General features: G+C 35.4%; 5 protein-coding genes and 1 long non-coding RNA gene across 6 annotated transcripts; 3 read left to right on the top strand and 3 right to left on the bottom strand.

The window, feature by feature from the left end:
- The first annotated feature begins 8,813 nt into the window (after window positions 1-8,813).
- Window positions 8,814-12,908, top strand: LOC136803870 (uncharacterized). Its single transcript, XM_067060593.1, has 3 exons — window positions 8,814-9,507; window positions 11,103-11,249; window positions 12,524-12,908. Exons 1-3 carry the CDS (start codon window positions 9,216-9,218, stop codon window positions 12,817-12,819), a joined length of 735 nt encoding a protein of 244 aa, XP_066916694.1. The 5' UTR covers window positions 8,814-9,215; the 3' UTR covers window positions 12,820-12,908.
- A 2,854-nt stretch (window positions 12,909-15,762) lies between these two features.
- On the top strand, window positions 15,763-22,913 carry LOC136803894 (protein draper-like). Its single transcript, XM_067060620.1, has 6 exons — window positions 15,763-15,839; window positions 16,431-16,562; window positions 17,335-17,435; window positions 18,149-18,241; window positions 18,526-18,712; window positions 22,613-22,913. Exons 1-6 carry the CDS (start codon window positions 15,763-15,765, stop codon window positions 22,731-22,733), a joined length of 711 nt encoding a protein of 236 aa, XP_066916721.1. The 3' UTR covers window positions 22,734-22,913.
- Window positions 22,914-24,558: 1,645 nt separating this feature from the next.
- Window positions 24,559-26,987, bottom strand: LOC136803871 (uncharacterized). Its single transcript, XM_067060594.1, has 2 exons — window positions 25,723-26,987; window positions 24,559-24,919 (listed from the first exon to the last, which is right to left on the bottom strand). Exons 1-2 carry the CDS (start codon window positions 26,801-26,803, stop codon window positions 24,630-24,632), a joined length of 1,371 nt encoding a protein of 456 aa, XP_066916695.1. The 5' UTR covers window positions 26,804-26,987; the 3' UTR covers window positions 24,559-24,629.
- A 2,905-nt stretch (window positions 26,988-29,892) lies between these two features.
- LOC136803904 (uncharacterized) lies at window positions 29,893-32,227 on the top strand. Its single transcript, XR_010846217.1, has 2 exons — window positions 29,893-30,041; window positions 31,686-32,227. It is a non-coding gene; the product is annotated as an uncharacterized lncRNA (long non-coding RNA).
- A 13,942-nt stretch (window positions 32,228-46,169) lies between these two features.
- Window positions 46,170-48,352, bottom strand: LOC136803895 (uncharacterized). Its single transcript, XM_067060621.1, has 2 exons — window positions 47,237-48,352; window positions 46,170-46,934 (listed from the first exon to the last, which is right to left on the bottom strand). The coding sequence occupies exons 1-2, from the start codon at window positions 48,350-48,352 to the stop codon at window positions 46,170-46,172; spliced, it is 1,881 nt and encodes a 626-aa protein (XP_066916722.1).
- Window positions 48,353-66,141: 17,789 nt separating this feature from the next.
- LOC136803896 (toxin CfTX-A-like) lies at window positions 66,142-67,631 on the bottom strand. The gene is made up of 2 exons (XM_067060622.1): window positions 67,537-67,631; window positions 66,142-67,020 (listed from the first exon to the last, which is right to left on the bottom strand). The coding sequence occupies exons 1-2, from the start codon at window positions 67,594-67,596 to the stop codon at window positions 66,142-66,144; spliced, it is 939 nt and encodes a 312-aa protein (XP_066916723.1). The 5' UTR covers window positions 67,597-67,631.
- Between the last annotated feature and the right edge of the window lie 4,250 nt (window positions 67,632-71,881).

Consider the following 71,881-nt stretch of genomic DNA (forward strand, 5'->3'; position numbering starts at 1 on the left):
AAAAGTTCACGTGATTTTATTCCCATGTTACTTGCTTTACAACTTACAATTAATTACTTTATTAGTGTGAATAAATTCGAACCAATCGGGAATAAATGTCATGTAACAAAGCGTATAGAAATTTCGAGTAAAAGCGTGATTTTTTCTTCAAAATTTAATTTAGCAACCTGTGTATCGAAGATGGGCACATATGCTCATGTAGATTAAATATTCGATTACAATCCCATGAAAATACACGTTATTTTATAAGAAAATACAAAATTTTTGAAGCCTTCAGATTTTAAGCCTAGATTTTTAATTTTAAGCCTAGAAATGTTCTTAACATGTTCTTATTTTCACCATTTTTCGTTCTTTTTTGCCCATTTTGCTAAGAAATCGGGTGTTTTAGAGTTTGTAAAGCGTTAGAATGTTCTTAACTTGTCTATTCACATTTTGGCCATCGAAGCATTATGTTCTTATATAGTTTGTTCTTATAAAAAAACGTGTAAATTCCTGCCAAATTTTTTTTTACCTTTCAAGGAAGAATTCAGCCAATAAATGATATCTATAAAATTCGATTTTTAATCCCAGCTGTCTTCCATAATATTATCAGACACATTTCAAAATTAAAACTTTCGAAAGTTTTAACTATAATAATTAATAAACTGAAAATTGAAAGATGAAGATGAAAAAAACTGAAAATGTTTCTAACTGATTGAAAATTTATGATTTTTAACACCCGTCTCACACCTCTGGTATAATTTCCGTACGTACCGCTGTCGATTGAAAAACCATAAAAACGAACCCTGTCAGATATGTACGCTTGGTAAATTGGGTAACGGGGGTAAGGGGAGGGTGGTAACCTGTCACAAAACAAAAATTTTTTCCATTTTCATCCTAAAAAAAGGCAAAAATGACTAACAGTACAGTTGACTCTCTCTAAATCGATCTTCAAGGGACTAAAAATTATATTCGAATTAGAGAAAGTTTCGAATTACAGAGAGTAATTTAAACCACTTTTCAGCTGAGGGGACTAATATTTTAGTTCGAATTACTTAAAGATTCGAATAATGGAGGTTCGAATTAGAGAGAGTTGACTGTAGACGAAAAATTATTAGCTTTTCAAATTTAAACCCTGAAAGTTGCCCAAAATAGATAATAGTTAACCATGTCAAATACATATCTTGAAAATTAACCAAATAGTAAGAAAACAAATGTTGAGATACAGTGCTCTATACATAAAATAGAACTTTTCAATATAAATTTCAATTTGTTATAATCGAAATATATTGAAAACCCTGTTATTGAGTTATTTTTAGAGCCTAAAAATGGAACACTAACCATCAGCGCCGGCAGCACGCACCCTTACCCAATCTTGTCTTAGGGCCCAACGTCTCTCATTCCGGGAGCTCTTCCTACATTGAGAACTACATGTTCATAATGGCCATCACAGCTCCCTCTCCTTCCCTGCAGTTATGGTTGTAGGCGATCCTCCCTTATTTATACTAATATTGTATTTATCGGGACAAATTTTCCCCAAGACTTCTTATTCGAGGATTAGATATCTAGGTGATAGTCAAATTAACAGTTAAAATTGAGCTTTAACGTTTCCGAATAAAGTATATATCTAGGAAAAAATCTTCTTTTTCATCTTCATGTTCAATATTTTCATTCAATCTAATCGAAATACTTTTCAACGAGGTATAACTTTCAACATTAATCTCAAGAGCAATCGAAAAAGGAACGGAACATTTTCGGAATAAACTTTAAATTGAATTTCTTTTTATTTACAATTATAGAATATGGATGGCGGAAAAATTGCTTCACTTGTAATTTCACTATGCGCCTTTCTTTTCATAACGATGAGTATGGCTGGACCTGAGTGGACAGTAAAATACGGTCATAACGATGATAAGGTGGAATATTCAGGGCTATGGAGAGCATGCAGCCGAAGTTACACAACTATCACAGCTTACACAACTCAATGTAAATCTATAGATGACATACCGAGAGAATCACGAACAGGAGCAACCTATACAAGGGCAACTCAAGCATTTATGTGTTTGGCCTTCATATCAAGTCTGTTTGGTGTTGTATTATCTGGATTGCATATTAAGTTCATGCAAATTAATTATAAGCACTTGGTTTTCAACCAAACCATCACAGCTTTTTGTGCAATAACTGGTCTTTCAATCTCTTCATCGTTTTTAGAGGATAGAGTAAAGTCAACATCGGGATACGAGTTAGGCTGGTCATATGCGCTTGGTTGGGTTGGAGTATTTTTCACCTTCCTCTCGGTAGGAATCATACAGATTTGGCCACATATTTGTGATTGTCAATTCCAGTGTGATTGTACACAAGTTCCGGCACAACCAAATGTACAAAATGATCTGCAACCCAGTCTACAAAGTGCCAGTCATTACGGCAACATGCCACCACCTTATATCAGTGGAAAAGAATCAGGAGAAGGTCAGGTTAATATCGCGGTTAATGCTGATAATCCAGAAAAGCAAAATCTTGAAGGCGCCATGGCATAAAAAAGGCCGACCAAATAGTAGAATTGTGTTCAATAGTTCTATTTATACTGAGACAGTTAATTTGCCTGAGACGAGCAATTTAGAAAATGAGAATTATGGAGGAGTGTACTTTCCATTCATGTTTCAATAGATAGGATCTTTTCCAAAGATCACATTTTATAAATTACTCGTCTCAGACGATTTTTCCGTCTCAGTATAAATGGAACTAATGTAATACAAAACAGCATGGTACAGCCAAGGATTTATTATACACTGGATATACAAGTAACTGATTTTTGCCGATTTCTCGTGTACTAGCTATGTCCGCAGTAATGATATTATTGTTCACTCTCCTTCCCTCATTAAATGATTTTTCGAAGCATTTTTATTGCATTTCTTATCGAAAATCACTCATCCAATTCCCAAAAGAGACTTAAAACTTTCCTGTGAGAGTCAGATTCTTCCACTTAATTGCTAATTACAAGTCGTTATGACGTTTCAAGCTGTTTAAAAGATGCAAAAGACGTGTTGTGTATAAGAAATTTTATGTTGACACCGGGAAGTTTCAAACTTCAACCTCAAACAAACCACCTTGCCACCACGTGCCTCCAAAGGATTTTCATACCACAGTGGAGCCAAGACACTCAAGTCTTATGTATGTTAATTTCAGTTCTTCTGGGGACAGTCTTGGAAAGATATTTCCAATTGAAAATTTCGTGTCACTATAAGCATTTTGTCTGATTTTCTGGTCTAATGATGTTTTTCTCAGATTAGATTTTACAGATGTATCCTGCTTGGTATGCTAGCCCTACTTTCAAACTTTTTTTCTGCAAATGTACAAAAAGAAAGAGCTAGAGAACTTTTTTAAAATAAGACTGATAAACATTTTTTTAAATCAGACATCTTCGAGCCGCCATGACAGTTGTCCTTTGCGGACAAAGCTAGAACATCAATTGTTTTCTGAAACAATGAAAATACAATGATCGCTCTCCACCGTTTTATGAGTCGTTTATCCAGTGTATAATAAATCTTTGGTACAGCAATTTAATTTAGCTTGTATAGTTGCACATCATTTCATATTTTTGTAAATCTTGAAAAACGCTACTCTAGGCGTACAACATTTCCCAAGCAGAAAGAATTCAAAGAAAAAATATTTTTCACGAGCATTCACGAGCATAATCTTCCACAAATCAAAACTTTCATCGAACATTTTCAAACAAACAAATAGCTTAGAGAGACAAAAACTTCTTGAATTAGATTGAGTCTTTTGACTTGAACCTTTTACCAGATTTTCTATTTTGTCAAAAGTTTTTCACAAGCATAAACTTTCGCAAATAGCCCTGGAAAGGATTTGCGAAGACATTAACTTTCGGAAAAAGGATACAACTCGAAAAATTTGCGAAAGTTTCTACTTGCGAAAATTTGCAATCATGTATCAGAGCCAATTGCACAACTTTTTTATTTTACTGATTGACAATGGTACAATCGTTGGTATCTTTTGTAAGCGCTATCAGTACTATAAAAAGAGCGAATAGGCCATTCCACAGTCGAAATGGATCATGGGTTATCAGGACTGATTGCGCCTAGATAACGGTTTTCCGTTGGTTAGACGTCAAAATCTTCAAAATAGCTCAAACCTTTGGACCAATAGTAAGTCGTCTTTAGCACGCAGTGGTCCTGATTACCCATTACGCTTTGCGACTGTGAAATGGCCTATTAAGGGACTGGGTTTGAGTTTGGAAAGTTTGTACGCCTCCATTGCTCCGAATGTCAACTTTACTATTTAGTTTTCAGAAAGTTTCAGATAACAAATAAAAGAACAATTTTACTTTTAATTTCCCCTGTTACTTTCTCAACCATTTTGATTTATCATATTTGCAGGTTAGTTCTTTTGTTTATACTTTTGCTACCATTTTGCTAGATCCAAACCAATTCTTGTACATATATACTATTTTTAAACTATTTCAAGCACATTTATGATGACATTAATATTTTACCTAACTAAAACAAATCAGACTTCAACAGTTAACCCTGGGTGGGGAGGGGGTGTGATATTTTGGCTAATGGAGGGTACGTGTATATGCTGCCCTTATAGGTACCTTCTCAAACTTCCAAAGTCCCACTTAGTGTCGGAAAAATAATGAAATTTCAGCTTTTTGCTCCTAAAAAGTCCGAAATTTGGTCAAATTAGTCTCAACAAGGGTCGTAAACTTAACAATTTTTTCTTTTTTTCCTTCTTTTTAATCACTATAAGGGTTTCGAGGGTCGAAAGTTGGGAGACACATAAGTACCTGTCAGCTCTCAACCCTAATACCCTCTGGGCACTTAACATTAAGACATTCATTTTTAGTCTTCCATTCCAGCTATCATTTCCCGATTCTAGTGCGCCTTTGATGTTTTATACTTTGTATTGCGTTTTACCCGCCAAGGTCAGGGACATATATGACCAGTATTTTTCATGAATCCTATTCACGATTCGACTTATAAATAGCTCAGCCTTATTTAAATGTACTTATTTATTAATTTGTATATTTTGCACTGTTATTCGTAATACACCATTTGTATTCTTTTTTCCGTTTGAATTTTATGATCAAACACTAATTAATCACTTCAGAAACGCTGTGTATATTTATTCGGACACCAATGGCTACAACCCCTGTCTCAATGCCCCGGTGGAACTTTTCTGTTTTAGTATGAATCCCAATAGGCGATAAAAAAAACGATTTTTGCACCTTCCAATTCAATTTCCAATGGGCATTTCCCAGTGTGAGGTATTTTTCCAGCGGCGAGGATTTTTCGGACAAGTGTGGGTTCAAAAGGGTCTGTGACACGGGGTGTACGACTTCATGAAATTGAGTGATCATTCATTTTTTCTCCTAAATACTAAGTAACTTAGAACTTAGATGTTGTAAAATATGTTTTGATTTTTTTACACTAGTTACCCATGTCTCAAAAAGTCGGGAATACCAAGGTAATAACCAAAATTTTTACTTTTGCAATAATAAAAGAATTGAGTTTCTTCCCATAAATGTTTAATATTTCGAGAAATAAATTCTTTTCGTGATAAGTCACATGAAAACATAATGGTACTCTTGTAAACATGGAGAGGAATTTGATTGCTGATATTTTTGAGAAAATCGAATCAAAGTACGAAATTGTTACATTTTCTTGTGATGAAAATCATGAAACTGATATTGAGATAAAATATGATAAATCTTTCAGCACAGATCTCAAAAATTTTATTGTAACCTACTCAAAATACACGGGTGAAACCTTGGACCCCAAAAAAGAACACTGAGAAGAGTATCTATTCGGAGCGAGTGTTTTATAGATGCTACCACGACACAAGGTACGAAAAGACAAGAGATGTCAAGTCAATATTGGAGAAGAAACCAACCAAAAGATTCAGGAATACTTTTTGTCCCTTTCAGATGTCGGTTAAGATACTTAAAAGTGACTCTAATGAACAACCAACTCCATTTAGATGTACCATAGATATAGAGCATAAACACAATCACCCCGTGAATTCTCTTCATGCTTTAAGCTTTAAATAGATTTCAGAGGAAACGCAAAATTATATCAAAAAGCTATTCAAATCTGGTATGACTCCATCACAAGCATATGCTGAGTTTCTAGGTGAATTTCGTAGGAAATGTGCTACCGAGTACCATTATGTTTTCATGTGACTTATCACGAAAAGAATTTATTTCACGAAATATTAAAAATTTATTGCTTATTGCGAAAAACTTTCATGCGGCAAAGAAAGGTATTCGTCCGCTGGCTCAGATTTAGATTCTCAAATTTCTAAGTTTTGCAGGTCTTCGGCCGTTTGTGTAGGTCTTCGGGCGCTGAAAACTGATCGCACATTAAATTTGTAGGTCTTCGGCCGTTAGCGTAGGTCTTCGGCCGCTGGAAAACCACGCATTAAAGTTTTAAAGGTATTCGGCCGCTAGCGTAGGTCTTCGTTCGTTGACGAAAGGTGGGGTGAAAACCCTATTTTTCAGTCCGGGGTGAAAATTTTAATTTATTTTCACCCCGGCGTGAAAACGTAAAATTGTTTTGTAAAAATTAGCAAAAAAAATCCTCAGGACCGGGGTGAAATCAACCCTGGGGTGAGTTCAACCCGCCTAAAAACGATTTCACCCCGCCTCGGAGTGAATTTCACCCCGGCTACGTGTAACCACCGCCTATCTCGTTCACAATGTAAATATTTATTATCGGAGACTGTCAGTGCGATAAGAAGATTGCTATTGCTATTTGCGTCCACGTGTTTTAGTAACCTAGACCATAGTATAAGAAAGCCGCGGCCGCTTCAGCATAGTCATTATAAAAACACTGGTCTGGAAAGCTTTTGTCTCTTTTTATTGTTAAAAGATGGAGCTTGCATACCAAAACCAATTTTTTTGCAAACATTTTGATCATGTGATTAGAAAGTAGACCAATCCAAAGGGAAGATTTTGGTAACGTGATAAAAAAGTATGCAAGTTGCAAGTTGTAACAAAAGAGAAACAAAAGAGAATTGAACAAAAAGCTAAAACAATACATTGCCAGACCGGGCTTTTTTATAATGACTATGGTTTCAGTAAGTACTAGATTAGACTGTCAGAACCTATTTACGGCTTTAAGACGAGTCTCACAGCACGTCATGTTGTCAAAAATATATGTCGGTGTTTTTTTTAGAATATGTACCTGATGGACTTTTCAGAGGTCTTTAAAATCATATTTTTCGCGATATCTTCTTTGATGTTAGGAATTTTTTAACCTTATTTTCAGAAATGACGTATTTTTCCACGAGGATTCCAATGATATAGGTTTCGGAGTAATTTGTGATGAAATATTCCAGAAAATCAAGATTTTCTGATTTTTACTACATAGCAATTTTTTAAAACGGTTTTATCATCTAAACTCTTCGGAAATCTATTGTAGATGCCATTAATTTTCAAATTTGAATTTAAAGAGTAGAAAAGGATGAAGAATTCCACAATTTTCAATTTCGGATGAAATAAAAAGTGGAATATTCATCCTATGTCACTCTTTCGGTGAATATCTTGCTATTTTCTGAAAGATACACTCTTTACTATTACACTATCATGTAATTTTCATCATCAAAATAATATCCATTAGTTTTTAAAACATTCTTTTGGACAACCCGTTTTTATATCAATATTTTTGGAATATCTCATCCTTTTCTACTCTTTTTATCATTTTGCTTACATTTTCTAATAATTTATATGGTACACTATTTGAGAGTATAATTTCAAGACGGAATCTTTCATAGATAAGGAGTAATTAACTGTGGAATTTTTCATCCATCCGCACATAAGAAAGCTCTCATCCTAGATTACTCCTAATTTTGTCCTTAAATTGTAGCTGTTCAACTCATCCAATTAAAGCCGGACTAAAAAAATCGGAATATTTCATCCTATCTCTTTTTCTCAAAATAAATTAAAATACTCATGTAAAGGTTTTTATTAAGAAAGGTTGTCTTAAACAGGAGATACCCAAAAAAGACAATTTGGTACATTCTAAAAAAACACCGACATATGCACAAACTCTTTTATCAGAAAAATGGTAGCAAATTCTGCCCATACAGGCACGACGGAAGGTTTTTAAATCTGGTACGGCGATCTTAACGACGAAGAAGAAAATTTCGAGATTATTTGTGAGAATCTGTTACGGCGGCCGCCGTACCTGCCGTACCCGGTGCGTCGTGCCTGCTATTTGACACGAGTTATGAGCCAATATCTTAAGTACTTGCACCACTTTTTTATTTTACTGAGAAACGTGACACAATTTAGTGAGCGCTATCAGAATCATAAAAAGTGAGCTGAGGGATAGGTTCGAGTTTAAGGTTAATGGGTCTCCATGACAGGAGCCAAAAATAATATAATTATATACTGATGATAGCTACTGAATTTCAAAGAAAGCCCAACCTAAAGGGTACCGCGGGTACCACCACAGTACTTTATTTGTAGGACAATTAAGCAGAAAGTTCTCTCTTTCAGTTGTTGACATAAGTAATCCTTGAAAAAAGCTTGTGTCCTTGACACCGACAAACTCAAATTACGTGCTAAAGAGTAAGAAAAGAAACAACCTTACACTCTTTCAAAAGTTGCTAATTATGAACTATTCAAGCTTTAGCGCTTTAAAAATGCATTTCATAAAACTGGAATTTGAAAACAATATTTATTTCCAATGATGGCTTTCGCGTGTTTACTTTACGTTGTATTTTGATAGATGAGGGAAAAGAGCTCTTTTCTCTCAGTCATATCTTTAAAGTTCTGTTTTTATGTCATAAAGAGACACTGTGCTGTTAAAAAGAGATGGTGAGGTCGAGGAGACATTTTTCTCCTTCTTTTAATAATTTTCTATTTTTCTAATGTCCGTGTATGAGATGAGAATGTGAATTAATCAAATTTTTTTGAAATTTATGTCTAAGACGCTTATTTCAATTTTCATCATTCCATCTTATTGATTATACTATCCATGAGTTTTGAACGTTGCTTAATCCATATATAAGAGGTTTAACTTCTAGACTTCAAAGAAAGTTAAGACATTTTGGGAAAGAGAGCCTGATATTTATTGTAAACACATTACAAAACATATACGAAGTTTTTTAGTTTGCTTGTTGGCTTTAGTGTCAAGCTGACGATTAAAGAAATGATAAAGATATAAAGAAAGAGAGAGATAGAGGAAAATGGATGATCTGAAATACAAACTATGGCATATTTTGAACAAAACAATAAGTTGACATTTACTAAGAGTTTTCAAGGGCTTAGAAAACATTGTTATAAATGTATCTTGATATTATTACTGGTAACTTTAGTACTGTTTGTTGTTGTGTCGACTATTCAAAATTGGTTTACAGTGACCTTGAATTGTCAACCTTCTCAAAATGGAACTGTTAACATGGAACATGATGTCGTGTTTGGAGTTAAAGATATATGCATCACGAGGAATAAAACAATTGCTTGCAGGGATATAGCAGATTTTCACATACCTGGAACCATACGTAAGTTAATATATCCAGGATTTATACTTTTTTTATAAGAACATAATGCTTCTGTGGCCAAAAACTTAAGAATAAGTTAAGAACACTTTAAGGCATTACACTTTCTTTTTTATAAGAGCATCCAAAATTTTTGAAGCCTTTGGATGTTCTTAACTTTTTGAGTTTTAAGCCTAAAAATATTCTTAACGTGTTCTTATAATTTTCCGATTTTGTGATTATTTTGGTCCATTTCCCTAAGAAATAAGGTGTTTTAGAGTCTGCGAAGCCTTTAAATGTTCTTAACTTGTTCTTAACTTGGCCATCGAAGCCTTATGTTCTTATATAGTTTGTTTTATAAAAAAGACATGTATGGACTTAAAAAAACCGATTTTTTAGGAAAATGGAAAAAAATAATCACATTATGATGAAAGTAAGAACATGTTAAAATTATTTCTTTAAAACTCGTAAAGCTTAGAACATCCAAAGGCTTCAAAAATCTTTGGACCCCAACCCTCTGGAAAATTAGGCTTAAATTTCGTCCACGGTAGAAAAAATACCATTTCATTTCAGCCCCAATTGAAAATTGACTTTGAATTCATCATCATTTGAATTTCAATAAAAAAATTGCAATCTCCAAAACCATCCTCATTGGTTTTTTTGAGCTGGAAACAATGGAATTTCTATATCCCCTTAGCCCCCATTTATATCTGTATAAAATTTTGTCTCCTCTGTGGGAAAAAGTTCCACCGGGGCTGTGAGATAGGGGGTGTACCACTAATGACGTTTAGCAATCAGTCTGCACTTTCACGACAGCTTGGCTCCAAAGTGACGTATTCGGTATTAAAAACAAAAAAAATTATATAATTTCATCTGAAATGATTGTAGTTTTCTGATCAGGTCAGTGCAACAGGGATATAGCAGTTATCAAACAACTTGAACTTTGCAGAAAAATCATTGTTAATTTAACATTTAATGCTTTTAATTGGTTAATTGTGTAATTAAGAATGGATTAACATACACATTTATTCAAAGATTTTTAATTGCGATCAACAGACAATCGAGCTTAAAAATACCTCAGCTTTTATTGATTTCAAATCGTCAATGTATAGGTTGTATAGACCCATAGACCATTGACTTCCAAGCCGGAAGGGCTAGACTTGAGACTCCTGGATAGAAATGAAGCCCTAATGAAGCCACTTTATTTCCCACAAACGCAAACGCCGGATTGAAAGTAAAATCTATCGCTAGATTTCAAAAAATGCAGACTTCAAAAACAAAAGGAGCCACTAGATACAATCCGTCGTTATGATCACAACGCGTTCTAAACGCGCTCTGGATGGTGGGAAATAAGTGGCTTCACTTGTTCTTGCCTGAGAAAGGTTAGAGATTCTACTCTTGCCTTTCGGGCTTTAAACTCAATGCCATAGACAGTATAATCCGTGTGTCACTAATACAGCTTCAGACTGGATGTATATTGTCAAGGTATATTACTTGAATTCAGATATATGCTGAAAAACGCCAACAATGAGTCTGCTACGAGATTATTGCCTCTCTTTTATCCATAAGAGATGCACCAAATTAGGTAACAAGGTCTATGAAATCTTTTTTCATTTCAGCAATGGACGATACAAAGAAGCTTGTGGTTTTAGCCATCGTCTTCAACACGTTTGCTTTACTCCTGGCATCAAGCACCACCTACTGTAGCCAAGGCTTTGCAAAAGCATCTGTCACTTACATTACATTGGGATGTTTAGCTCTGGCAGGTTAGTAGTACTCAACCAACTGCAATCCCACACAAAATATTGGAAACAAACGGGATTTCCCTGTGAAATTTTAAACATCACAAATGATTTTTAAGCACGTTAAACTAGAGTTGGAAATTAGAGTTTTAACTCTGAGTTTTAACACGAGACTTAAGTCTTAAGGCCTTAGGATCTCAGAATTTAAAGGCTCAAAATTGTTTCGATCAGGCTTGGAATACAGCCTAGAAGCCATCAAACCCCTTAAAAATAAAAATATTCAATGGAAGAAAGTGGAACTGCTAAAATAGCAATTCTCGCCCGAACTTTAAATTCTGAAAAACGTTAAAATACACTAAAGTCTCAATATATTTCGAGCAAGATTGTGGTACAAGAAATATCAAAGCAACACTGCCCATCTAACACGTCCCTAACGCCAATTTAATTCAATATAAGGTCTACCTTATCCGCCCTGTTTACACCTGCCCTTATTGGCGTTATTTTTAGGTTCTTGATGTAATAAGGGCCGGCGTACAAGGGACCGACGTTAACTTAGGGCCGGCGTAAAAAGGGCCGATAAGGTATATAACATCCATATAATGCATAAAGTCAGGGAAAGTCATGACAGCAACGTTCTATGAAATCTGGTACATTTTTGGTTATAAACTCTATTGAATGCCCTTCCCCGCCCTTCTTCGTTAGTCTTTTCGATTGTAAGGTTATTTGTTCAACTTCCTACATAGACACTGCTATGTCTAAGACCCGCTGGGACCCCAGCCCATCTGGAAAATTTAGCCGAAATTTCCTCTGAAATTCCTGCCCAACTAGGAAATTGACTTTGATTTAATCCCCATTCGAAGTACTCTAAAACCATCCCCACTGGATTTATTAATCTCCATCAGACTTCCAATAGAAGTTATTATCCCCACTGATGAAACAAGTTAGGGTTAGGGTTAGGGTTAGTGTAATTTGAATCAAAGCCTTATTGTTACAGCTACCCTTACACTACCCTTTTATACTCGAACCAGGCCCTCAGTGGTGTTTAGGATTGATAAACAAACTTGCAGTGGTGAATCATAGTTTAAGGAAGCTGCGACAGTAATGTGTACTACATTGTCTTCAAACCAATAAAATTTATCATTAAAGATGCTACATTACTGGTTTCTTGATCTACAAATAATCATCAAATACGACAGAGATAGAACACCAGAAATTCAAATGTTATCATTCCAGCCGCGGCTTTTTTATACTATGGGTGAATAAATGACAACTTTCTTTACCCAGTTATTTATTTTCAGTTGTTAGCGCGACGTATGGTCTCCAAGAAGCTGAGAAACATTTCGATGGTCACGTGATTGAAGTTCTCAAAATATACTTGGGAATGGAAAATAAATGCAGTATAGCTAATCTTCGACGAGGGTTCTGTTTCAATGTTATGATTTCGTCTACTATATTATTATATATGGCTTTACTGATGTATGTAATTGAATGGAAGTACCCTAAGAAAGAAGAGATTATACCGCAAAGTAATGCTGAGAGATTGGCGCGTTATAGGCTAATGAGTCATATATCAGGACAGTCTGTATTTTTATAGGACTAAGTTTTTTGATAAAACTCATAACGATTAAAAAACTACTTGCAGAGATTTTCTATGTGAAGATAATTTAAAATCTAGAGCATAAAGGACCTGAGCTCCGATAAATTTATAAGAGACAGTTATATGTACTTTTGATCAAGTCCATTTTTGACCAAGACTTTCCCTGAAAATATACCCGGGGGAGAGGCACTTGATTCGAAAAGGACCTAATGTGCAACCCAAAATTAGGCCTTTGAAATCAAAACCTTACAACCCAGAGAACATTTAACCAAAGTTGAGTAAATTTGGGCGAAAAATCGAGCGTTACGGTGCCTTTTCTTGAAAATTTTTGACCATTTTAAGGCAAAAAAATTCATTTTTCCTCATTTCGACCCTTACAGTACAACTTGGAAAAGGGACCCTTAAGGGCCGCACGTACGGTAGGTCGTTCACCCTGAGTGCCTCCTCTCCGGGATATTAAACCAATAAAGAAATCTATCAGGAGTTATCTTTTTATATTGATCAAATTCATATATTTTTGAAAAGCCTGGCTTCTATATCAACACTGCGAAAATATTTGTTGAATACCATAGTATATTTTTAGTGACAATGTTTTCCAAATGAATTTTAGGTATTATTTTATAGATGTTTTTTATTTGAAAATTTATAGAGATCTTTATGTAATATTAATTATCTTAAAGAAAAATTGTACAGGTAAATTAGAATTTACAAATAAAATAGAAGCAAAATATTCAATTGTTCTTCGTATATTATCTATCTTCATCCGAGGGGGGGTATAAGGCAGGAAAAAGTTTCTAATTTCCACCCTAAAAATTGTCAACAATTACCAAAAGTCGTCCCTGTCAGATATCTCCAGAGTCTAAAAAAGGATCGTGACCAGTGGCAGGTCCTGTGCCTAATTTTGACTAAGTCCCCCCCCGGATCCTCATCAGTCAACTGAAGCAAATACATCCGATTTAAAGTGAGTTTTTTAATTTTGATTTTTTCGAGTGATTTACCTCTAAAATTTTAGCCGTGAAAATTGTATTATTTTCCAAGCGAATTGAATAACTCTTTGGGAAGATTTTTGGGCTAATATCTCATATAAGATACCCCGACAGGACACATAGATGGGTTAAGTAATTATTTTGTGTTTTTTGGTAATTTTCGATGAACCTAACAGGAAAATAATATTTGCAGCTAACACTCTACAGGGTGTCCCTAATTAAAGTATCGAGTTTGAACATGCGATTGAGTAGAAAAGTTTGTGTGTGTTATAGCTAAAATATAAGAACGTTCTCCATCACACAGGCTTATTACAAAAGGTAGTTACAGCGCATAAATTAATCGTAATGAAAAAGAAAAAAGAGGGAGAGCTTAAAATACAATTTTGTGAACACGCACATAAAACTTTCTACTCATAGGCTGCGTTTAGACCAGCCTGGCATTTGTAATTGCTTACAGTATTCTTTTGAATTCTATTGTTCCACGCAATTGTTCGGTTTGTCAAATGCCTAATGATGCCAGCGTGTTGGCATTTCGTTGGCATTTGAAATGCCATTTTGAGCAAAGGAATCCCCTTTTCAGTAATGACTCTAAAAAGACGATTCCTTAAATGACAGAAAATACAATGGAAAAGCTATTAAAATCGAATCCCTCATGAGCAAATGCCAAATTACAAATGCCAGTTGGTCTAAACGCAGCCATAGTTGTGTTTCGACTCGATACTCTAATTAGGGACACCCTGTATATGATATCATAAAACAATACTTTCAATCAAGATTAAGTCATGATAAGCCATGCAACGAAAATCATCGATGGTTCGCCGGCTATTCAAATCGTTGTTTTTCAAACACAAAAATTTGTGATAACTTTATTGCACCCATGTCTCATAACTCTGATGGGAATTTTTAAATAAATTCAATCGGCATACAAATTCTATTGTCAAAAATCACTGGAGTTGGGTTTAGAGCGCAATTTTATTCCCTTGAATATCAAAAGGGGATGAAATCAAAGGCCGAATTTTCCAGTGAGACCCACGGGGATGTTTTATTAGGGGGAAATAGTAGGGTTTTAATTACTGAGACAAAGATTTTGATGGTGAAAGATTTCGTTACCAGGAAACAATTTTGTCTATTTTCCCCGACCAAATATAAAATTTAGTCGTTTCAACCTGAATAAGTAAGATTGTTTTAAAGAAAAGGTTTCTTTCACTAGCCCGAAAATAAATCTCTCAATTCGACGTTTAATTCCATAGATTTATAAAGCCCGAAGGGCTAGATGGCATACTTTGGCTGAAAGTGTGCCGAGCTTAGGTAGAAAATCGTCCTACCTAGGTCACGTGACATTACAATAGAATTTTAGCTCTTGACCAATCAGAAGCTTCGTAGGTTTTCGAAAACAATAGCAACAATATTTCTTCTGATATTAATTTTTTTTGCCTCCCATAGCTTAAAGCACGACATCTAGCCCTTCAGGCTTTATAAATCTATGTTTAAAGGTTAAAAAGGGTTTTGATTTTCGGATAGGGAATAAAGTTGTAGGGTAAAAAATTTGGTCGGGACTAAAATGATCGGGTGATGAAATATTTCGTCACCTTCCCAAAATGAAAACCAAATACTTTTTCCCGAGGTAGTGACAAAACGTAAAGTAGTTGTTGTTAACTTGAGTAGTCTTTTAGAAAATGTTCAAACATAACAAAATCGAAATTGTTCTTATAAAAATTCTAACAGGCCATTGCTTGACAATTCAATCTTAGTTGTCAACGTTACGTCAATCTAGTAGAAGTTTAGAACTTAAACGAAAACATTTTGTTATGACATGTAAAAAGATAGAGAGAGAGTTGACGATTGTCTGTAAGTTGATAACAGGCAATTTATGAAAATGGTGGAAAACTAGATTGTATACTACTTGAAGTAGAATTTTGTTTTACTGTTTACCAATTCAATGAGTATTTTAAAAATGTTGATTTTAATACCACTTCTATCAATTTGCAGTCTTGCAACGACTGCTGGAACTAAAAATGTGGAGCCTAAAGGGTAAGATCTTAATATATCCAAAAAAAACAAACGTTACCTCTTTTAGCAGCCCTTATCTCACTTTCCCAACCTCGCTTTTTCTTTCCAGGGCATGAAATCAAAAGAGAAGGAAACTAAAACTTTGCGGCTCCTTGACGTATCCATTTTATATATGGGGTATGAATTAAAAAATCGGCTAAAAACCCACCCCACTGCTTCTTAATTTGAAAATAACACTTAAAGTCAATCTCAAAAGTATATGAGCACTTTATTTTTTTGACGAATTCTCAGCTGCAATATCAAAAGCCAAGTAGAGTTGGAAAGATATTTCCAAGGAGCATAATGTAATAGATTAAAGCTTTTTGAGAAGTTGAAAAATGAAGAAGAAAAATGAACACAAATAGGGTTGTGAGCAGACGGGCTTACGTCACTCGACTTCACTCTCCAATCCTTAGTGGGACTAAAAGAGAGGAAAAATAGAAATCTTTTTATTTTAATTTCATAATCTAAAATTTTCTATATCAAATGACAATGGCCGCCCCTTACGTTTACCATTGCTAAGTCCACTGTATGCATACAAAAAAGTTAAACTGAACTATATTTTCTTTTCAGAGCCCATGTATGTCAGAGGCTAGAAAAGTACGAGACTCAAGAGCAGCAGACAAACACTAGACTGGTGTCAGAGAGTTACAGATACTGTTGTGAAAGATTTCTCTTGTGTATGAAATACTGCAGTGGTGTAAGGTACCAGTTTATTAGATATTATATTTTTATCTAAATAAGTTTGCGTTTATCGACCCAGTGATATTCATAATGGAAGTATTCGTGGCTTGGATCACGAGAGCCAAACGTAAATCTCGTGATCCAAGCCACAGTAAACTTCCAATATTATATTTTTACCCGCTCTGTCTCAAAACTCTTTTTATGACATGTTTGAGGAACCTCTTAAACTTTTGACTAAGAAATTGCCTTATTTGGTTGTAAGATGGATAGTGACTCGATATACTTAACTGAAAAGTCCATGGTGTTCTAATTTAGAACGCCATGGACAAGTCCCTGTCCAATCTCTTACGCAAGAAGCAACTTGCACTCCTTTTTGATTTACGGACAGACGTAATACAATCATGAGCTCCGGTCGTGAGTGTTATCAGAATCATAAAAAAGTGAACTAAGAAAATGGGTTCAAGATTGCTAATGTCTGGAAATTATTATTTCGATTAATGATCAACACTTCAGGAGAGATGGAAAAAATAGCATAATATTTTGCAGTGAGGACTGGCTTATTTGATTGTTTTCAGTGAGGACAAAAAGTGGAGTATAATTTTCCACTGGAACGATATTTTGACCAATTTTTTCCAGTGGGAAGGGGTCCCAGTGGGTCTTTGAGAAGGGGACGCATCAAATAATGCCTCAATGAGGTGTCAAGGTGAAAAGACTCTTGAATCAATTCATGAACGTTTTAAAGTCCAGCACTTCCAGTGCTTAGTTTTACTACCGGATTGTTCTTTTGTTTTAGATATCGAACAGTTTCAACAACAAAGAACATACCAGGTCATGGTCATCGCATCATAAAATATTGTTGTGAAGGATGGATTCAAAAGGACCAAGAATGTATACGTAAGACGATTATTTATTTATTCTTAGTGTAGATTAGGGGTGCACTAAACAGTAAGTAAAACGACTCTAATTCAGACATAGTAGAAAAAAAGCAAAAAGTAATGGAGGGACTAAACTAAACCCCGTAACGTATTATCATATAACGCCTATACACGCATTATAAACGATTCCATTCTACACTACCATGTGATTCACAGGAATATTGAATATTGAACTGTGGAGACAGCCTAATTTCATAGATTGAATTTTAGCTGATAAGAGATGTTCCACTTCTTCTTGAATTCAAATTATCTAATGAAAGCTCTTATTTACAGTATAAGACAGAACACCCCTGTCTCACAGTCCTAGTGGAACTTTTTTCTCAGTGGAGATAAAAATTCCTATTGAAATCCCAATGGGGATAGAAATTGTATTGTTCCAAGGTTAAAAAATTCAGTGGCAATGGTTTTGAAGTGCAATTTTTGAACATTGAATTTCGAATGGGGATGAAATAAAAGTTACTTTCCAAGTGGGGCTAAGGTTTTTTTCTAAGGTATTTTCCCACCGGAGATGGAATTTTTGTCAATCTTTCCAGTGGGCCCGGGCTCTCAGCGGGTCTGTGACATAGGGGTATGAAATTCAAGCTATTAAAGTTCCCTGGTCCGAGTCCTTTAATAACTTACAAGGAAAATTTTTTCATTTTTGCTTTCATTATTCCTTTAATTTTTTTTCAGCTACTTGTGATTTTCCCTGTTTTCACGGGACGTGTATTCAACCAAATTTTTGTGGTTGCGTTGAAGGTTATACTGGAAAATCATGTGAAAAAGGTAAGACAACTTTTTGTTCTTGTAGAGAAATCGTACATTCAGATCATAGTCATAGGAGAAACAATATTTAGGTTCGGTTAGGTTAGCTTTCTGCAGGTTCAGTCGTAGTGTTCGCCGCCATTTTGAATATTCTTTGCACTCCGTGTACGGCCGACGAAAAATATCAACATTTCGCTGCGACGGCTTGAGACTAAGGTTTCTCCTATGACTATGTTCAGATCGAGACCAGCATTTAGAAATATGGATTAAATCAATTAGGACACAAAATCTCAATCTTTTTTTAGAGATACAAATACCAACTCAAAAACCAGTGGACAAAGATTCTAACAACAGTCAAAATGACAAAAATACCTCTGAGGATGAAAACAAAGAAGTACAGGCTCACTATTGGTCATGGCTTGTACCCACCCTTCTTTTCATTCTTCTAATTGCTGCTATGATAATTGTATACAAAAGAAGACAAGAAAGCATGTAAGTTGAAGTTTTGATACAAAATGAAATTTTGATTTAAGGGCTCTGACCATCACAGGAAAAAATTTTCGATTTCCAAGGTTGGAAATTTCAAGTTTTCTTAGTTGGAAAAAAGATAAAATCCAATGGAAAATCCAACCTGAAAATGTGTGACATTGTCCAAGGTTGGAAATGTTGCATTTTCCATGGCTCGGAATTTTTGAAAATTCAGTTGGAAAAAAGCCAAAATCCAAGCTTAAACAAGGTTGGAATTTTTAAAAAATTCAGTTGGAAAAAAGCCAAAATCCAAGCTTTAACAAGGTTGGAATTTTTTAAAATTCAGTTGGAAAACAAGGTTGGATTTTTCGAAAATCTAGGTTGAAAAAAGCCAAAATCCAAATTTAACAAGGTTGGAATTTTCGAAAATCTAGGTTGAAAAAAGCCAAAATCCAAAAAGTGATGGCAGATATGTGGAAAAGAGATCTTAAGCAAGGTTATTGTTTTTGTGAACAGTCACTCGCTAGCCTAGGCTCGATGGCTCCCGGTCAATCTCTCGTTTTTGTTCGCACAGATACGTGGTTGATACAGAGGAATGTAAAGAGATGGAAAAACAGCTTTTCTGATTACTCAAAGTTCAACGATCACTTCTATTGAAAACTCTATTGTAAAAACGTTGATTAGGTCGTTAAATGTAAGTCCAGAAAAGACGGCTCGCCATACAAATTGGACGGTTTCTACATGATTTAACGATAAAAATGAAAATTAGTTTTTCCTTTTTCGCCGATTACTAGTTCAATTTTTAAAAATAAGGAGCAATCTTTTTACCAATGTATAGCAAAAGAAATTCTTAACGCAATGATATTAAATTGATTCTTGTAAAACTGTCAAAAATCGAGTAAAATCAAGATAAAGTTATAATTTTCTCGAGCTCTAGCTCTCCATATAGGTGCGGTCATGATGCGGTTATATCAGTAGAATCGCTAAGAAATTTTGAGCAAGAAGATATAGGCACCTTTTCGTATAGGAGAGGTGTACCCAAAATATGAGCCCTAAAAGTTTGCGCATAATTAGGCTTGAAACAGAAGAATTTTGTCACAACACGCTAATTATGCAGATTTTTTAAAGCGACAACAAAAGAAACCTATTAACTCGACATAAACTCCCTTAAGGGCAAGAGACCTGGTAAATGACGAGCCGTTTTTCCATTGTTTTCAAGAAGCTGTTTTCCATCTCTTTACATTCCTCTGGTTGATATTAGATCACTCACACAGCTCAGCAGGGCGCTATTTGAAACCATGACACAAGTACCCTATGTGCTTCACTGTGCGAACTCACTGCGATTTACCGAGGCCGCTCCTAAGCGACGCCTCACCTGACGGAATCTTACAGCTTGACTGCTCACATTATAGTCTAGTATCCAGGTTTGCTATACATCAAAACAGTTTTGAGCGAAAAATCGCTTGTGGTTTTCTCAAAGGAGCATGCGCAGAAAATGGTTAGAAAAACGTAATTTCCACATGGATTTTTAACGTTTTCCAAACTGTTTGGAGAAACACAAATTTCCAACCCAAAAAGTCTAGTTTTCCAATCGAAAGGGTTTCAATTTCATAAAAATGTAATTTCCACATGGATTTTTAACGTTTTCCAATCTGTTTGGAGAAACACAAATTTCCAACCCAAAAAGTCTAGTTTTCCAATCGAAAGAGTTTCAATTGCATAAAAATGTAATTTCCACATGGATTTTTAACGTTTTCCAAACTGTTTGGAGAAACACAAATTTCCAACCAAAAAAGTCTAGTTTTCCAATCGAAAGGGTTTCAATTTCATAAAAATGTAATTTCCACATGGATTTTTAACGTTTTCCAATCTGTTTGGAGAAACACAAATTTCCAACCCAAAAAGTCTAGTTTTCCAATCGAAAGAGTTTCAATTGCATAAAAATGTAATTTCCACATGGATTTTTAACGTTTTCCAAACTGTTTGGAGAAACACAAATTTCCAACCCAAAAAGTCTAGTTTTCCAAGAAAGGGTCTCAATCTTAGAAAAATGTAATTTCCACATGGATTTTTAACGTTTTCCAAACTGTTCGGAGAAACAAAAATTTCCAACCCAAAAAGTCTAGTTTTCCAATCGAAAGAGTTTCAATTTCATAAAAATGTAATTTCCACATGGATTTTTAACGTTTTCCAAACTGTTTGGAGAAACACAAATTTCCAACCCAAAAAGTCTAGTTTTCCAAGAAAGGGTCTCAATCTTAGAAAAATGTAATTTCCACATGGATTTTTAACGTTTTCCAAACTGTTTGGGAGAAACACAAATTTCCGACCCAAAAAGTCTAGTGTTTCAACCTGAGGTATCAAATTTACAAAAATATGTATTTTCACATCGATTTTTGACCATTTTTTTTCAATTTCCAAACTGTTTGGAAAATAAAAATTTCCCACCCAAAAAGTCATGTTTTCCAACCAGCCTTGGAAAATTGTCATTTCTACATTGTTTTTTTTTCACTTGATTTTTCAAGCGCATTGGTTTATTCTACAAAACCTATGGGTAATTTACGTTTTCCAAATCACTTTAAAGTAATCGCTCAAATTTCCAACCTTCAATTATAAAACCAAAATTTCCAACCCAAAAATATCGAATTTCCAGCCTTGGAAATCGAACATTTTTTCCTGTGCATAGTCCAAAAATTGATTTTGGTATTTGAACATAAAAGTTATATTTCAGGTTCCTTAACACTTTTAACAAAGAATTGCCTTTATAAATTGCTTTTTAATCGAATCACTTAAGAGTAATTTAGAATTTAATTGCAAAAATGACGTTATGAACTTTAAAAAGATGTTAATAATATGTTGCATCACCCTCTTTTACAAAAAGTGCTTAGTTTTAATGGGTAATTAACTTTTTTGTTTCAAAATTTCTTTACACTGTCCGCAAAGAATTGAACTATTTTAAATTTTGTGGAAAATTTTTGTAAAAAGATGTGTCAAAAGTTATGACTGTTTTTTTAAGCAAAATCCAGATGTAAAATTGATGAAAAACCACTATTTTGAAAATTTCGAGACAAAGAAGCATTTACAAAAATTTTCCGCAAAAATTTTTATTGTTCGGTAAAAGATACACCATCTACTGCGAAAATTTTTTCAAAATGTTTTTTCTTCGCCGAAACTAAGCTCTTCAAAGTTGAAATACTCTTCCTTGCAAAAGTCTTCATTTTCTTCTTCATCAAATTTTTTCAATGCAATTTTTGAATTTTCAGATTCAGGAATAGTTTGTCTAACAGAAAATGTATAACGTGCCCTAGTTTTGTTGGTTACATCAGTCAGAAAACACATTTTAAACAAGGCAATTATGAAAAATTCACTATGGTCAGAGCCCTTAACAAGCACAAAATAAGGTCAAACGTGGGGCCACTCGAAATTACTCTTGACTTTATTCAACCAAAAGTAATTTCAAAGATGTGAATAACTTGAATACTTTTTGAATCAGGACTTTGTCTCAGTCCGAGTTCTAGAACAAAGCAGTCTTCTCAATAGCGTAGACAAGAGGGGTGCAAAATTTGTGGAGGAGGGCAGATTTGCCTAAGTACCCTCCCCGGGCCCTATACAAATTTTGTCTACTCTACTGATTTTGCTCTTACATTTAAGTAGGGAAAATTTTCGAAAGATAATCCTATAATTAGCTTACCATGCAGGCCTGTGTTATGCAGGGGGTGTCGCACCGCCCCTAGATTACACTGAAAAACATTTTCCGCTCAATCATTTCTAAGCATTTTAACTGTACAAAACTAACTAACTTTGTTAACATTGCATAAAATTTAACTGAATGATGGAAGTTTTCTTGATGCCTTGTGTCAGCCATATATATTCTCTTTAGACCAAGTGTATCTTCTTTACCGAGTTCTTTACCACATTTTTCAGCTACAAGGAGACATTATTAGTCGACAAATCACCCGTTCAATATAATAGCCTGCAAAACGAGGCATACAGCAGCCAAAGCTTTGATATCGAAGATGGAAAGAGACTCGCCGATAAAGCATGAATATTCAGTTTTATGGAACTTGTCTTACCTAGTAACCTTTTTTTTACAACACATGGAAAAATAGCGCCTTTTTTAGCCTGTGTTTTTGACAACGAAGACCGTTAGTTTCTGGTGTGTCCGGGTTTGTCTGGGTATGTGCCGTCCTTAAGGGAGATTTTTTGGGACGTGTTAGGGTCGAAAAAATAGTTTTTCACTCACTTTAGTCACTCCGGCGGGCGCTAAAATACGAAGATTTTGGCATGCCGAAACTACAAAAATGTACTTAACAACTCGCTAATGAATATATCAAGCAAACGCAATTTGCAAAGACAAAGATCTTTTTTATTATGCCCCCCCCCAGTGGTTTGCGTGAATTTGTAAAAATTTTAGTTGATAGTAGCCATGGTTATTTTCACTGGGATGATTTTTAAGTTATTGTAAATTTTGTTTTAAAAATTTAGTAATTCTTTTATAATTTCATTGTTTCCAGAAATATGTCTATGATTATAAATTTGTCATCAAATAACTCTTTGTTGTTTGAATTTCTTTGTGCTTAGTCTCAAAAATTCAAAAAATGCATTATCTTGGAAATATTAGGAAATTAAACTATTCTTTTCAACATAATGGTACAGGCCCGGCGGAACAAACCTTAAAGGGGGGAGGCTGAAGGCTCAAAATGAGATAAGATTTGCTTGGAATTAAAAAAAAAATCCCATTTGCTCAAAAGTAGGGAAGCTGAAGTCTTTAGGTTACGATAGAAATTTTGATCCTCTCTTGTTATTGTTCCCCAAAACTTCTATCTGTGCACAGAAGCATGAATGTAGGTAGAGAGAAGAGACTGGAAGATACTGCCACCAAGAGTATCATAAGTATACACTCGGATACACTGTGATGGCAGATCACAACCCTCTCTTCGGCACGTATATGTAATTTCACAGTCAAAATGAATCATGAGCAATCGGGACCACCGCGTTGTGGTCTAATTTTTTGGATGGTTTTACGTTTAGCCAACAACAAGCCGTTACGAAGGCGCTATCAGTCCCGATTACCCATGATTCATTTTGACAGTGATATGGCAAATTTAGCCAGGACAAAAGTAGCCAACGGGAATAAGAAATAATCAAGTGTGATAATCACTGTACGTAATTTTAGGATTTCCTAGAAAAAACATACTCAAGGGAAAGTCTCCTCGTCGGTTGCGATATTTCTAGTAAAACGTTTAAAGAATAAATCATATTTGTTTTGTGATTGTAGACTTTCTTGGCTTGATTTGATAGATTTCGAAGACAAGTACAGATAAAATTTAAAAAATGCTAAAAATTTTAAATACGGTAACATTTTGACTGATTTATATGTACAAAAACTAATAATTTAAATTGAAAAGAACAAAAACAAAAGCAATTTAAAAGCAAATCTCGTACCCAGAGACACTTGCACCACTTTATTATTTTGCTGATGGAAGTTGGTACAATCGTTCGTGCAAGATCAGAGTCATGCAAAAAAGCGAACAAAGGAACTGGGTTCGAATTTGAAGTTTCCTAATGAAAGAAGCAGCGAGGAGCATTGTGGGATATAAATTCATAACTTCACTTTCACAAGGAAAGATTAGACTCAGATCTGAGGATAGTGGCCAACAAGCCTTGCAAATAAATAGTCTGTGATTTATACCTGGGTTAAACATGGGAATAGTGTTCAGGCTATTTAGTTTGTAGATTTTCCGAATTCTCAAATAATCATATATTCAAAAGATTTGATAGCGCCTGCTAAGTCTGACAGGGGGAGGTTTTAAAAAATATGATACTCCAAATGCCACTTGCTAGGGTCTGAATTCTGTCTGGCATCAGGGTTTAAATTTGGTCTTAATGGTCCATTTTTCAAACTCCAACAGTTGTTCGTCAAGGTTAGTATATATAGAATCTATGTTTTAAAAGGATTCTCAAAACCAAGTATAGACGAATAAGTGCTTGCAGCTCCACAGCCCAATGCTATAAACACTATTTCGATTAGTAGAACTTTCTTGTGTAAAGGTATTAAATGTTTTTCTTCGATTTGTAAGTAAAACATGGCTGGGAAAATATAGCACAAGCAAGTCAATGTAGATCCACCAATGAGCGACAAGTTAGGCCCAAAGTTTGGGAATAACTCTGCTAAGCCAATCATTAAGACTCCATTGATTGATCGAACCAAAATACGCTTGATGCCGAATTCTAAACAAAAGATGGACAAAGGTTTTGTTATTAAATAAGAGTGATATTGTTTGCTTACTCATCAATTTTAATTTACAAGCTTTTTCCCATTGAATTGACACGGAGATGTGGAGCAAGATTGGTTAGACAGAGGAAAAGAAAACTATTTTTTGCTTATATCAGCACAATATATCAATAGGCAGACATTGTCCTGATATGAAACATATGTCTGGTATGAGACGGAAACACTTTTAGCTAAATTTGGAAATAATTATTTGAGACAGGGACGTATGGTTTAAAATATCGTCTGGTGTCTAGTGTCTACAATAGTGGCTTATGTTTAGGTAGATTTTTAGGTAGATCTGACACAATTAAAAATCTTGGTATAATAGTAGAGGGAAATTTGTTCGATTTTTTGAGGTCGCTCGACTTTTTTAGTCAAAACACGTTGTTAGACATTTTTGGAATGCTAAGGGGTAGGGCAATCGAAATAACACCCCGATGTCACAGACCCGGTGGACCCCCCACCCCGATGGAAAAATAGGCCAAAAAATCGCCCCCGGTAGAAAAAATACCCTACATTTTCAACCCCACTGGGAAATTGCCCTATGATTCTATCTCCATTGAAAATTGAATGAAAAAAAATTGGACTCCAAAACCATCCCCACTGGAATTTTTGAGCCGGAAACAATAGATTTTCTATCCCCATTGGGATTTCGATAAAAATTTTCATTCCCCACTGAGGGAAAAGGTTCCACCGGGGCACTGATACAGGGGTGTAAAATAACATGGGTGCCAATTTTTATAAGAACAAAAATACATACTGTGTTCAATTCCGAATTTTTCTTCCAACAACTGAGTGATTGGATTGGTAATAACGACAATGGCAAACAAAAGATGAAAAGTAATCAAAGTCTTGGCTATCGTAATCATAGTTTTGCCATTTCCAGGTAGAGTCTCCAAAGTTTCTAAAACATTAGGATCAATTTTACTTCCGATACAAAGATATGGTAACAAGGTGCATGGTAGGTATAATACAAAGATAAAGATAAAACCAAGAAATGCTGCGTAAATGAAACTGGTAGGTTTTTTCATATCAGCTTGAAGTGTTGGCAATAGAGATCCACCTCCATAAGCAAATGCTATAGTACCAAATGCAGTGAAAAAGCTGGTAACACTTGGGTCTGTAAATTTAGATTCATCTGCCATGCCATAGTTGTACAAATGCATAGTAGAGCGTATAATGATTAATACACAAGCAGCAAAAGTGCAGACTGTTGCTCCATAGGCAATAAACCACATTTCCTTCGGTGATGCAAACCAAGTACATGGAATCAATACAGCACCACAAATTAGAATCCAGAATCTAAATTCAGTTTTAGGATCATCAAATTCTCCTATAGATACGTTTAAGATTGAAGAAATTTGTTTTGCTGACAAAAGGATGTATACAACCGAGGATCCTACCAATGTAAAAAAGATGCATAGTTCGACAGCATATTTACCAAACTTTCCAGCAGCATGGGTCCCAATCAAGGGATAAGGGTCTCTGATATTCCTTGGGACATCATGTTTTCGTTTAATGATGTTCCAACAATCACCTAATAAAGTTGCACAATAAAGTGCTAAAAGTCCTAAAACAACCAATAGCCCTATTCCAGTCCAACTCGTACCAGCTAAGGCATTCGGTAAAGCTAGAATTCCACTACCAGCAATTTCAGCAACTATAAAAACAGCTGTTTTGAATATTGACATTCCTCCAGGCATTACTTCACCAAGTTCGTCGTCATTTTTATTGACTGAGGTTCCACATAAAAAACAAGGACTTTCAACTTCACCTTCGACTGTTTCTTCCTTGGAAGATATGGATTCACCAAGAAGTGGTTTATTCTCTTCGTTTTTCATCGTTTTATGATTTGTGAGCTCCACAAGAGACTACAAGGAATATCAATGGTCATTAAAGGTTATATCATAATATTCAAATCTAGTCAATGCTGTACTATGTGCAAGCTCCCATTTAGATAGCATAGAAACAGGTTGACATTCTTTTAATCCAAAGTAAATTCATTTGAAAAAAAATCATGACACACAATGTTTTGATTTTATTCGTCTATGATGTCTATAACAACATTTCCATTTAGTGGTATGCAGGTCATATGATCTGAAAAACAAATCACGCTTCTGTCACGTTTCTTATTTATAAGAATAGTCACATCAAAATCGGCGATACAGAATTTTCCTAAAGGACATAAAACATATATGTAATCTAAGAAAAATGATTATTTTTTCAGGTCATTAAGTAAGCGGGTAATAGCATATCACATTAGCCTCTGCATGAATAATTTGCCCTTCTTCACGTATGGTTATGGGCTAACCAAAATCATCAAAATGTCATTTCTTGTTCTTAAAATGAATGTTTTCTTTTTGGTTCAGATGAGAAATCGAAAATTAAGGGTCTGCTTGTCATAATTGTGTACACTCTAAGGTGAAGCTTCCTTTACAACAAAAATCATGGGGTACACGTTTTTTCATAAGAACTTCTAAAATTTTTGAAGCTATCGGATGTTCTTAACTTTTCTGAGATTTATACCTAAGAATGATCTTAACATGTTCTTATTTTCACCATTTTGTGAATATTTTCGTCCATTTTCTTAAAGAAATTGGATGTTTTAGAGTCCGCAAAGCCTTAAAATGTTCTAACTTTTTCTTAATATTTTGACTATTGAAGCCTTATGTTCTTACATAAAAAATGTGCAACGCTACGACGAATAGATAATGACAGTGCACATTTAACCAAGAAACATAAGATATCCTATGTTTCTTGATTTAACTAGCACGTTCATCATGCCAAAGCTGCCCAGATGCAACCCTTTTGGCCTAAGAACCGCCGTCCCAACTACCTTAAAGTTTAAATGATAGTTATTGTCGATATGCTATACCCGGAGGTACTTAGCCCGGTGACCCACTTATAGCTTTTTGATAGACTAGATGGCGCTGATAAGAGGTGGTAGCAAATCCAGATAATCCAGACCACCAAATTTATAATCTAAATGAGCTTAACATGGGGAGAAATGCTCTTCGATTCTTTGAATATTAATGTGATTGAGACAAGTTCTTATAGTTTGTCTCCATAGTTTAATTTATTTCAGAGAGAGATAAGCTGTGCTTTTCAGGGTAGAGGTACTAGGGTTAGAGAATGTCCAGGCATGTGCAGAGTGGACCTCCGAAGACCGGTCCATGGAAAGACTAATTTTGCCTAAATACCTCCCTCCCCCGAATGCACTGGTTCTGGAGAATTTACTAGTTGGGAGGATGTCACCTGAGAGAGGGGAGCAGTCTTTTGAAATCATGTTTTGAAGTGAGGATCCTATACTTTCGGGTACCTAATAGCCGGGGGGGCCGCTAATTAATTTTTCGAAAACATTTTTGGGAAATCTTTTTTGAAAGTTCCCTCTTTTGCCCTAATTCTGCTCTATTAGCTTCTTTTTGGAAAATTTTCTACCCAGGACATTTTTATTACAACCCCCCCCCCCGCTTATTAAGTTTTGAGATTTTTTCTAACCCCCCCGCTTATTCCAAACCTATTAGGCTATTAGGTACCCGAGAGAGTATCAAGCCAAGCAATTCACATTTTAGGGTAGTGGTCATATCTTAGCCCCTACAGTGTGTTATGATTTATAAACTTGTATATGATACACGAAAACACTAGGGTTAGATTGATATTTAGTTTAGCGTGTATGTTTAGTTAGCCTGGATATCCAGCCCGTAAACTTTTTTTTTTGATTTTGATATTCCTTATGTTTACGGTCTGGTTTACCTAGATCGTCTGCATTCTCATCTGAGGATGATTATGCGGATATTCTGATTGGTCGGTCCAAGCGAATCAGAGATCTGAATGGTGGCGCCCGTATAAGAAATTATGCGAGCCGACTTGAAGTGTTCGCCTAAATATTTAGGTGGACCGCGCGGGCGATCAGCAAGGCGCATACGCTGCTTTGCAAATCTCCCTGACTTTTCTTCTTCGAAGCAAATAACAATAGAATATCTAATTATCTCCCTTGGGTGTTTGACCACGCATCCAAATAAAAATAACAATAATGGTAGGGAAGAAGTGTGAAGATCAAAACATGGAAATTTTTAGATGTTCTGGTTGTTTTCTTTTCAATTACTTGCTTAGATATTCTCGTTTTAATCTTCTTAATGACTTGGTTGCATCGTGTAAAGAACTAAAGGTATATCTTTCTTTTGCTTCAATTCTTCTTTTCTGTTTGCCAATTTTGTATTGCTGTTTTGGGTTGAATATTTTGAAAAAATTTTTCTCCAAAATTTACTTTGCACTTTCTGTGTCTAACAGACTTTCCACCACACTGTCTATATTTTATGGTCAAGGCTGCCATTCTAAATTGATTTATCACTGCTGGGGTACCATCTTGAAATTATGCATGTCATTATGTGCATATATTTATTTGCAGCCATGGGATTCATGCAGGAAAATCTGTCAACAGGGGTTCACCTGATTTCTAGGTGAACCAAGCTCTATAATTTTAGAACTTTGCTTTGTCTGGGTTGAGGTAAAACTTATTTTTTCTAAAATTTTGAGCTTGGATATCCAGGCTAATGTTTAGTGTGCAAAGAATCCGAGGAAATAAATTCGGCGAAATCACTTACTCCGCAAAGAAGAAAGAAGGCTCACTTCGAAACATGATTTCTGAATCGGAGATCGGAGATACTAACATTTTTGAGCAAATCTAAGTCAAACACAGTTTATTGTTTATTGTTCTTGTAAGTTGCGCACAAAGCTCCATAATATTAATTTTTGTTTTTGAAAAGTGCGCATATGTCCAGGAAATGTTCGAGCACATGGAATTAATTGTGCATGAGAAAGGACAATTAACTGATTGCTTTAATATTTAATGGGAAACTCGTTATTGCCAACATAACATGATATGCAGCAATTATTCTGCATATAAATGTCAAACCGCCATCCTTTTAATCTCAATGATCGCAAGAAAGAAAATGGTCGAAGCAAGAAATATCATTTTTATGATTACATGTTGTTTAGTTTTTGGATTATTCACAGCATCCTGTATAGGAGCTGAGTGGGGTCGAATAAATGCTAAAGATCTCCACCAAAGTTTTCAGGGTAAGTAAGGCAGCTTTGTGTCACAGACCCGCTGGAGCCCCAGAGCCTCACTAGAAAATTTGGTAAATATTTCATCCCCGGTGGGAAAAATACCCTAGAATTTCAGCCCCATGGGAAATTGACTTTGATTTCATCCACACTCGAAATTCAATGTGTAAAAATTGCACTCCAAAACCATTCCCACTGGATTTTTTGACCCTGGAACAATAGAATTATTATCCTCAATGATATTTCAATATGAATTTTTATCCCACTGTGAGAAAAAAATTTCACCGGGGCTGTGAGACTGGGGTGTAGAAAGGCTTAACCCTATTAGCCCCAGGGGGGGGGGTAGAATCTACCACGCTGGAGTTCTTTTGTTTATATCTCGAAGAAAAATTTTTTAAACGACTTGAAACTTTCTGACTTTTAATAAAATCTTATTAAGAGTACCTGTGCAAAACTTTAGGGTCATAGGTTGTCCAGATCAGGTTTTATGACTTTATTGTGAAACATGACATAAAACCCAGCTAAAATCGCTTAAAACTCAAATTTTAAAGTGCTGATAACTTCTAAACTCTTTATTCAATCATTTTCAAATTTTGACACGTGATAGGCATTGATAATACAAATTTAAAAGATCAAAAGAAAATTTTTGAAAATGATGACGTCATCGTTTATGACGTCATCAAATTTTGAAAATTTTACTCATCTTCAGCATAGAATTTAAGAAAAACTCTTTATGGAAATTGCAAAACCGGCAATTATGTTAAAGAACAGTCTTTTACCTTTCAGAATCTTCAAACAGAATTGAAATATCTTTATTGGTTCGACTGTAATAGACATTTTTGTAAACCATATATTTGGGCTTTTTTCCGACAGGTGGAAATTTTGTGATGACATCATCAAATTTTTTTTCTTCCTGGAAAATTGTATCATGATGGAGAACATCTGTACCAAATTTCATGGCCATAGCTCTTCTAGATCGAAAATAATCGAGGGTGGTAGATTCTACCCCCCCCCCCCTGGGGATACAAAAGTAAAAAAAACTTGGGGCTAATAGGGTTAAAGCTTTTGTTTTTTACGATTCGTATTCATTCTTTAATTTCTTTTTTATTTTTTGCGTTCAGTGAAAAATCTTTTCTGGCCTCGGGGATATTTAATAACAACAGAAAACATTATAGCTATAAATGTTTTCGTTTTCGATTTCATGTGACGAACAATTTTATTAAAACATGAGCCTCATAAATTCTGACAAATTACTTAGATAGCAAAGGCTCAGATTTCAGCAATGGCTAATATAAATTGTGGAATTCAAGCCACTTTAAAGTCAGCAAAGAAATCAAATAAGCGTATTATTTGAAACATTTTAGGAACTGTACTTTCGACTAAAAATCACAAAAATTAAGAAGAACTTACCAAAACTTACTGGCCAGCTGACACACAACGTTGTTTCAACGTTAATCTAACGTTCACAACGTCCATTTAACGTTAGATCAATGTTAAAACAACGTTGTGTGCCAGCTGGGATGGCTCTTTCACAACCAGCTGTCATCATTTTTTTTTTCTTTTTCATTATTGACTTTACGTGGAATTAAAATCCGCATTCTCTTAGCCATTGTTGAGATCTGATACGCTGGTATTGTTAATTTCAAACAATTTTAGGTCATATTGGCTTGTGGAAAGGATGTGGACTCGTGAACTATATGATGAACGAAACTTGTGTCGATCTTACACAAAAAACAGTTCATCCAGATATCATATTGGTCAGAGGTTTCAGCATTTTGGCTATCATTTTTAGTGCTGCCACAGTCATTTTGGCATGTATTATGACAGAGAAAGGACATTCTATAAAAGATGCTGGCAAGGGAATGGCTTTTGTAGCTGGCTTAGGAGTTGTGGCAGGAATAGTTTTTATGATAAATATTGGACGTTTCAAAGATGACATGAGAGTGCTGAAAGAAATTGAAACATTGAACTATAATTTTCAGTATGGAAGGTCCTACTATTTGAATTGGGTTGGAGTTGCCGGAGCAACCGCAGCTGCTTTAATAGCTCTCTTTGCAAAAGATGTTGATCAAAACCAAGCGACTCCCGAAGCTGTATGGTTGTTCGAAAAATCACTAGAACCCAAGGAGACATTTATAAATGAAGATAAATTTGAATTGGCAATAGCTTAAAAATGATTTAGATTCTTAACATTTAAATCAATTCTTGAAGACTTTATATGATAACGATCAATCTTTTTGGATAATGCTTTTGCTTTAAAAAAAATTCTGACATAACATTCATATGACCTGTTTTCTTATATCGTGACTTTAACAAAGTCGTGACCCTATAATGTTGCGTTAACCGTAAAAACAATATGCGAGAGTGCTTTTTTGAAACCCTTTCTGCTTTACAGAAATCTGTGGTTATTTGCTCATGTTAGTCGGTGCTTTCGCACGAATCGAAGAAAATGTTTACGAATTCAAAAATCCATAGAGGAAAATTCAGTGGCTTAGGTTTAATCATGGAGGTAATAAAGATATAGATGGAGAGAAAACGTCTCGGTAATGACCTAAATTTATAAATCTATTCAAAGTGGCTTTTCTTTGATGTACCATCATTGGAAGCAAAAAAATCCGAAATGTAAATTTATAAGAACAGAAGTGAGAATGTTATCCTGATTGAAATAAACTTATTATGCACAAAGTTCTTGTTCAAACACGATACAAAAATAATTCCCTCAAAGTCAGGTCACAATAGTTCTATGATTTCATATCGATGTATTTTTGGGCGAACACTGTGCTATTTTTGAGAGTTTCAGCACATTTTCCTCGAAAATTTCTTTATTATAAATCTTTACGTCTAAAAGGGAGGAGGCTTTCAAATTTTGATGGATGATTAATTAAAAAGTTACCTAATCGTAATATAGAATTCTTTTTGAAATTTATTGATGATTTTATGGGAGGGGACCCTTAGAAATATAGGATTTTGTGCTTGCTACGGTAAGCTTTTTTTTATTTTGATCAACAAAGTTATTATCTCACAATAGAGTTGTTAAAAATCGTTCTATTTAGTTTTTTATGAACTTAAATATTCCCATGAGTGCACACAAAATTGATTACTTTTTCCCATTGCAATCAAGGAGGCGTTTGCTTCCGATGATTAGGTACAATGAAATAAAAGGAGTTAATTCTCCATCTATATCTTTATTACCTCCATGGTTTAATTAAATTTACAAAGAAAACATGAAGGCAAGGGATCAGAAAAATACATTAAAAACACCCCTGTCTCAGTGCCCCGGTAGAACTTTTTCCCTAACTTTTTGCCTCAGTGGGGATGAAAATTTCTATCAAAATGCCAATGGGGATAGAAAATCTATTGTTTCCAGCTCGAAAATTCCAGTAGGGATGGTTTTGGAGTGCAATTTTTTAATGGGGATAAAATCATAGAGCAATTTCGCAGTGGGGTTGAAATTGTAGGATATTTTTCCCACCGGGGACGATTTTTTGGCCTATTTTTCCACCGGGGACCGAGTCTGTGACACAGGGGTGTATTAAAAGCATAGGGCTTTTCCGGACTATAAAAAATTGCACAAAGATACTCATAAAAGGGTGAAATTGTGAAATTTTTATTGGCTTAAAACTGAAATAGTTAAGAACATCCCAGGGCTTCAAATATTTTGGTCGTTCTTATAAAAAAGTGTGGAACAAGGAAAAATTATGTTTCCTGTTGAATTTTTAGACGAATGTATCATAAACGTATGTACCGAAACTAATTAAATCGTAGCAATAAAGAAATTATTGGAATGTTTTTCATTGGTTTAGGAACGTAGATAGTTAATTGACCATGTTGACCAAATATTTAGGAAAGTAAAAGAGTTTTACAGTAGTGGTCATCCCAAATCATTTAATCTAATTTGTGTACCATTTAGATCATCAGTCGGTTTCATCCACCTTGGAAGTAAGACACGTCAGCTAGAAACACCAACACCAAGTAGAATTATTCATCACAATTTTTTTAAAGATGGTCCAAACGGAAAATGTTGTTTTCGTGATTTCTAGTTGTGTAGCTTTAGGATTATTTGCAACGTCTTGTGCAGGGATGAGTTGGGGTGAATTGAATGTTAGCATTGACGGCAATTTTCATGGTACGTACGTTAATAGTTTTCAATTTGAATAAACTTTTATCAACATTAAGGCCGGTCTCCCACTTTCGCGCGATATGAGCGAAAACATTTTAACGTTTTTGTAAGGTTATTGGTCGGTTGAAAATGAAGCAATTCCATTGGGCAAATCTGACGTAACTTCTTTCAACATTTCATTTTTTCGCTTGAAACTTTTTAATGACGTAATCTTTTCTGTAGGCAAAAACGAACAATCCAGCAATTAAAGAGAATGATCAAGGGTAAGTGGGTGCCCTCTTACCTCTAGTATATAGCAATCGAAAGAGGACCCTTTTACTCACCTCCGACTGAGGACACATACTTTATGAGTTTTGAAATTAAGCTGTCGATTTAATCTTTATCCTTAATTATTAGCTTCAGGTAATTTTGGGCTATGGAGATCATGTGATTCTACATCGTTTGGCGTTAGAAAATGCACAGAAAATCCAGTGAAGCAGGTTAATCCCAAATTTCAACTAACAAGAGGCTGTAATGTGATGGCAACAATTGCGAGTATCGTGGCAGTCATTATGGCTTTCATCAATATCACACAAAATGGTAACTCCATAAAAAATGGAGGTATTGGAATGGCTTGCGCTTCCGGTCTAGGAATTGTAGCAGGAGTGATTTTTACAATATTTCTTGAACATATTAAAGACGAACTGAATATGCTGCGGGGCTCATTTCAAAATGGTTCATTTTATGAATTCCAGTATGGCTGGGCATATTTCTTGAATTGGGCAGGTGCTGGAGTTGCCTTATTTTTGGCTCTTATTTCACTCTATGACAGTCGAACGAAAAAAACAGGACCACCCGGAGCACTTAGGATGCCAGAAGTAACACCTGAGAATGAGAAAGCTCACAATGGCTGTTATTGGGTTTATCAATAGATTTTTAAAAACGTTGGGATTACAATTCAATTTTTATAAGGTGTTTGATCATTAAAAGATTTTTTTATTAAAATGGTTATGTGCATATACCTCACCTATATAATTCAATCCGACATGAAATTTTTCTATCAATGTTTACTGCGAGAACATCATCCAATACCAGGGTATAATCACCCAGCCGGTACACAACGTCAAAACAACGTCCATTTGACATCCATAACGTCCAAATAACGTTATTTGAACGTTTAAACAACGTTTTGTACCAGCTGGGCAAGGAACTTAGCAGATATTGGAACCTCCGTGGTTATGTTAGGATTCTGTATAGTAATGATTGACAGAGGGCATGAATATATTAATGACTGGACGTCTATCTTCTATTATTTTTTTGAAGCGAGTTTCGTTCCCGCCTGTATATCCAATTTGCTATAAAAAAGCTACAATATTCCGTCACAATTTTATTTCTTTGAATCACTTAGCTAAACAGGATTGATAGAGCTTGAAGATTACTCGTAATTCACAAAAGAATTATTCTCGAATTATTCTTGTATTTCGTCAACACTGAAATGGAGAATTTTAACTGCATGTATACTTTTGAATCACTTTTGTCGCTCCAATAATTTTTTTTTGTGTGACTGGAAAAACATAGTATGCCAAATTTGAGAGCCTGTGCCATAAGAATATCATAATTTTATAATCCCATACTCTTGTCTCCCGAATAGACGTCCCCCACGCTAATTGTTAAGAGAAATAAAAAACCATCCCCCCGCTCTTATTAAGACCCCCCCCCCGCTAATTAAATTCGAATAGTTCAATATTTCATTACAGTGTAGATAAACCTTACTTGTTAAAATTTTCCTTTTTGTTAGTATTGGTTCTTATTTTACGTGTTCATTTGTTAAAGTTTCTTTTTTGTTGTTGAAATTGATATCAGTTAAAAAAAATTCTGTCTTCAAATTACCCCCACCTCTTATTCTATCCCCCCCCGAAGATTTTCTTCCTCCTCCTGCTTATTTGGACCCCCCGTCTATATTTCATACTTTTGATTCAAAATTTAGAAATTTAGTCGGAGTTTTGACAAGCTGACGATGATTTTGTCTCTGATATCTTTGGTATGATATATAGATAAAGACTTGTTGAGAAGGGTAGCTTTCTACAAAAATACAAAGGAAATGAATGTCCAGTCGTTTATATGCAGAGGGTAAGTTTGAAAAGATTTTCCATTTTAGGGTCGATTTTGTAGATTAATTTATTTTCATTTGCATAAATATTCCCAGTTTACATTTTCTTAGTTTCATTACTCGTGTAAAATTGTATAAACAAATAAACAAATCCTGACTGCAAAATATTGTGCTATTTTTTGTTCGTCCCCGTTCGTCCCCACTGAATTTTCTAACTTGAAAACAATGTGATTCAGCCATAATAACAATATCAGCGGCGATCCCAGACGTCGTAAAAGACAACTTTTTTCTAAACAGTCAAGAATAACACTTCTTATGATATATTTTGATAGCCATCTCAGTGGTCGAGAAAGACGACTTAATCCTCCAATGCAAAGGTATGGAATCAGCTCTGATTAAAAAAATAATCCCGTTTATTCCTTCAAATCGTTTTCCATTCAATTTAAAAGAAAAATCCGTTGGTAAAGTAGGGAAATGAAACTATAATTCATTCCTTCAAATGATATTACGGTAAATGAAGTCGACGTAAAACAAAGTCGATAGTTGATGATGTACGGCTCTATATCGTCTTTGCTGGCCTAAACAGAAGACGGTATCTTGTTGGTTTTACCGTCGTCGAGCAAAGTCGACGGCGATTTCGGCCCCATGTCAGCTTTGCCTTATACCGTCCCCCTCGATTTATCTCGAATACATAAACTCGCTATTGATATTCGAGGCAGGGGTACCATTAGCCTGGATATCCAAGCTAAAAATTTCAGAACTAGCCATAACTTTCATTAAGGTACATTTCAACGCAGCAAAACGAACACATAGAGTTAAATTTGCGTTCAAAAGGAATGATTTTAGCCTTACAAAAATTTTTGTTAAGAGTGACCTCTCATCTGAGACAAAATTATTTCAAATGCTAACAAATGTGTCAAGGGAGTGATTTACAGTCTACTTAGAGTGACATCCGTGCCTTGTCTTACACGTTTTTTATAAGAACAATTTCATAAGAATACGAGGCTGAAATTTGGCCAAAACCTATAAACAAATTAAGAAGAATCTGAGCCTCAGATTTCAGAAATTACTGAGAAGTACATAAAAATACAGGACAGTTCTCCTGTCTATACAAGATCTAAAACCATTTAAAACATCCGAAGATTACATCAGAGTCCACAAACAACTTTGCATGCATTATCTGGATTATCATGACCAACCATCCGACCATGTTTTCTCGGAGAATGAACTTACCTCTGTTTTCTTTTTTTTCAAGATTATCCTTTTTTGTTTCAGAATTGCTCCGAACCATGTCCAATCTTTACGGCTTTAGCGAAGTGAGCGCAAACAAGTGGACTGCACTCTCATATGAGAATGTAAAACGCTCTAGGGAGACCAGCCTGAAACCAGAACATAAAATATCAAAAACTAGGCTGTGAAATAGTTTACAGCCTGGATATCTAGGCTAGGGTACCATATCCTTTTATGAGATTGACTTTTGAGGTAGGAGTATTGAGTATAGCTATCATTCGATAGAAAAAAATCATAAATGATAGATTTCAGGTTCTACCGGGACTTGAGCTCGGATCACCAGATTCAGAGTCTGGAGTGCCATTACATAGAACCGCTAAGAATGTTTATGCTTTGATTGACATGCTGGTGAATGATTGACAGTTTACCGAATTAATATTAATAGTATTACCGAAAGTTTAGAATTTCATATAGGTTTATTTCTACAGTTTGTTGAGAATGAAATTCAAAGCTAATTAAAAAAACACCAACCGTCTGATTTTGATGATTTCTTGTTTTTACAAAATTAATGAAAATGTTCTTGTATATTAACCCTTTAAGTGCCGCGGTCATTTTTTTCTAAGTTTTTTAAATGAAAATCGCTAGAAGGAGTTAGAAGCTCATTTATAGTCTGTTGGATAGCTGAAAGTCTCCTCTTTCTTTTAGGCGCCTTCGGAGCCGCCCGATTTAGGTAGAGCGGGGTAGAATTTAGGTAGGGCCCAGTGGTAAAACTTCAAATTAATTCTGCAGGACAGAATCAAGTTAATCAGGACCAAATTTGGAGGTTCTTGGATCACTCGTTGACCAAAAATGGTAAAAAAAACAGTCGAAATCTTAAAAAAGTGCATTTTTGCATTTTTTTGTATTTTTAGCTTAAAATCTCGCTGAAAAGACTCACTTTTGAATTTTTTTTGCTTAAACATAAAGCCCAATCCAATTTCTACGAGTTAGACCAAAAATGGCGATTTCTAACTCAAACTGGGCATTACAGGAGGGCTTCGCCCTCCTACATAGCCCATGTCTGATGTATACGGTTTTAAGGGTTAAATGGAACATTATGATTAAAACATTTTCTTGTATTTTCAAAGGAAAATTAGGTTAGAGAATATGTCTTGTATTTCCAAAGGATAATTAGATAAATCACATTTATTGTATTTGTTTCAAGAAAATTATCTAAAGTGAAACTATTTTTTTGTTAGTTTTACTTAGCCTGGAAATCCAAGCGTTAAACTTTTTTCACAGTCTAGTTTATGATATTTTGCTGCTTGTTTAACGCTTGGCGCAGATAACTCGCCTGCAGGGAGGTTTTTCCCTACAAGAAGTATGTTAGGTAATTAGACGTATTTAAAACAGCAAGAATTTCATCACTTAAAAATCAATTATAGTCTTGGCAATGTTTTTATAATCCTCACAATCTGCTACGAAACTAAATCGAATTTCATAAACACGTTTCGATTCCAGGGCGAACATCATCGTCGTTTTTATTTGGACGTTACCTCATCGGGGAAAACTTCGTCGGGGAAAATTTATGTCGGGAAAAATGTTCGTCGGGGAAAAATATTCGTCACTTGGCAAAAATTTCGTCACTTTTCCCCGACGAAGTTTTTCCCGATAAGGTATTTGATGAGTTTTAGCCCTGGTCTCGGGTATGGGAAAAGATTGCGTAATCTCGAAATGTTTATATCATGTTTCCTATCATTACATACACTCATAAACGCACTTGCCTAACAACTGAATTTGCTCACATCTCCCCGGGAATTTATTTCAAACTGTAACTTTAGCAAAAAAAAACTGATAGGTGTCTTACTATACTTAACAAGTTCTTGTTTTCCATTATCTCCATTTTTCTACAATCATGGACAAAATATTTGAGACAAAGGGCATTTCCCTGCGAAATTTCAAACACCGCAAATGTTTTTAAGCGCTTTTAAGCGCGTTTAAACTACAGAACCGCTCCAAAATCGAAATATTCAATGAAAGAAAGTGGAAGTGCTAAAATAGCAATTCTCGCCCGAACTTTAAATTCTGAAATATGTTAAAATACACTAAAATCTCAATAAATTTCGAACATGATTGAAATTCCATTATTATTTCCATTCAATTTTCTGAAAGTTTGATATTTTTCTCTTCTTTCTTAGTCTAGCAAGTTAGACGACTAATTCAGATATAGTAGAAATGGAGGGACCAAATTTTAGTCGTCTAGAAACCTTTGTGCAAGCCAAAAGCTTAATATTTGTTTGCTATTGTTAATGAAAAAAATATCTAGGGGGCTTGTTCGGAAAAAAACGGTTTGTTTTGATTTCGTAAATCGATTTGATTGGTTTAGAAAAAACAATCGAGACGCATACCATTGGTCGAAACACATAAAAGGAGAAATCAGAACACACAACAATTTTCTCTCTCGAAAAATTTTTCTCGTTTTTTTAAACTAATTCCAAACAAAAGAAAAGTGTCATGTCAAGATTGCAATTATAATTTTTTCCCACTCAAAAATAAACTTTTCTTGAAAAAAAATGTGTGTTGATTTGTTGTGTGTTAAAATTATTTTTTTTTTCGTCTTTCATTTTGTTTTGAGAGTTTGTTGTTGCTTGATCAAAAATTAATTTCTCCTTACCTTTCGCGCGCCAAATTCTTACGGAAGCACCCCCGTCCGAGAAAAGCTTGCTTTTGTTTTCAGAAAAAACCCTTTGTTTTCTCGCTACGCAAGTTTCTGCGTAGCTAGCCGGGGATTCTATAATGCCGGAACACCGGATTCTTCCAGTCGTTTATACAAACTAATATTATCCCGTAACAATTATCGTATTATCATATAACGCCTATACTACTGTATTACACGCATTACAAACGACTCCAGTCTACTTCTTTCTGCGTTTTTCTTTTATTGCAACCGCAGGGAGCCTAAAGTACGGAAGCCCAAATGAACAAAAGTATCACAAACCTAGGTTTGCGCTTCGTAAACCTAGGCGGTTTATGCTTAAAAACCTAGGTTTACGCCCTGTAAATCTGGGTTTATGCTTTAAAACCTAGGTTTACGATTTGCAAACCTGGGTTTACGCCCCGTAAAGCTAGGTTCATATTTTAAAACTTGGGTTTGCGCTTTGTAAACCTAGGTTTACAGTTTGACTACCTGAGTAGTTTTGAATAATAGCATATAGTCCTCTAACCTTGTTGAAATTGCTGACCAGATCAATTCATAGCAAACGAAGAAGATACTGGATGTGACAAGCAATCTAATTGGCCAATGGTAACATAATGTCTAAGACATATCTGGAAGTGCAAAAAAACATGGCGGTCTATTTCCTGACTTCTAGTATGGCTATAAAAAATACACAAACCTCATGTGCGCTTTCAAAAATCTGGTGGTGGGTAATTCTGGTTTCACAATCTTGTCTGTGAAATGTCTGTTTATTGGAATATATGTGGTTTCCAGTTTTATAATTTGCTTTTTAGTTCCTATTGGTCAGAAATACGAGAATAATAGGTTCAGGAAAGAACGAGCATCGATTGGTTAGTCGTGTAAACCTAGTAAGTAAAAAGCCTTAATCCCGCAAACCTAGGTTTACAAAGCGTAAACCCAAGTTCTAAAGCACAAACCTAGGTTTACGAAGCGTAAACCCAAGTTTTAAAGCACAAACCTAGGTTTACGATATTTTTAGTGCATTTGGGCTTCCATACTAAAGCGACCCAGGATAGCATTCATAGCTTCTCGCTTAAATATAGTCAGCTTCACGCCTAAATATAGTTTGACAAATAGCTCACAAGTTTGCGCACTTGTGGGTCACTCTTCTTATACCGGTTAAATGATTAACCGGTTAAATGGTAGCCCGGTATTAAGTCTTTTTCCTAGAGAATTAATGAATCCAGGAAATTCCCTTCTGTGGGAAATTCCCTTTTTTATACCACAAGTAGTTATTAAGCGCTCCGCGTAGGTTAAACAAACGTGATAAGTTATCATTAGCCAAATTCTGGAGCCACTCGCTGCGCTGCCGTGCGCAGCTTGTAGGGACAAAAACTACTTCCGCTTTCGTTTTTAGGCGGCATTCGCAGACATTTGGTAAGAAAACAGTGAGACTCCCCCTTCTTTTTACCAGCAAAAAATAGGAAAAAGAGATTGGATTTATGTTGGAACTTTTATTGGATTTCAAGAAAAAACCTCTTCCAAACATGAAACGTTTGGAGAATTTTCAATTATCTCGGCCTCAGTCTTTGGCCTATAGCCTATGAACTTTTGTACTGTATATGCTTTATTTGGGCTATTACTTTTCGTAGAAAAACTTTTTCTGTTCACTTTAAGCCTCAGTTGAGTATGATAGGTAGATTTTGGGTTGGGAAATAGGTAAAAAGTAAAATTATACATAAACATGTTTGAGTGTTTGAGAGTATTTTGACTTGACTTCATGTTATGTTTTTCTTATCTTTACCACACCAAAATTATCCAACAAAATAGAATTTAAAAACTATTTTCAAGCATAAAAATATTTGGCTAAAGCAAATTTTTTACAAATTTTATATATTTAATGATAAAGTAAAAACATCTCGAAATATTATTATTATAATTTTTATGACAGTACTTTTTCTGTTGGGAAGTTGAAAGCTTTTCCACCAAACAGAATTGAGCACTGATAACTAATAATCCATATAAAAAAATAATTTCAGACAGTGCTTTAGGCATCATAACTTTGCCTGAAAATGCAATGACTACAAAGTGGATTTGTACCGTCAAGGGCTCTAACTTTGGACAGTCTGACAAAACATGGGACAGCAATCCGGCAATCTTTTTACCGAACCTTCAAAGTCATTTGATTAACATAGTGGCAAATCATAGAAAACAAACTTGCTGTCAACAGAGATTTAACAGTGAAAATACAGTCCAGAAAGTCAACCATCCCATAATCAGTCCGTCACAAACAGAGATATTTCGATCGCACGGAAGCGCTTTAAAACACCAGCTTTTTTGGAGTTTTGTCTCGTTTACCCAAACGCTTCAATCTCGCGTAGGCTTAGGGGTCAAGACTAGAACCTCCAATACGAGACATTTGCCTGACCGAAAAAAAATCATCATCATCAATTTTGTTAATTGTCAGAATCGTTCACTCACTGGAAATACGCAATTTCAAATTTGATCGCCGTTTTGGGGGCCACATACTGTAGTCAGAAAGTATCTACTAGGGGGAGTGGATGATATTTCAAAAAATCAAAAAAATTCGCAGCCCTAACCTTGAAAATGTTTTTTCAAAACCACTCCCCCCATTGCTAAACCCCCCCTACACTCTAACTCACTGATTAATAAGTTATATCTGCAAATGTGAAGCCATAAAATTTGACGTGAAGTTATATCTCTTGAGTTGCCCAAAAATATTTCGCATTGAAAATATCCCTCCTAAACCTTTGAAAAATTTCGAACCCCACCTGATCCTCCGACCCCCCCCCCTAGTAGATACTTTCTGACCACTCCCTTAATATGAAACTTTGATACCTTTTTTCGTAAAAATATTACAATAGCGCTTCGTCGTGTAAACGTCATGATTATTACTTTTCTCATTTGACCGAAATTCAATCCCACAATCATTTTCGTCTTAATTCAAAAGTCGTGAAAGTTATCACTTGTTCTTTGTAATTGAGTGTAATTTGCGTGCAAGCGTAATAAACGCAAAGGCTGATGGGATTGAATTTCAGTCAAACTTAAAAATCAATGTCTATTTTTACATTCGCGACGGTATGCTATTATTGTTGAATTTATACCCAAAACACCCAGAACAGGCTAAACTTTTCTATCAAACCGTTATTGTTGCATAAGATACTGTATTTCTCTCAGCAAAAGTAACAGAGCATGATAAAATAGTAGTTAAAAATGCAACAATAGTTCCAACCCAATTCAAAGTGTATGCCCATCCATAGTTGACATAGCTTATGTGTTTCACGTTTTTAAAATGTTCGAAATCAATTGTGAAAGTGGCTCCTGATATTATCCCTAAACACACTGTAACAGCAAAGATCAAACCAATGCAGAAATAAGTCCAAGCAACATTACTACCACCATTGCTTGCTGCTGCCAGAGAGAAGACGAAGGTGAGAAAACTAGTGAAAACAGCAAGCATCGCACATCCTCTGGTATATTTGATGTTTGTCAATTCTTCTGGTAGACCATTACATTCTTTGACTTTCGTTTTCCAAACACATTCTTCCCAAATGCCAATTGAGACTGAAACATAAAATCAAGAAATATTTTAATCTCAATCATTCCAACCCGACAGACGTGTATATACCAAGTCCCAGACTTAAAGCTATAACTCCTGATCACTTGATTCAAAAGGACATAAATGCTTTTAGAAAGAGTATAAAAATATATTTTCAAAAGTACCAAAGCCATTGTCTAATTCTCAAGTTACAAGCTTTTATGTCAATTTTCACATTTGTCAAAAAATGTTGCGCGCTGGAAAGGTTAATGATTTGTTAAAAGGCCCGGAGGGGGGGTACTAGGGTAAGATGGGTTACGGGGATGCTCCGATGGTCAGGGTACCTTTTTTAACCTCCACGAGTCCCATGTAGGGTCGCAAAAACACCAAAATAGAAAAATCAGTCCCTCGTAGGGTGCCTATTTTTGGAAAATTTGGGGAAAAAGTAGAAAATTTGAGAAAACTTTGGAATTTCAGTCCCATTCAGGGTCACTTTTTTCGCAAATTTCGAGTCCCACGTAGGGTCCAATTTTCGAACCTCAGCGGAGCACCCCTGTCGGTCGACAAGGGTAGTACTCCCCCCCGGGTTAAAAGGCAATATCTTTGGAAGAAAATATGCACTGTAGAAACAATATAATAAGCTCAGTAATCTAAAAAATAGACCTAAATAGAGCGATTGTTTGTTTGCTAGACGAATTGAATATTTTTCATAATTTTTGCTGAAAGTCGTGTTCAATTTCCTTGAAAGAAAGTAGGTTCCGCGTACAAGGAGCGACAAAGGCGATAAAGAAATTACCGTTGGTAGTCTTTTCGTAATTTATGACTTTCCAATGAGCCCATCCAACACCCCAACAAGAGGCTAAGAAAAGTCCCAAAACTACACAACTTAAAGTTATAAAAACAATATTCTTTGGTTGAATCATTTCTCGCTCTTACAAAGTTTGTTTTTTTCTCACAAATCTAGAAAACCTTTCTTTTTTAACAAAAATCAATTTCTCGTTCTACAGTATTTTTTATTTGAATCAATTAATTACCCTTTTCTTACACAGATAAAATGCTTTTTTACGCATTCCTGGTGTTATTAATAGATTTTATGACATTCATGAGTGTCACTACATTATTATTTTATTGTTTTAATGTAATTTTTTCTGTTTTATTTCTATTTCTATTTGGTTGAGTTGCAGGAGGCTTTAGAGGCCTATTCTCGTAACTATAGACGCTTACTAATGAGCGTCCCGTCAGCACCTTGAACTGACTACCCAATTCCCCTCACATGGCATGGGTTGACCCGGGCGAAGGAACGTTCACTTGCCAAGTGAACTGCCGTGAGTGGGAATCGAACCGTGGCCCCTGCACAGAAGCCAAGGTCGACTACCACTATACCACGGCACCTGTGTTATTTTTTTATGTATAGAGCATAACGACAGCAGTTGTTTTTTGTCATGTTGTTTGAGGGTTGTTGAACATAGCAGGATGTTATGGGTGTAAGTCTTAGACAGCACAGAGCATGCATTGGATGTTTTAATAACTTACATTTGAAATACCATGGTAAGCTTGGTTATTCTTCTGGCTTATATACCCTACAAAACCTACTTTTTATATTCATATTTCTTTGCCTTATTTTATCCGGCGACGTTGAAGTTAACCCTGGGCCGGAAAAGGAGGCCACGCTAAGTATTTGTCACTCTGGAATCTGAATGTTTGGGTTGAAGATTCTGTGCGCGCTGTTTTTTAATTGAAAATTCTGTCGGATGCACAATCGATACTTCTGACAGAGTTGAATAAAAATTAGTTATGAGTTAGGTTCAAAGCTTATTATTATAAATAAGGACTAATGGGTTCTCTTTAATAGCGAACTTTCCAAGAATCAAGCTCTTTACAGCTTTTTTCAGTGAAGTCAAATTCAAGTCTGTCGGACGCACGCGATAGAAAATGGACTTCTTACCTAAAGTTAAGGCAGAGTTTTTATTCCTCCATACAACAGAACAATTTTTTCTGTCGGATGCACATGTCGGGCGCACAAAAATTATGCTTGTCAGGCAAACTTTGTATTTTAATGAAAACTTTTGGCCTTTCAAACCTTTAAACGGTTACAATTATCAGTCCATAAAATTTGTTTAAAGATCTCTTCCCATTACATTGTAAACTGAAGATTAAGAAAGTTGTGCGTCCGACAGAATTTTTAGAAAAGTTGGTGGAGCCAAACTCCAAGAAATTTTCATTGCTAGAGTAAAAAAAAACGATTGATAGTGGATAGTTGTGTATTATAATACTTTATTTTCGGAATTTCTTTCGCAAATGCTCAAAAGTACTATCTACATCGAAATAAAAATGTGCGTTCGACAGAAGAAAGCCCGGAACTTTAAACTGAAAAGCACTCATCAGTACAGTACCACTGTTTGCAGGAGGGACACTCCATCCATTCTTCACCATCACTGTACTTCTTTGAACATTGGGCACAGATGTTTGGACCGTCAGCAGATGTTTTATGACCACAGACTACGGGATCGTTGGCCTTCCTGTAGTATTGGGTAAAAAATGGTTGTTCGTCGGACGATAGACGATAAAATTCCAAGAATGCGATTTACTTTACGGATGGTCTTGTGGATCGTTAGAGTCCCGTTTATGTATGGTGCTTCTCCAATTTCCTGGGGCTCTTCAAAAAAATCACTTTTTGGCAGGTACACTGTAGTCACCGACTCACAGAGGCGATTTGCATGATCGGCGAAGTCTCGTGGCGAGTTGACAACAATTCGCAACGATTTGACCTCTCGAAAGACTTTATTTTTTATCGTTTCACCAACTCCATCCATAGGGCCTTTGCCATGAGAGGGCTCGTTGTAGTGCCACTCTATCAGCTTATCAGGATGCAGTTTAGGTAGCAGTGCAAATGTGAACCGCGAGCGAAATTTCGACGAACACCCATCACTCCACAAATACACCTTCTTCAAAGTGTATCGAAGTGGCAGCCGGTCCTCGACACAATCGATGATCTTTGAAACGCAAGTGAATGATGCAATGCGTGAGTGCTCGTTTGTTTCACTGACAATTGTCAGTGGAACCTTCTCGAGGTCAAAAGTATCGTTGGGACGGAAGTATCCACACGCCGTGAAAATGCTGAAAGTCTCGTGGCCGAAGTACGCAGACTGTATTTCGTCTTGGTTTCTATTCTTGTATCCTTCGCTGTAATCGACCTGAATAATGGCTTCATTTGGTTTCAGATTTTGCTTCAAGTCATTGTAGAACTCAACCTAAGAAAATCAAATATGACAATAATCGTCATTAATCAACCAGTCCACAGTCTCGGCACTTCACCAATCTGAATAATCCGCTCCAGGGATATCTGGGTCAGCACTCAAATATCAATTCTCTTAAATTTTTACAGACAGAAACGACATGAAATAATTTCTTCGGAGAGCAAACGATGACTTGGAATGAATGGATATCTTTTTTTTGTCCTTCTGTAACACACAAAAACTTAGTGTGTTACAGAATGAAAGCCTTTACAATTATGTCTTTAGTTTTGATTTGAAAATAAAATTAGCTTAGGTACCTGCTTTCTTTTTCGGTAAATGTGGCCTTTCAGATCTTTAATGACCATACACCATGTTTCCCAAGCTTCGTCTTTGTCCATCGTGACTTGAATCTTCTGAGTTCGCCCAGTCTTTCCCCAGCGGTAAAAAGTGATGGTTTTGTCTGATTCGTCTTCGCTGCTGGAACTATCAGCCGAGGTATCCGATTCGTCATTGTCTGATCCAATATCACTTGATTCATCACATTCCCAATGGGGGACATCACAATTTTTACATTGGTTGTTCATACAGTTAGATTCTCTACCACAGGAGTACTTCTCGACAAGATCATGGGGGTTTGTTGGAAGCTTCAATTTCAAACTTTTATTGACTCCTTTTGCAAGTAAGCAAGCATTCTCGCAAACCTCACACAGGCAGGAGGACTCGGCAATATCTCTGTTCCAAACATATTGCTTATGAACTTTAAAAAAGTTGTACAGTCTTGCAAAAGAAAGTTTTTTCCCAAACATGTCCTGGAAGCTATTCTCATTCCTCTTTTCCCTTCTTATTTCGTCATTACCATTGATAATGTCCAGAGTGTCTCGAAGTGTCCACAAAAGATATTGCTTTTGCACATATTGGGACACACCATCGATCTTACCAATGTAAACATGGTCTTTTTTCCCTGGATTGATATAGGTCATGTCTGAACGTTCCAGGAAGTCCTTCAACCATTCGACCTGTTCTTCACTTAGATCCTCGTACTTTCTCCCTTTCTTTTTCGATAAAGCATTGCGCAGCTTGTACTTCTTAGCAAGTGACCCGATGACCTCCATTTTTTTGTTTGGTGAATTTGGCAAGTTTATTTCTGCACGCTTCAGACTGCGATACTTTGATTGTTTTGATGAAAAAGCGCTCTCAGGTTCAGGGTCGGGCGCAGGTTCTTGAGCAGCACGCTTCTTTAATTCCCGGGATAACCGCATCCTGTCTCGGTTCTTTTTCTTAAGCTCAGCATACAGCTCGGGGTTATTCACTTTCTTTAAATACCGTTGGTAACGTTTACGATCTGCATCATCTTTACGGTATTTTTCTGGATCCTTTTGGCGGTACCGTTTGCAGTAGCTTTTGTTATCGTACGATTTCTTTGTTCGACCCATTCTTTACCTAAAATTCAACCAAAAAAGCAGGATGTTCATTTCAGTTAAAATGTTTTACCTGTTGTGTTGAGTAACAATGCTTTTTTTAAATCTACCCATTATAAAGCCTCAGTTTGCAAATTTTTTAAGCACAACCAAGCATATTGAAGGAAATAAGCATACACTAATTTAAGCATATTTCGAGTATATGGATGTCTTCCAGACCTAAGCATAGACAATTCTTATAAAAATATATGTAAATTTACACAAGAATTTGAGATTAAAATATAATCTTACCTGAATCCAACTGCAACCAACAACTCAGATTCAAAATTGGTGAACTACTGTAAAACTTAGTTGTTATGTTTTGGAATTGTATTTTTTACATTCGAATCTCAAAACATTCGAATGTTCGAATCAAAAATTCGAATGTTCGAATCACAATTTCGAATGTTCGAATGACAAAATTCGAATGTTTGAATCACAACGTCGACACTTGACACATACTCAAAGATCTGAACCAAAGTTTTGAGTGTATTTTGTTGTTAATTAACTTATCTGTCGGACGCACAAAAATCTTTTTTCAGATTCGCAAAAAAAAAAAAAGTCATTTTCCTGAAGAGTTATAATAGTTTAAAATTAATAATAGAAAGTACCTAAAGCCTTAAACAAATTCGGGGATCCAAATATTGGTTAAATTTAATCTTCCTCTTGTTTTAATTATATTGAACTTATCTGTCGGACGCACAGCTAAAATGGATAGAGCTAGTACTTTCATCTCGGAAGCAAGAGCTTCATAATTTTATCGGTTTACGATAAGACTCCCTAAAAGTCGATAGTTTAAAGGCTATCGTCAATAGTCTATACATTGTTTTTCTAAAAAAGAAAAAAATGCTATCATAAATCTGTCGGACGCACAAAATAAAGTTTATGAAGTTGTCAAAGTAGCTATTGAGATCTAATAAGCTTATTTTGCTATTTTATCAAAACCTCATATGAAGTTTGCATAGTTTCTGCAATTGAAACGACTTTTTAACCATGCGAGGGGGCATTATTGCATAAAATGTTTGTGCGTCCGACAGACAGATTTTCAATGATCTCCTCGTTCAAATCGTTGATAAGAATACTGAAAAATAAAAATTTTAAGCAATCTTTGTAGACATCAAACAAATTAGGTGTTAAGGAACGACTTTAGCTCGGAAATTGCTGCATTATCTTGATTTTAAAAATTGACGTTGATGGTTACCAATTAAAAAACAGCGCCATCTTGGAATTATTGAAGTCTTTTCAGATATGGCATCACAGCATCGTTGAACGTTTCCTGAAAAAGGAAATAAATTCATTTTTACACTGTACTACCGTTACTACGTTTGTACTCATTTTTACATTGTTCATAAGTCCTCCCCTCCATTTTTTGATGTAAGCTTAATTACTAATATTTTTTGTCCTGATATAAGATACAAGAACAATCAAAAGAGGAGGCTTTGATGATAAATTCAAAGAAAAAGTACACAGCTCCCAAATCAACTTGAAAGAATTGATTCAAAAATGAAAACATAAATTTCTCAGGTGAAGTTTCTTCTTTGATATTGGTAGGTAAAATACGGATAGAAAAATTGCTTACTCCAGGATAGGTCATAAACATTTTTAGGTGTTTTCCCTTGCCATTCTTGGACAGTTGATCGCCAAGGCCCATTCAGTGCTTCACAAATGCGATTAAAAGTTCGGTGAAAGCAGTTATTGTAAATATCAATCCAAAAATCCTTCTCCAAAGTTGAATAAGACTTGTGACGACGGTTTGTTGAATTATGCAATATTGTTGATATTATACTTTTCCTCAGCTCATTGAGATGTGAGTTTACAGTGAAGAAGGCAACAAGGATTTCTTGGACAAGGTCATGCTTTAGAATAGTTTGAAGCATTTCTTGTTCCTTTTGGAGTTGCTATTCCAAGAATGGGATTCGGTCATTGCTAATATTAAGTTCTAATTTTAATTTTGATGTTGATTCTTTCATTTTATCATAGAGGTAATAAAAGTTAGATGGAGTAACCACTTTTCTGTTATAGCCAGAGAAGTCATAAAATTCTTTAGAAAATTTCTTTCAAATCGGCCTCCTTTGATTACCAATCCTTGATAGCAAAAATCAGTCAAGATATAGATTATAAGAACTGAAGTAAAGTTATTTTGTCCAACGAAACCTCGTATTTTTAGGTAAGATGCGAATTTTTTCGAGTAATAATTTCTTTATAGTTTTAAAAGAAGTTTTTATTTTATCGGGAAACCTTCGAGAGGTAAACTTCTTCAAATTTTGCGAATTCTTTGTTGTTTGTGGAAGGTTCTTTGCTATAAATATCTTCAGATCTAAAATAGCAGCTGCCTCAAAATTTTGATAGAATATAGTTGAAAGATTGGCATTAGTAAATATGTAAAAATTGACAAAATTTGCTGAGGATTCCCTGAGCAGCGAACATTTCAAATTTGATGTTCTGTGCTTATTCTGGCAAGGGTTTCTTATGTTTAATCAACAAAACTGTCATCACACAATAAACAAATTAAAAATGTAGCGTGATTTTATTCAAATTCTCTTCGACTCAAGTATTCCCATAAGCGAAAGCAAAATTAATGACTTTTTCCCAAAGCAACAAAGCAACAGTTTGCTATCAACGAAACAATACAATAGAATAGTAGGAGTGGTATCTCCATCTATATTTTTATTACCTCCATGATTTTATCAGTGTCTCTATCATCCCTGTCTTTAAGGTGGCCATCGACACTTTTTTGAAAAAACGTAAGAATATTTCAAATGTCAATATCTCAATAACTAGTGAAGATAAAAACTTGAAATTTTGAAATATTGTTGTTTGAAAAAAAATATATCAAAGACGGGGGTCATGACTTCATTTTCAAAAAATGTAAAAATCCTATATAAAACGTTAAACGTTCTAAGACTTAGAAATAATCATTTTGACCTCTTTGTCATCAACAAAGGTTATTTTCACTTTAGTTACAGTAGTTCACTCAGAGGCATGTCATCATCTAAATCGTTATCAAGTAAAGTTGAGCCAAAAATTAATATTATCTTATTTTTGACTATATATTTCGGACATAATGTCCATCTTCAGGTCTAAAAGAAATAATATATAAAAACATTAAAAACAGTTAAAATCCATATCTACACTCAAAACATTTCATACGCACTCATATCAAAACACATACAAGCTCCTCTCTACAAAATTACGTTTGAAAAATGAACTATCAAAGTTTAACTATCAGAATTCCGTAGTGCATTCACTAGGGAATAAGACAATTAAACTTTGATTGTCAAGGCCCTACTTTTGTATTCATCTTTTTTATTTAAAGTTGGTTTCAATTCATTAATGAACAAAGCTTCCAATGTCATTAGATAGTCTTCAGATTTGTTAGTTTGAGCTAGTATTGTGACATCATCCATTGTTATTTTTGTATTGCATGCTTGTAGGTGTCGGCTGACTGGACTGCTTGATCGTTGATGATCGTTGAATCCTTATCAGTTTCGGGCTTCGGTTTACTACAAGATTTCACGTTTTTTACAACGGTCGGGTCTTATATTTTCGGAATTTTTGAGTTTTTTTTTGGAGTTTTGTTTCTTGGCTGTTTCTTTAATACCATCAATATCAACTTCTGGTTCTTTGGACAGTCCAAATGCACCAGCCAAATAGCTAGTTTTAGTAGCTGTACCTTTAGACTTTTTCTTACCGCGTTGCTTGCGTCTGGCCATTCTCGATTTGACTGAGATCTTGCGTTGGGCATTTTTGATACGTTTCTCATCCTCCTTTCTGAACTGATATAAACAATTTGGTGATAATGGTAAATCTATAGCTTCAAAAAAGTCAACTTTTCCTGAAGCTCCAATGTTAAAATGATTAATTGTTTCACATACGTTTACGACCCGCAAATTTTACTTTTGGACATTTGGCCCATAGAGCACCATTTATCGCCTCGTTTTGATTTTGTGTAAGTCCTTTGAGACAGCGATTAAGTAATGTATCCTCAGTTAAGACTTGAAAAATTGGTTTCAATTGATTTCCAAAAACTGATGGTATTCTATTTTTCTGGTGATAATCCTCATTGTTCGCCCAATATTTATACCATGAATCCTTTCGGGCAAAAGCTGTGCTGTTCGTCTAAAGGTTCGCTGTCTCCGATAATCATATGTTTGTAAATAGCCCATATGTCATTGTTCATCTGCTCCTGATATCCCACATTGTTTCTTATGCATTGTCCATAAAAATTTTGTATTTTGTCAATGCATTTTGTCGGTTAGTCTCCCGCCTCCACCAACACCTTTACTGTCGTCGAGCTTTTTAATCCGCGCATGTTTTTCTTATAAGTTCTTAGTCGTGTCCCCATACGCTTTTGAACATGCCCCACACATTCCTCCTTCATGACTAAGTAATCATCTCCAAATCTATCCTTGCAAGCCTCTGCAACAGCACCATAGCAAGAGCTGTCTCCATCACCAACAAAGGTTAGTGTATCTCAGATTATATTTTGACATTGATCGAAGAAAAATTTCAATGGCGCCTTCAGTTTTTATGAGATCAGAACTACCGTGATGATTGATTTGGCAGTCATTTTTATGGCTTTCATACCATTCATTAAATTGGTCCTCTGTTAGTTTACTTTGATGCTTTGAACAAGCATGACAGTATAGGCTTTTTACTTTATAATCCAGAACTTCTCCCGTTTCTACACTGATGATGAAAACAACACATATTTTTGAAGAATGGCCTCGGCGCTGCCAGGTACCATCGACAGTTACAGCGACATTACCTGTCATTTCTCCATTGGGTTTTACAGTTATATTTTCTGGATCATCATTGAGTGTAATTGATAGTAATTTTTCTGCATAATTGTTCATAACTTTTTCGGTGTTTTCACTAACAAATTCTAAGACGTCGTTTCGAATGCGCGTGAATGGAGTGTCTGTAACGGGTTGTGGTAAATCAATACATAACTACAAAATTTTGAAAGTCCAGCCCTACCAATTTGTTGACTGATCTAATATTTATGTCATAAGCCATTATCTTGTGTGATGATCGTGGACTGGTTTTGAAGTTGTAGGTACCGGAACAGTTCTTGCATTGAAGCGTCAAGGATTTACACAAACCGCGTCGCTAATTGGAATTTTCTTTTAATTCAATACTTGATGATGCATGACAGGATTTGCTGACTGAAAAATTATTAAATGCCTTTGTAAGTATATTTGCATCAATCAATTTGAAACCAGCTGCTGGTTTCCTTTGATACAGTTTACGTATTCCATGCCTGAGAGTTTGGGCTCGTGTTCAAAGGACACGTTTACGTTTATTCAACGAAGCTTTGTTTCAGTTTCTCGAAGCTCTTATTTTTCATTGGTCTATAGAGTACTTTAGTCTTTCCCTGAGTTAGTTTTTGAGTTAATTTGTTGGCAAAAGAAATTTGAGGTTGTGGATTTCGATTGGGAGTTTCACTTGATTGACTATTGGCCGGCGTGGAAACATTTTCGTGGGCAGCGGCGACACACGAGGTGTTGCAGTTGTATCTGAAGTGCTAGGGGTTTGTGGGGTTGCAGAGTTGGTATTATCATTGTTCCTTTCATTTCTAACTATATTGAAATCAAGTACAGCTGATTTGTGACCTTGAAAACCTCTCCTTGATATTGGTTTCTTCCCTAAACGGTTCAATTTAGAGCGCGTTTTTCGATGTCTTTCAGGTTTATCTTTTTCACTCATTCTTAATACTTTCAGTCATCGGTTTTTAATTGTTTCGTTTTTGACATTTTCAAAAAAGCTAAATTCGAAATACATGTGTTTCAAGATCCCAAACTTTTACAGGTCATCAGTAATTCAGTAATTAGACCTAAAAAAAATTCTTTCCTGAAATTCTAACTGTTGTAGGGTCCATTTAGCATTTTCGATTGGTTTTTAAAATCAGAAAAATAAAGACTAAAACCCTTAACATTGGTAATTAGGCAACTGAATCTGACAAAGGAAAGGTTAAACTAGCGGTGTATCATTAAAGGGTCCACAATTTCCAATTGTACGATCCCTTTGGGAGCCAATTTTTAATTTACATTCTCCAAAAATCAGGATTACAAAGTGAAAGTAAAACAAATTTTACATTTAATTGGTTTTAAATGGTACAGAATTAACCTATTAAGAACGATATTCCCAATAATTAGCTATAAGGGCCATTTTTTTCGTGAGCAAAAATTTAGCATTTTTCTCTAGAAATGATGAAAAAGTTTCATCATTTTTGGTCCTTTTAACACATTCAATAAATGAATTGTTAATAAATATATTTTTTGAATAAGTTATCTTATAGCTTACTCCAGCAAAAAAGGCAGACAAATTTATCTCAATTATTATACTTAGTAAATCCAATCTTAAGCCAAATGGTAAATATACCAACAACTAACACTTTTTACCAAATCAAAGTGCAAAGTTTTTTACATACCTTGTTGTTTTTATTATCATGGAGGATTCCATTGTTGTCTTCAGACATTCTCAAACTTAAGCAACAGCTTCAATAGTTTAAGATGATAAATTTTAATCCAAGGTGATAACAAATCCGGTCCAATGTACAAAGATGATAAATTTTAAACCAAGAAGGGTAGTCCAATAACAAGTCCAGTTCAGCAACTCAAACGTACAAAAATGATAAATTCTAATCCAAGTAGGGTTAAGTCCAATTAACAAGTCCAGTCCAGCAATTCAAACGTACAGTACAATGATCATAAATTTTATTCCAAGGGCAAGGGGGGTAGTCCAATAACAAGTCCAGTCCAGCAACTCAAATATCAAAGGTGCGATGTATAACAAAAATGACGATGACGATTAGCATAGGTTCAGCCCCCCCCCCCTTATTTTTTTTTTTTTTTGGGGGGGGGCTAAGAAATATTTTGGCCTTTAAAGAGCCTGGGGGCTAAAATTACCAAAATATTTGGGGGGACATAGATTGTTGGGGGAGCCTAGATGATCTGACTGAGATTCTGGGGGCTGTTCAGCTAAATTCAAAAGATATCTTATCTTACTATTAAATCAAATATAAAAAGCAAACGACTTGTAAACATAAATATTAAAACAAGTAAAATTTAGTTTTCATTTATCAGTACTGTACTCGCATATATTTTTTATTGACTTCTCTCTACGGGGGCGGGAGAACAATGTTTTTGTTTTTGTTTATCTTGGGACCTGAAGTGTTAGGGGACCTAGCACAAGGCATTTTTTTGGGGGGACCTTACTTTGTTGGGGGGAGCTAGAAACCTGGCTGAAGCTATGATTAGTGGGTGATTTTCAATTTAATTTCAATTTCATTTCGATGATAGTTAGATTTTTTGAAGAAACAACGTGCGCATTTCATTTCGCTGGATAGTCCGTGCCTTTACTTACTTAATTTAGACCCGATTTTGTGGAAGAAGTACTACGAAAAATGAAGGTGGCCACGGCATCAACGGAAATGTAGCGATAAAATAATAACGGGCGGGAAACCGCCAAACGCCTGTTGGGTGGTGTCGGGTGTTGAGTGTCGGGTGTTTTCGAAAGTTTAGAAATTTCAGCACCCGACAAAATTTGTTGAATTGTCCTGATAAAAAAAATTAAATTGACGGGCTTTACTATCAATTTGAGTTGCTAACTAAAAAATGAAAAAGAAGCTTTTCGAAAAAGTTTGATACACTTGCATAAAACATAAAACTGTGTCACATTGTTAGTGCATCCATAGTCAATATTTTCTACGTTTTATTGAATATCGTTTCTACCTTTCACGAAACTATATCCACTTGGAAACATCATTTCAAATTCGGTCCAATCGTTGTTTGTGATATGATAATCCTTAGCTTCACCCGATAAGCAGAATTTGAGCACAGATGGGTCAACACTTATCATTTTGTTGGGCCAATTTACAGTTGAACGAAGGTCCTTTGTTGCATAGATGCGTGCCAAAACAAAGAAAATGTAGACAATTATTTATAAGAAAGAAAATATTAAAATAATTTTACATCCCCAGCCACCAAAGAAATAAAAGTTTATAAAAAAGTTCAAAGATATTGTTCTCGTAATCTTCACAGGTTCTGTCCCTCGATCCTCAAGGTGTTTGTAAATCACATATGTTGCAATAGTCTTTTTCTTTTGTTTCGTTGACAAATTGAATTCGAGGGATATCAGTACCAGCGTAAAGTTTGACACTGTAAAAACTTATCTTCTTTGGGGTTTTGGTCAAATTTCACGAAAAGAGGCAAAATTCGCGAAAATCGCGGCGAAATTTAATCAATTTAAGGTTACTCTATATAATCGCTTATGTTATTTTTTAGAATTTCGGTTGACAACTCAAAGGGTAGTCCGAATTCCCTTAATTCGGATTGAGTTGTTTTAAAATGCGATCCAAAACAATAGACGATATCGGCTTAACGAATTCTCCCCGAATGATTACCCATGATGCATTGCGCAAAAAAATTCAGTAAGTCAATATAGTCCGTGAATTTTTTTGCGCAATGCATCATGGGTAATCATTCGGGGAGAATTTCGTTAAGCCGATATCGTCTATTAGGAGAGCTGCTAATTGGTCTGCTAGTTACAATTCATTGATAAGAATTAATTTTGATTTTAATTCATGACTATTGGGATTTTTTGACAGGATGCTGTTAATTAACTATAATCTACATTAAAGAGTATAATTACAACCCCATAACATTTCACCATCTGTTCTCAACCACTAAACTTCAGTTAACTATACAGTTTTAGAAATTTCTCACATAACTTTTATAACTCGTTTATCTACGATGTTAATCACTTCAGTGTTGAGAATCGTACAGTGAAGCAAGTGCAAACATTTTTTTTTATTTCTTACGATGTTAATTACTTAACGATCGTACACTAATTTCATACCTAGCTAATGCAAGTTCGAAATGGTTTAAGCTTTCTTCATCATTTTAATTGATTAGGAAGACTCTGATTTATGTTTGATTGATGACTGGTCTTTAATTTGAAGCTGACAATGTAAGTAACCAAATGTCTGTGCATTTACATCTCCCTAGCACCTCTTCAACAAATAAATAAATCACATGAATTACATGACTTCTCCGACTGAAATGTTCTGTTTTACAGATGATTTTTGTTTTCGATTGAACTGCTCGAGATCGCCGAGGTAACTAGTTGGTTAATTTCACCAGGGGTGAAGCTTTTGATTTCTGCGTGCGTAAAACCTTGGTAACCATGGCTCAGCACCCTTCTGAAGCTTCGGTTTGAAAGATGCGTAACCCTAGCGATGACTTTGATCCTGCCAGAGGTGAAGTTTGCTCCTTCAGCAATTCTCAATGTTTTGATTGCTCTCAAAAATACCCGTCTGTCTTGAACGCCCACTTTTCTTTACGTCGCAAGGTCAAATCTCCTATCTCCCTTTTTGCGTGCCTCTGTATGTCTCTCCATGGGGAACATTCTTCGGCTGGCTTATTGACACCCAAACCCTTTGATGGAGCGCCCGCATCTCACTTGAGTGCACCAGAGTGTCGCTTTGTTTTTGTTATTGTTATTTTTGTTTATCATTTTTCAGTTGGCTCAGTAAATTGTTCGGAACACTTTAGTGATATTTGAGTGTTGTCGCTTGTATCCCACCAAGTTAGTTCTCCCCAAGGGAAAAGGAGGTCCAAATACCCAGAAATAGTGACAGCATGGCTATTTTCTATTAGCCACGTCCCAAATTCATGGGTTATTACATCAATTGTCTTTCTAATTGAGGCGTGGAAATCAAATTCATCAGCAACCCTAAACAATAGTTGTTTTGGAGGGGCCCTGTCACTCTTCCTGGTACAAAATATACGACCCACTTTTAACACATCCATGTATGTCAATTCTGAAACATAATATAACACAATCACATTATATAATGATATTTAACAAAAAAGGAAAGTTCTATTATTTTTATTAGTTTTGTTCAGCTCGACCAACTTTGATCATCAAATGACCTATCTAAATTTAATTTAATTTTTGCTTTCCAAATTGAAAGAATTTTAACAGTTTACAGTTTACTAATCATATTTTCCACGGCTGTAACATTCTAAGAGTTCAATTAAATTTTTTTTTTTCGCAAATAAAGCTTTTTCAAATTTCCACTGGCGCATCATTTCACGGATTACACCCGAGTCTGCGAGTTTTAATTTTCGAAAAATCTTGTTCCGTTAATTACATTAGGTGTTTGTAAATCACATGAATTGCAGTTTTCTCCTTCTTTTGTTTCGTTGACAAATTGAATTCGAGGAAAATCAGTACTACCAGCGTAAAGTTTAACACTGTAAAAACGGAAGGAAGTGCTTCTTCTCTAAGCAGTCACCAGGTTAATTCCTTTCAGGAAAATCAGGAAAGTAAACTTCGAACAATATCTTCCATAAATTTCATGAAGCACCTCATCTAAACACGAGGCCGTTATAAATGAAAAATTAGCTAAAGAAATTAGTCACAAAGGCACGTGATAAACTATCAATCAAATAACAAAGAAAACTAGTTACATCGAAGCGAGCGCTTACGGCTGGTGCCAAAACAAAGAAAATTTAGAAAATTATTTATAAGAAAGAATGAGGTTTTTACATCCTCAGTGACCAAAAAAGTTCATAAAAAATTTCAAAGATATTGTTCCCTTAATCTTCGCAGGTTCTGTCCCTCGATCCTCAAGGTGTTTGTTGTTGACGTTGGCGAAGTCTGATAATTTTGGTTCGATTTTCTGTTGGAAATTGAGAATATTTGATATGGTGTGTCCATCAGCCTTCAACATCTCCTTTTCGTCGACGGTAGTCTTCACCATTGATTTTGCAACGTAGGACATGGCTATGTGTGGCCTTGACAAGAATGGGCGAAAGCAGGTTTACTCGAGTGGGATGTTTGGGGTCTCTTCAGTGGCTAGAAAAGAATTAGGAAATTTTAACAAAACCTTTTGTGTGATTTTCAAAACTTGCTCTTCGTACGTTGTGATCGTCTGGTTTTCAAAGTCTATTCTAATTATGGTTGTTGTAACAATTGTATTGACTTCCAAACGTAAAACATATTGAGATATCCACGTCACAGTGATCATGATTGGACGATGGCGATTGTTTCTTGTTTATTAATTGCTAAATGATATAAACGAAGTTCAAGTTAATCAATTGTAAAATCTGCAAATTTTTACGTTTGCCTAAACTTGAGATGTTGTCTTACGGATTTTGTTTTTCACGATTTAAGAATGTAAAATTTTTAAGTTTGACATTGAGACACCAGGATTCGGATCCGTAGAGGAGAATTGATTCTACGCAGGCTTTAAATACATCAGTTTTTGTAGATTTTTTAATGGAAGCTTTCCAAACATTAGATAGGGAATGCAGGGTCATATGCAGTTGACGGTATCCTTGGTTAAATTGTGGACCAGTGGGTTTCACTGGTCTATTTGTAATCCAAATAACTTATTTTTCATATTTTCTTGCCAAAGCTCGGATGAATCTATCGCCAAAGTCTGCCTCATTTTGTGTGACGTAGTATCGTAGGTTATAGTCACTGACAAATCCTCCGGCCTTATCCCAAGGAATTCCTCGTTTTTGTTTTAGCCAATTCAAGGCATGGTTATTTGGTTCGTCGTTTCCTTGATACAGTTCAACAGCATCGCTGTGTGCCGTGTTGTTAGTAAGATTATATGACAAGATAATGTAGTTTTCATGAAGAAATGAACATCCAGAGTTTCTCAAAAAATTTCATTTTTTATAAATGCCAAATTAAGCCCCTGAAAAGCATTCAAAATCTCGAACCTTGTCTAAATAAGCTAGGATAATGATGAAGGGATAATACACAGGTCCACCTGGGGATAATACACCTACCTTCAGATTTTCAATTTTGACATGGGTGCCAGGACCTCAAACATTGACAGGGAAATCTTCTAAATACGCTTGGCATAGTTCACGCAGACCCTTCAACATTTGCCCGACAGTAGTGCTGTGAAGACCAACGGCAGCTTTAATGGCCTGCAAAAAAGTAAATTTTAGTTTACTGACACAACGTATCCTTATTATCATATTTATAAGAATTAATTGAAGTCCTTTACGAAATCTTTTTCTATAACGATACAGATTCAACAAAAACCTATTTCTAAAACTTACACTTGTATTTCGTTGCAGAACCCAAAGATTAATGACTTCAGTCCATTTTACAAGTGATAGATTTGTGTCTTGGAAAAATGATAACGATTTAATTGACACTGTTTTAGTACATCTTGGACATCTCCTAAAAACGAAAATAATATTTAGGTTAAATTACGACAAACATCTTTAACTGCATTGCCGCCTCCATATTTCGCCTTTTGTCTAGAGAGCGCTGCACTCTAATGAACAACTTACATATTTCTAATTCAGTTTCTAACAAGTAGCCGGTATTATGAACATATGACTTAGAAATTAACAATAGCCTAAAACTAACGATATCCTGGAAGGGCTAGATCCGAAGCCCTAAGCTTTTTTAAGAAAGCATTTAGAGAAGGCAGTAAAACGACTTTTAGATACTGTTTGAATTTAATAACACCCCTGCCTCTGTGACCCAGTGGGATCCACCCCACTGGCCACCCCAGTGAATTTCTTTTCCAAAAATGGCTCATTTTTCAGCCCCACTGGACAAATCACTCACCCCACTGGAATGTTGTAGTAAAAAAAAAAAAACATTGAAAATGATAAAAAGTTTACACATACCCCACTCGAAAAGTCCTTATTTTAACGTACCCCAGTAGAACTTTTCTTTCAAAAAATCGCCCCACTGGAATTTTCTCCTTCCCCTTCTTTAAAAGTGAAATATCCGAAAAAGCCAAAAAAAATTGTTCCACTTAAATATATTTACTGTATTTAACCCGACTACTATGGTCATTTTAAAACGTGGAAAGTGCCAAACGAGAGGGGTTGAAAATCAAAAATTTCTCTGTCAGCGCAAACCACGGTTGTACTTGGCCCTTTCTTTCTTTAAAGCTAGGTTCTAGCCTCAAAAGTTTTCGAGAGGCTTTCTCACTTGCGTAGATACTGAAAGAAAGACTTCTACTTTAACCATGTTGACTAAACATTACTAGGTCCCAGAGTTTATAAAATTTGATATAACCATACTGCTCCTCTATAGCCCCCTTTCCCCAAACCTCATAACATTTCCTGTTACAGTACTGTGAGACCTGATCAAGATGATATTTTTACTTTAGTAGCATGTAAGAAGCAGTACCGGTTCCATCGTTAAAACACGATAGAATTAAGCGGTTTTTGTCTAACAGGCTAACCAAAATTTAGCTCATGCAAAAAATTCTATCTCACCCCAGTGAATGTCAATGAAATTTTCGCCACCCCACTCAATATTTGAACGAAGATTTTTCACCCCAGTGAATTTCAGGTTTTTTCATTCTCACCCCACTGGGTACTCAACACCCACTGGGGCACAGAGACAGGGGTGTTTAATACGCTCGAAAAGATCAAATCCAGCTGTGCAAAGTTTGATATACGTGCGAAAATTTGTTGCACTTACTTGATACACTTATGCAAAAATCGGACTATTGAAAAAACTGTGTCACTTCTCAGTGCATTCATAGTCAATAATTTCTACATTATATTGAATATCATTTCTACCTTTCACGAAACTATATTCACCTGGAAACATCATTTCAAATTCAGTCCAATCGTAGTTTGTGATATGATAATCCTTAGCTTCAGCAGATGGGCAAAATTTGAGCACAGATGGGTCAACAATGATCATTTTGTTGTGCCAATTTACAGTTGAACGAAGGTCCTTTGTTGCATACGTTTCTGACATTTTTCCAACTGAAATAAAATTGTTAGAAATTTTATAGCTTTCGATTTTCGTATCTATCTAGAGTTTAAACTAAAACGTTTTGAAATAAAAGGTGATCAAATTATTAAATCATTTAAAATTGTTAACATAAAATTAAATCAATTTTAATTTAAATGTAAATATAGCCACTTATTTCTCAACTCAAGCACGTAAACCACTTGGTTCTCACACAAACGCCAGATTGAAAATAAAATCCATTGCAAGATTTCGAAAAATATGACACTTCTTCTTATTATACGAGTCTTATGTTATATGCTTTTTTCTCTTCTCATCTTATAAAGAAAAATTATTTTTGCGCGCTATAATGTAATTCCGATAAAATGCTTCTGGAAAATAATTTGAAATCGGAATTAAAAGTTGTATCCAAATCATCGTCGGATGGAAAAAAAATCGTTGAACCGATTTGAAGAGTCAATATAATAAAAAATATCAGATCTGATGGAAACTTTAAATTAGACTTGTTTCTTTTCAACTGCTATGCTTGAAGTTCTATTTGAAATTTCTTTAATTTAAGAAAATATTTTATTTTTTAAAGCGTTTGTTTTCCTATATACCATTCAGTGGTATAATCTAGTTTTTCCATTATAATTCCTAACATTTATCTTTTTTATAATTTATAGTATACCTAGATTGTTCCTTCACTTAACTTATTTTGCAAATTTCTAGTTCCCATTTTTAGGTCTTTGTCACTATATTACATTGTAACATCGTGAAAGGAATGAACGAGAAAAATGAACTTTGTTCAATGTCTGTTTCGTTTTCTAACCGTGATCTCCGCAACTTTTTTTCTTGCTCAATATGAGAAAATTGCTAAAGAAAGTGTCGAAATAAAGTCTGTCTCAAAATAACCTGCAGTAGAGATAAAAAGGCTGTAACATTTTTAAAGTTCGAATTAGATAGCGGTTTTGTGCTTGTTGTTAAGGTATATAGAAGTGGAATATTATCATGAGATAAATACGAAAAACGAAGCTGTCCGAACCAAAGTTTAGCCCTGTATTTTTAGGCTGAATAAATATATTTTTGAACAATTTTTTCATAGTGGTAGTATTCTAAGACGAACAAGATGATTATATTAAAATTATATAGCAAGTTGATTTATCATGTCTTCATTTTTCAATTACCAACTAGCCGATCAGTAATAGGATATATATTATTTATTTTGCACAGGCTTTGCAATAGCAACTATATTTCTTGCGATATTCAATTTTTTTTACTTGGAAAAGCTTAACCCTATTAACTCCAACCTTTTTTGATTTTTGTAGCCCCAGAGCGGGGGGGGGTCAATAAAGCCAATAGAACCAATAAAGATATTAAGCCTCTGTTTAGATAGACACTCAAACTATTAATGATAGACGCACGCCAGAAAATATTATCTAGTACCACCATCTAGCATATAAAAGCTGATATTAGTGAGGTTAAGTATCGATAGATAAATCACGACGACGGACGAATTTTCTCTAGCCTTCATTCGCGCCACGGCACTTTTCTACAGGCTGATCGGAATGCAAGCTAGACTTATCCCGTGTATTATATCCGCCTTGCTTCTAGAACGGACAATCAAGCGAAAATTGTTCTGGAAGCAAAGTTGATTTCATTGCGGGGTAACCTGTAGAAAAGTGCCGTGGCGCGAATGAAGGCTGGAAAAAATTCGTCCGTCTTCGTGATTTATCTATCGATACTTAACCTCACTATTGCAATAGCAACAAGGTATCACCGAATAAAAAACTTGCAACTTTTTTTTGTTTTCTCCCATATAATTTAGAAAATCGTCTTATTTTGGGACAAGCTGGAGTTTTTACAAGCTCTTATTTGATTTGGTTGGTCGTTAAGATGTAATAAAAGAATCTCATTACTTTTTCTAAAGATTGCGTCATCTCTATCACTTTAAAGGACCAATTAGTGAAGTATCTTGTAAAAACTCCAGCTCATCCCCTTATTTTATTGCCGACCCAAAAAAATATCAGCGTTTTGATTGGTCGAGAGCATCGAGATATTTGCGATATTTCATATTACTTTAGTCTGGAAATATGACCGCGTTGACTTTTGGGGGACTGGGTAAGCGGCGGGAGGAGAATCAAAACAAAACAGCCGAAAAGAACGATTCTGTTTGAAGATTCTTCTTACTTCTTTCGGAGAAACTGACTTGGGAATCAAAGGGAAAAACGCATCAAAAATATGTTCAGATTAACTTTTACTTTGGAGTTCTTCCATAAAAGACACTAAAATCAAATCTGATGAACTAAGAAATTATAAAACTACTTGACACCACCCAAATATTTTCAACTTTTGGCAAATTTGTCCGTGTGATAACCAAACAGTTTTTTATCCATGCATACAAAATAACTTGAGATTCTTGAATATGTTGGCCAAAAAAATTTCTCATAACATAACAAGGGAAGTTTAATGTCTTGTATTAAACCAAATGACGAGTGATTTTTATAAAAGTTCTCTCCTAATTCTCGTTCTCGACAACAATGTACGTCCTTGAATTTTCAACTCAACAATCATTACATCTTCCTTCTGAAATTCGAAACATTTAGAGCTTGACTATAATCAAGAAAGTATCCAAATTGTTTTGCTGTTGAAAAATGTTGTTCTTTAACCATTATTACAAGCATACATTTCCATCGTGGGACTCCTTTCCTCTGCTATTCTTTCCCATGGTCATATGTCATCGAAACAAAAAAATAGAAAAAGACTGAATGTTATCAATCTGATTAATCCAATGATGAAGGGTTTCTTCTCCATCGAAACAATACTGTACATCATCTGCATTTTGAATTATCAATCTATAAACTTTCAAATACATCTCTGAAAAATCTGCAACTTTTCAAAACAAAACTTCTGGATCGAAAATGATCGAAAAGTTTTGTTTTTGTGTGAATATTTTCAGCGGGAAGTTATCGAATGTTTTTGTTCGATTCTAACGTTCGAATTAGATTTTCGAATAAAAACATTCGAAACTACACAGAAGCAGAAGAAGGCGGAAGTAAGTTTTGAAACAAAAAGAGGACAATTTTTTTGAGTCGACAATAAATTAGTTATCACATGACTTCTCGTGCATACACATATTGCATACACCATAATTCTAAAAAATATTTTTCATCTATGCTAAAATTAAGAAATAATTCGAAACATGATTACCAAAAATTTGAAAATGTTATATAAAATGAGTGATGAAAAGTTTGATACAACGCATCAGATTTACGCCCAGGGGCTCACTTGAATGTGGGTCCCTCTAAGAGATTTTAAAAGCTACCAATTTGTTAAAAATTAGATTCTTTGAAAATCAAATCTCAATTACATTTTGAAAGTCTTCCTTGACTAACAGGAAAAGAAAACAATCATTTCAAAAAACGTTTACTTTGTTTACAAGACACAACCCTACCGAAGAACCCAAACAAGATGTAATTTTGCATTCGTAAAATGTCATTTACAAATTAAACGCTTTGGCCAAACCTCCAGCATCAGCTATCTGTTTAGCTGTGTAGTTTAAAGGACTTTTTTCGAAAGACACAGGCAAAATTCTCCAAACGGCATCATTGTCTGCTGTACCAGGTCGCCATGTGAGCACATGAGGAGAATGGTCAGCTTTGTGATTTGTAGAATACATGTATTCATTATGGTCGATGTTTCTTATCCGATCGTTGGTAACTTCCCAGTATTCTTGACTTCCAGGGTTTTCACCAGAACGCCAGGAGAAGACACGGCGACGTTGGCTATCCATTGCGGCGTAATCAGGTGCATACAAATACTCACTATAGTGAACAGAAAGTATTTGACAGTTGTCACGAGGTCCTATCAGTCGGTAAAGCTTGCAACTGAAGGATGACCTCTCCTCTGGTGCGGTAAAGATGTTACGTCTGAGCTTATCCCATGCAAATTCTGCGCTCCCATTTGTTGGTGTAAACATATATTGCTCCATGTATTCATTATAGAGAAAACAAAGTTGCCCTTTGATCTCACATCCGATAACTTTTAGAAAGTTTGAGATGATAGAACGCTGTGGTGCTTCCAACTCTGTGTATATAACGGTATAAAAGCCACCATTTTCCGTTGTTTGGTAAATCTATCAAAAACTTGAAAGTTTTCTTATCTTCTTCTAGCAAGGCGTTGTCCAAGTAACTTTTTACCCCATGATAGATAGCCTCCATATCATTACGGCGAAGAAGAGCACATTGAAGTGTTAAGATTAATCGTTTTTGGGTTGATATCATGGAATAGTAGTAGCAATAGGTTGCCAACCGGGTAGCCTCTGTCTCGTTAGTGGTATCCTTGTGCCTATCCAATTGTGCTTGCAATGCTCCAAGAATCTCTACACCAGCCGTAGAGAAATCCAATGTTGTCAAAAAGCTTTTTTCACTTTCTTTCAAAAGCCCACCATTCTTTTCAGCGATTCCATTAAGTTCTACCATTTGAGGTTTCATCAACCTTAAAGATCCAAGGACTTGTCCGTAGATTTCTTCATCTTTAAAGTCTGCTAATGCTTCTTTGATGACTTTTTCCAAGACTTCTCCCATGGATGGTCCACTGCTGCCACCAAATAAGGGTAGAATGGATGCAACTAAGCAACACACACCAGCAATGAGCGGACCAGCGGGTCCACCAACGACACCTCCAATCGTTCCAATGATCGCGAGGGCGCCTGATGCTATACCCAAAGCATCACCAGAGGTGAACTTGTCTAAGTTGTTGACAACACTTTGAGCGACTTGGACAACCCCGTTTGCACCGTTGATGTAAGCATTTCCCTTGGCTTTCTTCTCCGAATCTTTCAAATCTTTTTGCAGACTCTCGATAGATTTGGAGATATTCTCTGAATGAGATGACTGACTGTTCATCTAAAGTTAAATAAAATCAAAATCTCACTACATTTAAACAAAATTCGACACCGTAGGATAATGTTCTAATATTGGCCAACCCCTCGCACGCTTTTTCCAGGCTTAGTAACTCCTGTTGAAAATAATATGTTAAATTGAAAGGCCAAAAAAATCACTGCTCAAAAGACTTCAAAGGTCAAAGCGAGACAGAGACCAATGGAACTTTCATATTCTCTTAGGAAAAAATCTGACCTATGATGTAACTTCTGTTTTTTAAGCTGTAAAAAATCGAAATCTATACCGTCATACTCAGACCCCAGTTCCTGGAGTGTCTGTTCCCTTGTCTAAAATACTTAAATTTATAAAGGATTGAAGTAGTAAATTATCTAAAGATATTGGAGCCAGGGGGTATGTTCCACTCTTTAGGGTGCCTTTCTTGGATATTTAAAGTTCCTGTAAAAGTCAAGTCTACGGCATCAACCCGTAAGTTAATTTGCAAGTCGTTGGTTAGGGCCTTAAAATAATATCTGAGCTTACTTTTTTTTGTAAATCTGCAAGTGCATTTAATGCAGCGTTCATTGCCTCCTCTGATGACATCTTGAAAGTTATATTTTTCTGCGATGAAAACAATGTGATGGTTGTGAATGATGATTTTGTCTACTGTTAAAGACAGGGTTTTTATACCCTCTTAAGACAATGGATTCTGCAGTTCCATTGTTTTTACCCTTTTTCGCGATGCCGTTTCGATACATCGTAGACAGGAAGCCATTTATCGTTTAATGTGTTGGTCAATCATGGATAAATATAAAAAAAAAACTGAATAACTGTCACTATATATGGACATAATTATTCAATATTGATCGCTTCCTCCCATTTATCAATTTTAAGATATATTTACAACGCGAATGAAAACAATTGATGTCTCGATTATTTTCGTTTTATTTTTTGATTTTGTCTAACAGGATAAACGAGGTCGCTAGGTAGATTACATTTCGGAATTTGACCTAGGGTAATTTATCCAGAATTTCACGAAAACAAGCATGGGATTCCTGGTTCATCTCATGGTTTGTATGGGAATTCAAACAACTCTGAAAGACGTCAATTTAACTTTGGAAATCAATCTGAAACTTTAAAAAGAGTTAGAAAACAAAAGTGATATCTAATCGATCTATATTTAATATCTGAAGTCGTCTTCTTCAAATTGGTATTTGAATTGATATACCTTTTCCGCCTCTTTTTAGACACCCCTGTCTCACAGCTCTGGTGGAATAGTGGGTATAAAAATTCCTATTCAAATCTCAATGGGATAGAAATTTTATTGTTCCTAGGTTAATTAAAAAATCAAGTGGGGATGCGGCTTCGGAGTGCAATTTTTAGATACCGAATTTTCGGGTGGGGATGAAATCAAAGTCAATTTCCCAGTGGGGCTGAAATACCAGGGCATTTTCCCAATTTTTGTCAAATTTTCCAGTGGGGCTGGGGTTCCAATGGGTCTGTAACACAGTGGTGTTTTTAGCTCATCACAACTGTTTATACCCTGAGTATCAGAGGTTGAGTTTTCAAAGAACATATCAACCTCTGACGACCAATTATAGAAATTTTTATCGAGCATGTGTCAATCCATGAACATATAAACGACTGGACATCCATCTCCTTTGTCTTTCTTTCTTCTTCGTTGCCGCCTCGTTAAAAGCATAAAATGAAACAATAGATTTTGATGATATACCACTTGGGAGTACCTTGCTAACAACGTCAAAACTTCGACAAAAGTCTCTGTTGTTCTACTCTTCTCAAGTCTTTTATCTATATCATAACAAAGATAACAGAGGCAAAATCATCGTCAGCTTGTCAAAAATGTTTCTAAATTTTGAATTAAAAGTGTCTAATAATTTTAGAGAGTGTCGCATTCTAATTTCGATATTCTTATGACCCAGGCTCTAAACTTGGGCAAGCTATTTTTTCAAGTCATAAAAAAAATTATTGGAGTGACAAAAGGGATTCAAAAATATACACGCAGTTGAAATTCTGCATTTTAGAGTCGAAAATGTTGATAAAATATATTACAAACTTGTGAAAAAAAACAGACTTCATGTTATGATTCTCTATCACTGACTCTTTTTAAAAAGTATTGATAACATTTTTCAGTTGTGTTTTCAACGACGGGAATAAAAATATCAACTTTGAACTTCATCCAAGATCTTGGATGGTCGTCATGGTTACTTTTCTCTGCGTTGATTGCGCACTGAATGGAATCTGGATTGGTCGGCATAGCGTCGATATATGATTTCGACCTGTGCTTTTCACGGTAATCGATGACATTTTTTAGTTGTGTTTTCAACGACAGGAATAAAAATATCAACTTTGAACTTCATCCAAGATCTTGGATGGTCGTCATGGTTACTTTTCTCTGCGTTGATTGCGCGCTGAATGGAATCTGGATTGGTCGGCATAGCGTCGATATATGATTTCGACCTGTGCTTTTCACGGTAATCGATTACATTTTTTAGTTGTGTTTTCAACGACGGGGATAAAAATATCAAATAGCTTTGTATCTGGGACTTTAGGGCGAGCTCAATATGAAAGTAATGTTTTTAGTGCAGTTCGAAGATAATTAAGGTACAACCCCCCCCCCCCCCACACACACACACACACACACACCCGGGGGAGTGACGGAAAATCATGATTTTCAAAAACTGTTGGGGTCAAAGCCTTAACCCTTTCTCTATCGAAGATCCTGGGAAACTCCCCAAATCACCACAAGTGGCTATTACGCTAAACATATCTACATGCTAGAGTGGTCCTTGTGACTTTAGTCCATGTGATTTTGGACTTCCAAGGACTTTATGACTGAAAATGACTGAAACTTAGCACACTGGTTGTGGGTGCACTAGGAACTTGGAAATGTCATTTATTTGACAAAACCTTCTCAAATTTGGTCAAATTGGCAGTCTTTTTGAGAAATTTGAAGAGAAAAAATTTCGAAATACCACTTGTCGCTGAAGCCCAAACAACACCAAATTTGAAGGGGTCATTCTACTTTAGATTGTCCACAAAATGAGCGGAGGGGATTTTGGATTGACTTTTATGGTGGCCCATACGGGTTGTCTAAAATTCTTGATTTCTGATGAAATTTAAACATTTTAGACGAAAAATCGAATAACAAGGTACAGAAAGACTTTATTCAAAAAACTGCTCCGCTCATTTCATAGAGACACTCTTTAAGGAATCACATGCACAATTTCACCTTGAAAAACTTTCTTCTTTTTCTGAATCTCTACCGCAAAAAAGGAAAAAATAACCGAAAGTTTTCGAGAATTTCCTCCCCAATTTGCTTCAATTTCGGCCAACTCAAAACGCTGTAGTCATCCACTTTATAAATTTTATCTATAGACTTTACAGATCAATTTAATACGGTCAAAATTTGTATATCACTACCAGTGGATATCCCTTAACCTTTTGGACCCGAATGCCGTACATATACGTCCTTGAGACGTTCCGAATGCCGTACATATACGCAATTTGATAGGCATGTCTTTCTCGCGCAATATCTTTAATTGGCTTGCTTTCTGATCGTTGAAAAATAAAGAAATAGAAAGTAGAGAGTCTAAGCTTTCCGTTGATATATAATGATGTAATGTTATGATCACTGTGTGAGTCAGCACTTTTCAAATAAAAACACTGATTCAAGATGGCAGACGGAAAAAACACTGATTTTGGAGAAAAGTGAACAATGTTTGAAAAGCCCTTGTGACCAGTGGGGTCAATCCCTTCAAAAAATCTAGTTTTCCGGACCTAGAGATTACACAAGTGAATTTAAAGTCATAAAACCTATATTTTTTAGGTAGCTGCTATATAGTAGGAATGAAAAAGTCATTTTCTTTTTCATGGCTAGACCCCAAAGAAATCGTAAGGCCCTCTTAGTTCTATTTTAGAGCTCATTTTATGGTAGTGGCCCATAAAATTTGAAAATCGACTTTCTCCTGTGAGATACTCAGATATTTTAACAATGGACAAAATCTGTCTTTTTTGATTTCCTTTCGCCTAAGTGAATTATGCAATGGAACATTTTGATCAGCATCAGTATTCAACTGCTATTAGGAAGAGCAAATTTACTGCTGAAACCAGACCATTAAAAAATGCAGGAATCTACGTCAAATTATCATCATATCACGGATGCAATCATATTCCGGATATATCACCATATCACAAGAAGTCCATCATTACAGGAAAGCCAATCAATCTGGTTATAGGTTTGATAAATTCTGGTTTCCATAGTCGCATTGTGAATGAAAATCTGATTGATTTGGTAGTTTTAGTAAAACCCGTCAGATTCACGCTAAAATTATGGAAAATGCACCACCCCCAAAATATATTATCTGCCCAATTTTACGAATTATGCCGTATGCTAATTAAAATAGAAAGCAAAAATTACATTTGGACCAATCACTGAATTAAAATCCATTCGCTATTAGTGTGCACCATAACTTGCTTTGTCTGCCATTTTTCAACCAATACTTGATTCTAAAGTCTTCCACAACAAATTGTGGAAGACTTTAGAATACCAAAGTATCGTTGGAGAGATATTTGTGAGTGGAACAATTTGAAATAAAAAAGTCTTTAAAAAATTCTAAAAATGAAGATGAAAATAAAGAAGAAAAAAATAAAGATCTTGTAGAAAAGTGTTATAGCTTATAATCAGCTTATAACTTTGTTTGATATCTTTTGACTTAATGGAACTGGAACTGTTTCTAATTCGAAAATTGTCCGAACGTGTCCGTGTTAAAGAGACTCCCGTAAAAAACAATAGGTTCTGTTTATTTTCACTGGGAACGATTTTTTGGCCAATTTTTGCATTGGGAGGTGATTCCACCGGGTCTGTGAG

This window comes from Clytia hemisphaerica, unplaced genomic scaffold, assembly GCF_902728285.1.
Source record: "Clytia hemisphaerica strain Z4C2 unplaced genomic scaffold, Clytia hemisphaerica genome assembly, whole genome shotgun sequence".
In the NCBI taxonomy this organism is placed as follows: Eukaryota; Metazoa; Cnidaria; class Hydrozoa; order Leptothecata; family Clytiidae; genus Clytia; species Clytia hemisphaerica.

What these genes read in the sequence shown, in the direction of transcription:
- LOC136803870 (XM_067060593.1), top strand. Translation starts at nt 9,216, where the DNA reads ATGGCATATTTTGAACAAAACAATAAGTTGACATTTACTAAGAGTTTT. An exon ending in TCACATACCTGGAACCATAC is followed by an intron (nt 9,508 to 11,102) that starts GTAAGTTAATAT and finishes TTTTCATTTCAG; the next exon opens with CAATGGACGATACAAAGAAG. An exon ending in GGGATGTTTAGCTCTGGCAG is followed by an intron (nt 11,250 to 12,523) that starts GTTAGTAGTACT and finishes ATTTATTTTCAG; the next exon opens with TTGTTAGCGCGACGTATGGT.
- LOC136803894 (XM_067060620.1), top strand. Translation starts at nt 15,763, where the DNA reads ATGTTGATTTTAATACCACTTCTATCAATTTGCAGTCTTGCAACGACT. An exon ending in AAATACTGCAGTGGTGTAAG is followed by an intron (nt 16,563 to 17,334) that starts GTACCAGTTTAT and finishes CTTTTGTTTTAG; the next exon opens with ATATCGAACAGTTTCAACAA. An exon ending in AAAAGAAGACAAGAAAGCAT is followed by an intron (nt 18,713 to 22,612) that starts GTAAGTTGAAGT and finishes CACATTTTTCAG; the next exon opens with CTACAAGGAGACATTATTAG.
- LOC136803871 (XM_067060594.1), bottom strand. Translation starts at nt 26,803, where the DNA reads ATGAAAAACGAAGAGAATAAACCACTTCTTGGTGAATCCATATCTTCC. An exon ending in AAAATTCGGAATTGAACACA is followed by an intron (nt 24,920 to 25,722) that starts GTATGTATTTTT and finishes TCTTTTGTTTAG; the next exon opens with AATTCGGCATCAAGCGTATT.
- LOC136803895 (XM_067060621.1), bottom strand. Translation starts at nt 48,352, where the DNA reads ATGGGTCGAACAAAGAAATCGTACGATAACAAAAGCTACTGCAAACGG. An exon ending in TTTACCGAAAAAGAAAGCAG is followed by an intron (nt 46,935 to 47,236) that starts GTACCTAAGCTA and finishes TGATTTTCTTAG; the next exon opens with GTTGAGTTCTACAATGACTT.
- LOC136803896 (XM_067060622.1), bottom strand. Translation starts at nt 67,596, where the DNA reads ATGTCATCAGAGGAGGCAATGAACGCTGCATTAAATGCACTTGCAGAT. An exon ending in TTGCAGATTTACAAAAAAAA is followed by an intron (nt 67,021 to 67,536) that starts GTAAGCTCAGAT and finishes ATTTAACTTTAG; the next exon opens with ATGAACAGTCAGTCATCTCA.